Genomic DNA, 60,948 nt, shown 5'->3' on the forward strand with positions numbered 1-60,948 from the left:
AACAGTACGATTTGGTTGGGTTGATTGCGTTTTTTGGATTATCGAGTTTCTCGAACATCCCTATCTTTTACCAATGTTTTCAAAATCTACTACAACCTAGTTTAAAAGGCGGTAGTTTTTTTTAGAATTTGACCGTTAACAGATATTGTCCTCCCTTTCGGGCTTTAAAACGCGTCTGCTAGGGGAAGGTTTCCACACCCTTATAAAGGTTGATTTGTTCTCCTCCCCAACCAATGTGAGACATCACAATCCACCCCCCTTTGGGGCCCAGCGTCCTCGCTGGCAGTCGTTCCTTTATCCAATCGATGTGGGACCGCCCCCAAATCCACCCCCCGTTGTGGCCCAGCATCCTTACTGGCACACCGCCTCGTGTCTACCCCCCTTCGAGGAAGGGCGAGAAGGCCGGCACATCGTCCGGTGTCTGGCTCTGATACCATTTGTAACGACCCAAATCCATCGCTAACAGATATTGTCCTCTTTGGGTTTTCCCTTTCGGGCTTCCCCTCAAGGCTTTAAAACGCGTCTGCTAGGGGAAGGTTTCCACACCCTTGTAAATGGTGATTTGTTCTCCTCCCCAACCAATGTGGGACATCACAACAACTACATTAGTTTTTTTTTTCCCGAAACTCGAAATGAGCAAGTGACCCAATGTTCTCTTTCTCTTCTATAGGACGAGGGCCGACATTGAATTTTCTCGCTCTTATCTATCTTTCTCTCCTATAGGACGAGGGCCGACATTGAATTCTCTCGCTCTTATCTATCTCCACGTGGCGAAATGGGAAACCAATAGATATGGATAGGGACTAGAGGGGGACATACAAAAGGATATATGAAGATCATTGACCAAATTGGCACTATGGAATAGAGAATGGAAGGGCTAGGAAGAACTTGTCCTTTTGTGTTCACATTGGTTGCATTATTGTCTATCATTGTGCTTCAAACCCACTTTTTCTTCACATCTCTTCTCCACAAACACCAACCATCTCATGACAGATATTTTAGTTTTGGAAGATATTTTTCACATGACCGACCTCGTTTAATTTACCCGACAAGATTAAGTTTCGTGGGTTTAGTAGTAATTTGAACGTAGTTACGTAAAAAATAAGAAATTGAAGTAACCTCTCATGCCTGAGATTCAAATCAAGAGCTTGGAATTTGTTGGAATTTGGATTTGAGATCTAATCACCCGACATTCTTTTGCGATATTATCACGTTATTTATCTATATTAAACTATTTCTAAAAGTGATGATCGCGCCGCCTGAGAGGAAGTAAGTCATCCCGCTGATGCTCTTACGATCATCAATGTCACTGGCCATGTCACTATCATTGTAGCCGACCAGCTCAAGCTTCTACTTCCTCTCCTTGCGCAGTATCTCACACCCTAGCCTCTGGAGCCTCTGGTTTCAACCATATAACGCAAGATGCGTTTGACAGCCACAAGATGCTCCTCCCTAGGTGCTTCCATAAACCTACTCACGTATCCAACGGAATAAGCAAGGTCGACTATTCTCATAGACCAATATAGGATTGCTTCAAGTCAAATGTTACAATCTCACTCTTGTGATAACAGGATAGCTATAGTGTGGTATTTGTTCTAACTCAGTGAACAAGTCAGACGTATGATTAAGCCTCGATCACGTTTGAGAGAAACTGTCTTAGAGAACGTGAGCGAAGAAAAACGTTGAAAACGATTTGTAAGAAGGCAATGTTAAAGACTAAAAGCAAACAAGCAACAACCACAGTTTCATAGCATATAGTTAAGTAGTAAGAATTGACGACTAGTCACATTCTCTATGGTACATTTTAGGGTATTTTAGCTTGCTCGGGTTTCGACATAATTTTGATAAACAGTCATACACCCTCGTATTAATATGATACGACTAATAAGACCTAACTATATATGAAAGCAAGTTAAGACGGGAACAGGTGAGAGAAAAATTAAATAATATATGCATAGAGAGAGAGAGAGAGAGAGGAGATGGAAATGAATGCCAAAGAAGTATGAATTTGACGTTTCAGATTCTAAGTGTCAGAACATGTTTTTATGATAAATCAGTCTGAACAATTTACCATAGATCTCAACACTCCCCTTTTCTCTTTCTATCTCTATATTATTTTTTTTAAATACTATTTTTTTAAGCTTTTAGTTAAACGGAAGATCCGACGTTGATTGTAGATGGTAACAAAATATTATCTATAAGCATATGAAAACCTCTACCTAGCAGACGCGTGTTAAAATCATGAGGTTGACGGTAATACATAATGGGCTAAAACAGACATAAAAGTCAAAGATTCAAGTTTCTGTCCACATGTTGTGAAGCCCTAACATCATAGTCCCGATACCTGCGTCGTTATCTAACACGTTAACCCTAAAAATTAAGAACTTTGGCAATATTCTCAAGGTTGTTTACCCTAAAAGAGGACAATATCGGCTAGCAGTAGGGTTGGACCATTACAGTATTTCTTTTGTGTTTTTTTATGCTCCTTTTATTAATCACTATACCTAAGGTTGAAAATTTTAAGACGAAACGTAACGTCTGATTTATTTTAAAGTTTATATTTCGGAAAAACAAAGCACCAAATATGTTAAATCAATTGAACGATCAAATAATGAGAGACGATCTCACATGAAGAGCAACTTCTTGTTAAGGGTTAAGATCAGTCCGACTAAAAGTTGCTTTGATATGCTACACATCAAATATAGAACATAGAGTCGGGATAATAACTTTTTTGGAGGGTCAATAATTGTGAGATCCCACATCGGTTGGAGAAGGGAATGAAACACTTCTTACAAGGTTGTGGAAATCTCTGTTTAACAGATGCATTTTAAAACTGTGAGATTGATGGTGATACGTAACGAATCAAAACAGACAATATATTGTAGCAGTGGGCTTGGACGGTTACAAATGGTATTAGAGTCAGACATCGGGCGGTGTGCCAGCGAGGACATTGGGCCACTAAGATCACCTCTTCCTAACATACGTATTTTGAAACCGTGAGACTGACAACAATACGTAACAGGTCAAAACAGACCATATATCTACTAATGGTCTACTTTTTTTACCAGTCCTTCTCTTCATTTGTCCGGATATTTTTCTCGAGTAAACACAAGTCATTTCAAAGGTTTATCTCTCTTTGGTGAACGAATTGACATGGAGCCTCTCTCCAGCATTCAGATGATCACTGACATGAGCTCGATATCCAGCAAGTCGTATAGCTGCTTGTCTTAGTTCAACTAATACAAATAGAGCCGTATGACACATATCTATAGCAGACGGTCTCGTCTTCGATATAAAATCAATTTCGTGGTATCAATTTGGATATGAGCATCATAGAATATGATTAAAAATGTATATATGTGTGCCCATTTGCTTCCCTCATTGCATGAAAAGCATGTAAAGGCAAAAGAAGAACTGAGTATATATAAAGTTTTCCTTTTAGCCCTTTATAATTATTAACCTTTACAAATAAGCCCATCTGTCTTTTGGCATAAAAACAAAAGCTATTGTACCAACATTAGGGTTTCATTGGTTCAAAAGGAGAGAACTTTGATAACTAGTTATATGCTACTTCAACTACAAAGTTATTGCTACCAAATTTAAGTTTTGATATCAACAAAAAATGATTGGTAGTCAATGATAACAGTGTAGGACTGATATTGATACGCGCTAAACGTCTTTCGATTTTTATATGTTTGGTTTTTTTAGTCTCTCAATTTTTTATCATCGGACTTACATGTTTAAGAGAAGAACTTTCGCATCACCCTCACTCCTACGGTTTTAAAATCTTAGCTATTTTTATATTGATTTATATATACGTTTTGATCCCAAATTTTGCCCCTCAATTTTTGGGTCGTGACAAAAATAGTTTCAGACGCCACACCCGATGGGTCGTGACAAAAATAGTATCAGACACCGGATGATGTGTCAGCAAGGACCAAAGCCAGACACCAAATGGTGTGTCAGCAAGGACCCGAGCTAGACACCGGATGGTGTGTCAGCAAGGACCAGAGCCAGACACCAAATGGTGTTAGCGAGGACCAGAGCCAGACACCGGATGTGTCAGCAAGGACCAAAACCAGACACCGGATGATGTGTCAGCAAGGACACTGGGCTCCAAGAGAAGTGGATTTTGAGATCCCACATTGGTTGGAGAGAGGAATGAAGCATTCCTTACAAGGCTGTGGAAACCTCGGTTGGAGAGGGGAATGAAGCATTCCTTACAAGGGTGTGGAAACCTCTCCCTAACAGACACGTTTTAAAACCGTGAGGCTAATGATGATGTGTAATGGGTCAAAACAGACAATATCTGTTAGCGGTAGACTTGGGTTGTTACATGAACGATTTCATTTTTTCAACTTTCTTTTTGTTGTTTCACTTAAAGATTCTTAACATCGGTATGAACATATTCATTCTGATTAATCCGTTATTCACTTCTTTAAAGAACAGAAACTCAAATCTTTCATCTCTCATTAAACAAAAGAAACAACATATTAAAAGACGGTATTCCACTAATTAACTTACATTCTCGAGTAAAACAGGGATACATACATAATAAAATCAAACACATTACATTGTAAAGGAAATTAGGGCAAATTTGAGTCATAAATTGAAGAACACATTCCCCTAAGAATCAATAAAGTAGTTTGAAGTGAAGATAGAAAGGAAAGGGAAAAGGAAACATATGGTGCATGGCTGTTAATTTTGTCCTTAAAGAATACCATTTTCAAGTGATGAAGGTCTTGAATGGGTGGAGAGGCATCATGAGATGATATCATTTTCATTATCATTTCTTCAATCAATAGTGCAGCCCTGGCACTGACATATAATGCTTCTCAGATCCCTATCAATCAAGTCATCAAAACCCAACTCAAAAACTCACTCATAATACCCAATAATCCCTCAAAATTCCATACAAAAATAACCTTTCAAAAANAAAAAAAAAAAAAAAAAAAAAAAAAAATCGAGACTAGCCCGTTTTTCATTACTCGATCAAGAAAATTCTGATGTAGCTAGTCGGGTCTCATCTTGTAATAGCCCAAACACACCGCTAACAGATATTGTCCTCTTTGGACTTTCTCTTTCGAGTCTCCCCTCAAATGTTTAAAACTCATCTGCTAGGGGAAGGTTTCCACCCCTTATAAAGTTATTTTGTTCTCCTCCCAACCAATCTAAGACATCATACATCTAATAGCTACAAATATCTCGAATCTTAAGAAACAAAGCGAAAAGTAGTTTTCAAAACCATATTTTTGAAAAGTAAAGAACATTGATGTTCANAAAAAAAAAAAAAAAAAAAAAAAAAAAAAAAAAAAAAAAAAAAAAAAAAAAAGTTTAAATATCAAATAAACTCGAAAATAATCTCTCAAAATTCCAACTTTCAAATTTCCCACCACTATTTAAACCCCTTTTCAAACAAAAATAACCCGACTAGCTCGTTTCTCATTACTCGACCAAAAAAATTCCAACGTAGCTAGTCGGGCCTCATCTAATAGCTACAAATTCCTCGAAACCCTATTTTTGGAAAGTGAAGAACATTGATACTCGACCAACAAAAAAAAAAAAAGAACCGGAAACAAAATCGAACAAACACTTATAGATATCAAATCAACTCACATCATTCTGAGTCTTGAGATTGTTGGCTTCCAGCATGAGGCATTGAATGTGTGGGTAATGTGCCCACTGCCATTTTCAGAAACAAGCAAGTCAATACCCAAAAGATTGCCATATTTTCCAATATTAAAAAAATTGAATGCTGTACTTACATTTTTAGCAGCAGTACTGAATGCTTCCCTGTGGGTAATATCTGGATTATTTGCTTTGATCCTCTGGATTTCCTCTCTGAATTTTAGGTAATTTTGTCAGATTTCAAAAGTAAAAGTAAAATTAAAATGACCCATCAAAAAAGAATTTCATAAAAATCAACAAAATTTCATTTTTTTTTTTTTTGCATACTTTATGAACTTATTGTATGCAGAAGGTACTCTCTGCTTCTTCTCGGGAGCTGAAAGTTGAAAATAACAACTCTTAGGCCATATTTTATATGAGGAAAGACAACAACTCATAGGGCTTTTTTTGAAAAACTTACGTCTGTTGATTACTCTTTGATCATCATTTGTAGTGTTTTGAATTGGTGCTCTCGTCTTCATTTTGTTGTTGCATTTTGATGATGAGCCCAATTCTACCCTGTAATCAGCTGCATTTCCATTGTGGCTGTGGCTTGATGCCTATAGAGAGAGAGAGAGATTAAGCTAATCATGTTAGAGAGATATGAAGTTAAGTGTTTATGTTGGATGATGAAAGTCTATAGGCCCGCTAATTTAGGGAATGTTCATGGGTTTATAATCCAAGAATACTATCTCTATTGGTGTGAGGTCTTTTGAAAATGCCCAAAGCAAAGCTATGAGAACGTATGCTCAAAGTGAACAATATCATACCACCGTAGAGAATCGTGTTCATCTAACCTATCGGTTTAAACCCATTTCATAAAATGAGTTTTTGCTTCATGGGTTTGCTTCTTTTTTTAGAAAGGAAACAAAGAAGCTAATTTAGAGAGATCAAAGTTAATAATATGTTCTAGAGAGAGATATTGTAAGATCCGAGGTAGTGTGAAAATCTTTTCCTAACAGACGCGTTTTAAAAACCTTAAAGGTAAGTCCGAAAGGAAAAGCTAAAAGAGAACAATAATTGGTAGCGGTGGGCTTGGATCGAAACACTATCCATAAGAGTGTGAAAACCTCTCTCTAGTTTTTAAAACTTTGAAGGTAAGCCTGAGAGGAAAAGTTAAGAAATGACAATATCTGATCGCGGTGGGCTTGGACCGAAACACTCTATAAAAGTGTGAAACTCTCTCTCGAGTACGCCCGAAAGGAAAAGCTCAAAGAGGACAAATATCTAGTAGCGGTGGGATTGGACCAAAACACCTCTTATAAGAGTCTGAAAACTTCTCTTCACACGTTTTAAAAACCTTGAGGTAAGCCCGAAAGAAAAAAAAAAAAAAAATTCAAAGAAGACAATATCCGGTAGCGGTGGCCGGAACGATTACACGTATGAAGCTAATTATTCAAACCCATTTGGAGATTATAAGCTATGATCTCAAACAAATGGTTCAAAATTTGAGGTTGAAGAAAGACAATCCAAAAGAAAAGATGAGAAACCATCGGTTCATCGATCTGTTGTTTCAACAGCAGAAGACAAAAGCTTTGGAAAAGACATGAAAGATTCAACCTAAAAATCCTAACACCAACAACAAATCAATCAAATCAAATCAACCCAATTGCCTCGAATTTTGAAAACTTTCTTTCTTGATCTTAGCAACCCTAAAATAGGTTATGGGTTATGGCGGCCACCGCCGCCGCCGCCGCCGTCTAGGGTTTTCAAAACTGACCCATGTTCAAAATTCAAGAGAATCTTTGAAATAAATAAATTAATTACCTGAGAATTTTTCCACGAGAGAGATTGGAAAGCGGCGGCCATGTTCACCGACCAGAGGTTGCTGCAGTGACCACATCGGACTGTCACTATGTCTAAGAGATTGCTGCATGGAACACTCACCTGTTTGATCATACATCATTTTTAATTTCATTTTCTGAAGAACAAAGGAAATTAAAAGAACCCCAAATGTTAATTTTTGTTTAAAAAGTTCAAGATTTTAACCCAAGCTAAGCTAGTTTGGAAAAAAAAAAAAAAAAAAACTCCATAATCTAAGTGGGTTTCTAGTTCTTTCTTCGATGTTCTAAACCCTTTTGACCAATTTGAACATAATTCAACTTTGTTCAAAGTGATGCTCGAAACCATTTCGACCAATTTGAACATAACTCAACTATTTTTTTGAAAACTTACTCAATTTCGATCCTCGAAACCCTCTCGACCAATTTGGAGATTTACTCTAGAACTTCGACGCTTGAAACCCTCTTGACCAATTTAGAAATTTACTTAAGAACTTCCATCCTCGAAACCCTCTTGACCAATTTGAACATAACAAATATACTCTAGAACTTCGATGCTCGAAACCCTCTTGATCAATTTGAACATAACTAAACTGATTAAGGTTAAGGTATTAGTAAACTTCGAACCGATCTCGGAAATGGGTGCAAAATTAGAAGAAAAAGAATACTCTTAGAGAAGCAAAGAATGGCCTTTTAGGGATCAAAGATCTCTCTCTCTCTCTAGAATGGCCATGCTTTAGCAGCAAAATTAGAAGGAAAAAAACAAACCCACAAGGCAAAATTACACAACAAATCCAATAAAAAAGCAAAGGAATGGTCTTTTGGGTTCTATCTCTTCAAAGCAAGTGATGTATATCTGAAAACTTCAAGAGATAGGGGAAAAAACCAGATCTTTATGGCAAAAACGAATGAATTAGACACCAATTTGGAGTGGATGAAACTATATACCGCAAGAACAATATTGCAAAAATTGCAGGGAATATAGCAGAGTTGCTCCTGTGCACTGTTGATGCAGCTTGACATGATTGAGCTTAGAAGAAAAAGAACAAAAAAAAATGAAGGTTTTAGAAGTGAATGGAGATTAAATGAGAAAACCCTCCAATTGAAATGAGAAATAGAGCAAGAAGATAGATGCTTTATGTTCTTCTTCTGGTTTCAATGTATCAAAACAGTGAAACTTCTAGCTTATATATAGAGAATAAGGCTTGTGCTTTAGAGAGAGAGAGAGCCAAAATAGGATCTAAAAGCCAAGAAACAAAGAACCAACTTGTAACAGCACAACAAGCACACCGCTAATAGATATTGTCCACTTTGGCTCGTTACGTGTCGCCGTCAGTCTCGCGGTTTTAAAAAGGAATGCTTCCTTCTCCTCTCCAACCGATGTAGGATCTCACAATCCACTCTCTTGGGGACCAGCGACTCTGATACCATTTGTAACAGCCTAAGCCTACCGCTGGTAGATATTGTCCACCTTGACCTATGACGTATCGCTGTTAGCCTCACAGTTTTAAAAAGGAATGCTTTGTTCCCTCTCCAACCGACGTGGGATCTCACAATCCACCCCCTTGGGGGCCAGCGTCCTCTAGTGACTGGTTTTGATACCATTTGTAATGATCTAAACCCACCCGTAGTAGATATTGTTGCTTTGGCCCGTTACGTATCGCAGTCAGTCTCACGATTTTAAAACGCGTTTACTAGACAGAAGTTTCCACACTCTTATAATGAATGTTTCGTTCTGCTCTCCAATCGACGTGGGATCTCACAATCCACCCCCTTGGGGGCCAGCGTCCACGCTGACACACTGCTCAGTGACGGGTATTGATACCATTTGTTATGATCTAAACCCACCGCTAGTAGATATTGTCCGCTTCGGCCCGTTACGTATTGCCGTCAGCCTCTTGGTTTTAAAATGCGTCTGCTATGGAGCTTATAAGGAATGTTTCATTCCTCTCCCCAACCGACGTGGGATCTCACAATCCACCCCATTGATGACCAGTGTCCTCACTCGCACATCGCTCAGTGACTAGTTCTTATACCATTTATAACAGCTCAATCCTACCGCTAGTAGATATTATCCGTTTTAGCCCTTTACGTATCGTCGTCAGTCTCACGGTTTTAAAACGCATATGCTAGGGAAAAGTTTTCACATCCTTATAACGAAGGCTTCATTCCACTCTCCAACTAACGTAAGATCTCACAGAACCAAATGGTTATCAAACAGTGTTTAAATTATAAAACTTTTCTCGTGCTCGAGAAAATTTATGGCTCGACTCCCGAGTCGATGCTTTCGAAATGACACATTATGTAAAGATTGATTCTTTTACAAAACTCAGATGAGTATATTTAGTGTAGAACTTATGGGATTGGCAATAAAGCAATACTATTATTTGTTTCTTTTTTATTTTTGGGAGGAGAAAAATTATGGGGTTTCAGTAGTGCCCACGGCAGGCAGGAAAATGCTGGGACCAGCAAGCCAAAAAAGAGAGATGTTAAGTGTGGTGGGTACTTATAGTGTTTTTATAAGGGAAAAAAGTTGTTTCAGCCATCGATGTGCTGTGCTTTGATGTGATACAAGCTTTTGGATTTGAAGAACAAGATGAACATCAACAAGAAGAAGATGAAACAGGCCTTTGGCTGTATTGCCATTTCGTTTCGAGCTATGATTTCGATAATAACGATGAAATGATTGATCTATAACACCTCAAGTCCACTGTTAGTATATATTGTCCGCTTTGGCTCGTTATGTATCGTTGTCAGCCTCATGGTTTTAAAACGCGTCTACTAGAGAGAGGTTTCCACACTTTTATAAGGAATGTTTCGTTTCCCTCTCCAACCGATGTGGGATTTCACGCGATCTCTCTTTCTCTCGAGCTAAAATTTCACAGTATACAAGAAGAGAAACTATTCGATGTGACTGATACAATGTAATTACTTTTATAATTTTTTAGTTATGAAAAACGAGTCGACTTAGAGTAAGACTTAGCTAGTTATGATATATATCGTCGATCAACGACATCCACATTAGGTTCTCGTATTAGATCGAGTTCATGAATTTAATATCAATTTGAAATGTTGACCTGTTCGAAAATCTTTGGATCTGACTTATTTTCAATTCTTTGAAGCATTTCATTGCTTACTATGTCCTTCCTCGTTTCTGGGTGTCTAGGTATTTACGGTAAGCTTCGGGAGGTTAAATATTTAAAGCTCTCTCACTCTCTAGCATATGAAAAAGGGAAAAAAATGAATAAAGTAGGCAAATTACTTTTAACATAGGTCCAAATTTGCTTTCAATTTTGTGGGCTTTACCCTAGAATTTTCTTAGGGGCGCAAAACATGTTGGAAAGACTTGTCCTAGTTTGTATGGATATTCTTCACTCTTAAGAAGCGAATAGTAAGTAATATGACCAAGTTGTAGGAGAATGTCGGAGTCATTAGGTGTTGGATCTAGATTTCGAATCCTGGGCATGGACCGTTACAAATGGTATAAGAACGGTGCCTCTGCTTTCATATAACAGTCTAAGTACATCGCTAGCAGATATTGTCTGCTTTAGTCCGTTATGTATTGTCGTTAGCTTCACAATTTTAAAACGCACCTGGAAGAGAAAGGTTTTCACACCCTTATAATAAATGTTTAGGTGTTGGATCTAGATTTCGAATCCTGGGCATGGACTACAAATGGTATGAGAACGGTGCCTCTGCTTTCATATAACAGTCTAAGTCCATCGCTAGCAGATATTATCTGCTTTAGTCCGTTATGTATTGTCGTTAGCTTCACAGTTTTAAAACGCACCTGGAAAAGAAAGGTTTTCACACCCTTATAATAAATGTTTCATTTCTCTCTCTCTCCAGCCAAGGTGGGATCTCACAATCCACCCTCAGTATAGTAGACACATTTTAAAATCGTGAGGTCACACTCTTGTAAGAAATGTTTCGTTCCTCTCTCCAACCAACGTGGGATCTCACAATCTATCATCTCCATATCAGACACGTTTTAAAATTGTGAGGCTGACACGATACTGAACGAATTAAAGCAGATAATATCGGTTAATGTAGACTTGGGCTGTTACATTTCATCTCTATCGTTGCTCTTATTTGTATGTTTCTCGCATATGTTCGTTGATACCACGGTTTCTAATTATTAATTTTTAAAAAATATTAATTAGCCCTCCCTTTCACTTTCCTATTTATTAGTATGAATGGTTGAAGCAAATTGGTGAGGGCCATGGTTGATAGGTTGGCTAAGGGTTCTTGTTGGTGGTCCTAGAAGAAGGAATAAATCAATTGAAAACTACTTCATTTCTTGTCATTTTCAACCAGACAAATTTAATCAAATCAAGCTTCTAAAATTAAAGCTTTTAATTTCCCAAAATTACTACCATTAATGCTTTCACGAGAGATTATGATGTATTCAGATTCTTGTATTTATTCCTAAATGACTTATGTCCACGATTCCAAATTCTAATTTGGTACCTGATGACTTTGGTATTGTGATGTCTCACATTGGTTGGAGAGGAGAACAAAACACAATTCATGAGGACGTGGAAACCTTCCTCTAGCAAATGCGTTTTAAAGCCTCAAGGGGAAGCCCGAAAGGGAGATAAAAGAGGACAATATCTGCTAGCGGTGAATCTGGGCCTTTACAATGGTATCAGAGCTAGACATCGGACGATGTGCCAGCCTTCTTACCCTTCCATGAAGGGGGGTAGACACAAGACGGTGTGCCAGTAAGACCGTTGGGCCCCGTAGGGGGTTGGATTTGGTGACGGTCCCACATCGATTGGAGAAAAGAACGAGTGCCAACGAGAACGCTGGGCCCCGAAGGAGGTTGGATTGTGATGTCCCACATTGGTTGAGGAGGAAAACAAAACACCATTTATAAGGGGTGTGGAAACCTTCCCCTAGCAGACGCGTTTTAAAGCCTTAAGGGGAAGCCCGAAAGGGAAAGCTCAAAGAGGACAATATCTACTAGCGGTGAATCTGAGCTATTACAAATGGTATTAGAGATAGACACCGGACGATGTGCCAACCTTCTTGTTGTTCCCCAAAGGGGGGTAGACACGAGACAGTATGACAGTAAGGATGTTGGGCCCCATAAGGGGTGGATTTGGTGGTGGTCCCACATCGATTGGAGAAAGAAACGAATGCCAACGAGGACGTTGGGCCCTAAAGGGGGTGGACTATAATGTCCCACATGGTTGGGGAGGAGAACAAACACTATTTATAAGGGTGTGGAAACCTTCCCCTAGCAGACGCGTTTTAAAGCCTTCAGGGAAAGCTCAAAGAGGACGTGAATCTGGGCCGTTACAAATGATATCAGAGCTAGACACCAGACGATGTGTCAGCCTTCTTGCTGTTCCATGAAGGGGGGTAGACACGAGACGATGTGCCAGTAAGGACGCTGAGCCCCGTAGGGGGGTGAATTTGGTGGCGGTCCCACATCGATTGGAGAAAGGAACGAGTGCCGACGAGAACGTTGGGCCCTGAAGGGGGTGGATTGTGATGTCCCACATTGGTTGGGGAGGAGAACAAAACACCATTGATAAGGGTGTGGAAACCTTCCCCTATCACGTTTTATAAAGCCTTAAGGGAAAGCCAAGAAGAATAATATATGCTAGCGGTGAATCTGGACCGTTACAGGTATTCACATACAACGTGGTCACATAACTTCCATAGACCAACACGAGCCATTTCTAGATACTTTGTTCACACGTGCTACCTAGAAAAATTGCTACGAGGTCACCCTATCTAAAATTGCTCTAAGCAACTTTGTTCTCATGTTTAACTTTGAAGTTTATATGATTGAACCATTGAAAAAATAGATCTACTCTGTTGGAATAGGTAGTAAGTTTCAATTATTTTAAGCTCTTTTTTAGCCGTCTTATATTCAAAAATCAAGATTGCTCTCATTCAGACGTTGTTCCCATTCATTCATGCACCCTCCTCGGTGTCACAAAAAATCAAAGGAACTCATAGGTATAGAAGCATCATTTACACACTTTTAGCTCACGCCATCTTAAGAACATTTTTGTGGCAGGTCTGTTTTAGAATAAATTTTTATTGAACTTTCAATTTCAAGAAACCGAATAGATGTAAATTACTACTGAGCTATGTTTATATTGGTAAATAGTAACAAAAACTGACAAACTTACGAGGATCGACGAGAGCTAAACATAAACCTAATTTGTATATCAATCAAAACCTAGACATGCATTAAAAAGTTGGAGAATGTTCATCACATGCATTTTATCCAAAGATCCAATAAATTTGCAAAACAATCAAAGAAAGAACAATTATTAGATAAAGGAGAGTTGGAGCAAGTGAGCATGGAGTGGGTCCTCAAGACCATATTTTGCACCCAACATATTAATGATCTTCAAAGTCGTGTCTCAATTTTCACGTACATGCTAACATGTTCATACGTGAAATTTGGATTTATCACTTGAGTCATTGAAAAAGAAGGTGTAATTAGATGGTGTTTTTTTAACGATCATATCTTACAGATCACTGTCATTTAGATGTAATTAGATGCCCTCACTTTCACTAAATTTCCCTTGGTTCGTCTCTAATCAAATCCTACTGGAAAATGTTCTAATTTGATACCATCTATAGTGCCTCAGGTAGAAAATTTGAATCAGGATTTAAAATCTAAATTTGACACTTTACATCACGACAATTCTCAATCTTTCACAAATCGTCATTTTAGCGCACTCTATTCTCACTCACATGTTTCGTTTGAAAATTCTTACAAGATCGTTTAACATTAAAGTTCCTAATATTGAGCGACATAACAGAAATGTGCACCTTATTAGTTTAGATAGTAACCGATAACAAAAATGTGCACCTTATTAGTTTAGATAGTAACCATTAATTCTCTCGAGCATTTCTTAACCATCGAATGAGTTGAAAAACTGTGATACCCAAATCCACCTTTAGCAGATATTGTCTTCTCTGGGCTTTCCCTTTCGAGCTTTCCCTCAAGGCTTTAAAACGCGTCTGCTAGGGGAAGGTTTCCACACACTTATAAAGGGTGTTTTGTTCTCCTCCCCAACCAATGTGGGTATCACAATCCACCCCCTTCGGGGCCCAGCGTCCTCATTGACACTCTTTCCTTTCTCCAATCGATGTCCACTAGCCCCAAAAAGGGGTGGATTTAGTGTCGATTGGAGAAAGGAAAGAGTGTCAGCGAGGACGCTGGGCCCCGAAGGGGGTGGATTGTGATGTCTCACGTTGGTTGGGGAGGAGAACAAAACACCTTTTATAAGGGTGTGGAAACCTTCCCCTAGTAGACAAGTTTTAAAGCCTTGAGAGGAAGCCCGAAAGGGAATGCCTAAAGAGGACAATATCTGCTAGCAGTGGATCTGGGTCGTTACAAAAGCACTAACATCATAGATCTTTTATCTTTTGCCTAAAAAGTTATCTACACAATTGCACTTTTGATGGCAGCGGACTTGCGATTATGCGACACTCACTTCCCAGCAACAAGTTTGTGATTGTGCGTCGCCTACGACCAAGCGACGTATACTCGAGCCTCTGGCCCCGGTTCAAGAAGAAAGTTTTAGAAAATGGGATCAGAGAGATTTAGAAAGAGAGTTTTGAAGGTAAGATTTGAAAGATTGAAATTGGTGTTATATGTGATGCAATAAAAAAGACAACAACAACGACTTACAACATATCAGTATTTGGTAGAGGGAAGTTGACAACATATCCTATAAAGTTACTTTTAAGTTTGAATGCAAGAGAATTATTGGTATTCAACAAATATTGTCATGTGGATTTAGGCCTACCTACAACTATAGGCCATGGCATTAGCTAGTACCCTATGCCATAGAGAATAGAGCCAAATCCAAATTATTATAATAAATAGATCGAGAATTTTATATTTTTTAAATTGTTGGATTATTTTTCTATTCAAATTTTGGGCTTCAATGGCAACCGTCGTGAATATCTATGACACTCAAGTAACCGAGGGATACATGAATGAACCGAAATCACTTCTGAATGAGAGTGGTCTTGAATATATGATTACTAAAAAATGCTTAAAATAATAAAAGTTACTATCTATATCAATAAGCTGCATTTTTTTTCGGTGGCTCAATTCTAGGAACTCCATAATCATGTTTTGCTTGAAGTAATTATATGTTGGATGACCTACGGAGAATTATCCTGAAATATATGTGAGTGAGGGCAAACCATACTCAAAAGACTCGTATTATTATATAGGGATAGTCTTCACTTTTAAGATCGAACCGAGACTTTTGTAAACCCAAAGACAATTATTGTTTATATTGAGAATCAGTTGAGGTAACTCGCTCTCAACGTGGACGACTTTAGAGCTAGGATGGATATGCATGAATTGTATCGATGTATATTATCATGATCATAAGGTTACAATTAACCGTATTAATATCATGATTATGATGCATTATGATGGACTCAACTTAGCTTAGCTGAGTTGGAGCACAATCTTTTAGGATCGATATAATTAACTTGACTAAAATGATTTATGTTCCACATGTTCATATGACATGCCTATGTTATGTGTATGTAACACTCGAGCCCAACAAGTAAGTAACGCTCGAGCCCAACATGTCCATGTCTAATGTTATGTGTATGTAACGCTCGAGTCCAATAGGTACATAAGCTTTTTCTTCGATGACTAAATTTCTAGAATTTTATTGAAAATCGTAGAGGCCGAATTCTAAGGAGGCACAGAAGAGAAAAATGCTCGAGATAGCTTTCGAACTTTAAAAAAAATAAAAAAAATGTTGGTTAAAGTCAATGGAGGGAAAATGTGTATTAAAAGGCAACCGCCAAGTATTAAGAAGCAAGGAATTTGACAGGTGGCGGCGGTAGAACGCACCGTCAAATTTCCAAGTGCTGAGCTGGACATTCTGGATTTCTCTCTGAGAGAGAGAGAGAGGAGAGAGAAAGAAGCTTGACTATAAAAGGAAGGGCAATCGCCGTCATTACTAAATTTGTCGCTGTAAATCCATTTCTCTCCTCTGTTTTTGTTGTGTGCAGCTAAGGAAGAAACCCAGAAACCCCAAATCGCGAATCCAAGTAACCCATTCTTTTCTCTACCTTTTTCGAGCAGTTCTTTGTTCGGGAGCTATTTTTAGTGAATTTTATCATCATTGCTTCTTGTGGTTAGGTCATAAATGGCGGAATCAGTGGAGAAAGACACTTCGAATGAGGAGGTTCTGTCCTTCGAACTCCCTGCCCCTCCTGGCTGGAAGAAAAAGGTGTTCATCTCACTTCGATTCCTTTTCTGGATCTTCAATTCTTGTTGAATTGCTTATTTTCTTGCTCAATTTTGCTTTTACCGTTGAATTCTCAACTCGGATTTTGTTTTTCCTGGATTTTAGGGTTTCTTTGGTGAGAATTCACTGCTTGTAGTATCTAGGGTTTTTTCTGGAAGGTTGAATTATCGAATTTCTTGCTTAATCTCTCTTTTTACTTGGATTTCCAGTCTTCTTCGACAGAAATCTCTGGAAATTGTTGGTCTCTAGTTTCTATTTGACTTCGCTTTGACATCGCTTTGACGTCGCTATGTTGCTTCATGATGAGTTCAATTTGTGTTATGATGATTTCTTTTTGCTTGTATTACTTGGGGCTCTGGACTAATTTTTGTTCCCTTCTCCTTTCTGGTGTGAGAGATAGTGAGCGATTATGTTATCTGGGGAGGATTAGGGCTGCTAACATTGATAATGATGTTAATAAATAAAAATTATTGAACACTGCGTGCTCTGCCTGGATTTGCCTTGCTCCAACAAGTTAGGATATACATGTGTGTGTGCATATTTTCTATTCAATCAGTTGACTATATTGTGCACTCAATACCAGCTGCTGAAATTTATTTGCTTGAATTTTTCACAATTTAAATGTGAGATCTCACCTTGGTCTTTATAAGAGTGTAGAAACCTCTTCTTAGTAGACGCATTTTAAAATCGTGAGGTTGACAATATCTGCTAGCGGTGGGTTTAGGCTGTTACAAATGGTATGAGAACCAGATACCGGGCGATGTGCCAGCTAGGAGAGTAAGTTCCGAAGGGGGTGGACACGAGGCGGTGTGCCGCCAAGGACGCTGGGCCCTGTTGGGGATCTCACATCGATTGGAGAAGGGAACGAGTGTCAGCGAGGACGTTGGGTCTCGAAGGGGGGTGGATTGTGAGATCCCACATCGGTTGGGGAGGAGAACGAAATATTCTTTATAAGAGTGTGGAAACCTCTCACTAGCAGACGCGTTTTAAAAACCTTGAGGGGAAGTCTAAAAGGGAAAGCCGAAAGAGGACAATATCTACTAGCGGTGGGCTTGGGCTGTTATAAGAACGTCTAAGGATAACGTTCAGATGTTGGATATCTATAGTTGTTTTTATATATAAGTTGTGGTCGTGCTACTATCAAACTCGATTGTTGGCTTATANTTTTTTTTTTTTTTTTTTTTTTTTTTTTTTTTTTTGGTAAGCTCTAGATGTTTGGCTCTATTATGGAAGGAGGGACATAAAGGGGGCTTATGGATTTAAGACAAAAAAGAGGGGAAAATGAGATTTTAGGCGTATTTTTGTCGTGAGGAACTGAAACTACTTGGGATTTTATCATTAGGTATGGTAAATTTATCGGTGAGGTCTGGAATGGTTGACACATTGGTTGATTTGATAGGCGTCTAATATACTTCCTTTATTGTAGGAAGGTCCCTAATGAGTTTTGTTAGTTGTACATATGAATCAATTTGTAACTTTTGTTCTATTCTAGTACGGAGTGTTTAAGACCTGATCCGGTTGCTTTCATGTTGCTTTCAAGTAGTTCAAAATATATATTTGCAGAAGGACATCGGATTGGTTGGAGAGGGGAACAAAACATTCCTTATAATGGTGTGGAAATGTCTCCCTAGCAGATGCGTTTTAAACCGTGAGGTTGACGACGATACATAAAGGGTCAAAGTGGACAATATCTACTAGCAGTGGGTATGGGCTGTTATAGTGATCATATGAAATTTCTTGTCATTTTGATCGGTAATATCTAAATCAAAATGTATTATCGTTATCAAATAAGTTCTGTTGTCCAGCAAAACTTGATACTTACGGAAAGAAGAGGAAGACATAAGCAAGGTGACAGGAGTGAAGTTCAACAGTAGGATGTGGAAGCCCGTCATAGTTGGTCAATGGAATAAATTAGGGAATTGGTATAGAACTAAATAGATTTGGGAAGGATGGAGGAAAGCCAAGTCGAGTGTATTGCCATAGGGAGAATTTTGGTCGGAGGCTGGGTCAACAATCTTTGGACCAACTCCCTCTTTTATACTCTTACCTTACATTTTCTTCTAGAAACAATGAAAGCCTTTACCATGGTGGGACCATACTAGTTTTGTGAGATCCCATATCAGTTGGAAAGGAGAACGAAGCATTCTTTATAACAAGGGTGTGGAAATAGACTCGTTTCAAACCTTGAGCGAAAATCTAGAAGGGAAAGCCCAAAGAGGACAATATCTGCTAGTGGTGGGCTTGGACTATTACAAATGGTATCAAAGCCAGACACCGGGCGATGTGCCAGTGAGGAGGCTCAAACCCGAAGGGGGGTGACACCAGGTGGTGTGCCAACGATGACGCTGGGCCCCGAATGGGGGTGGATTGGGGATCCTACATCGATTGGAGAGAGAAACGAGTGCCAGCGAGAACGCTAGGCTCCAAAAGGGGGTGGATTGTGAGATCTCATATCGGTTGGAAAGGAAACGAATCATTGTTTATAAGGGTGTGGAAACCTACGCATTTTAAAAACCTAGAGGGGAAGCTCAAAGAGTACAATATCTGCTAGCGGTGGTGGGCTGGGCTGGGCTGTTACAAGTTCAACCTTGAAAATCAAGTTTAAACATGAAATCTTGACTTATGCAATGGAGAAACGGGTGAACTGTGTGCCAAAATCCATAGAGCTAGATATGAGATGATTAGAAAGAAATTTGATTTATCAATAGGGAGAAGTTTAGAGTTCATCGTGTACGGATGGGAACTGTTTTTAAGGAAAAGAAAAGCTCCTATCAATCAATGGCAAGATAAAACATACATTGAAGAGCCTACGGGGCAGTTGGGTACGTCCTTGGAGGAATGGTTTTTGATAAAAATGGAGCTTACGTCCTTGGAGGAATGGTTTTTATGATAAAAATGGAGCTTTCATTGAGAGTAAATGAAAGAATACAATGTCATACAAAAATAAAGCCCAAATAAAAGGAGTCAAGCTCTACAAAGGGCTTTAGTCAAGAAAATAAGATTAATGAAAATATCAAAAGGTCTTAACCATCAATGCCCAATGATTCATGGAACCTAACAAGAACCATACATTAATCGAAGTCTTCTCGAACCCTCCCTCTTCAAAAGCTTCATAAAATCACACACTCAAAATAACCCTTTTTCTTACCGAAGGGCAAATGATGAAGTAGCAACTCCAAAATCATGTAGTTACAACCCTTAGGCTGGGATGAATGAAAATCAAATGTCTCAAAGAAATAGCTCCAAACTGAAAGGGAAAAATCATAGCTCCACAAAGGTGGTGCAGATTCTCGGCCGCACTCCTACATAAAATATATCCTCGGAGGAATTATGAAACAAAGTATGTACAAGATGTCGAATGAGATTGATAAGAAAAGCTGGAATTCAAGAATTGGGGTTGAATGATTCTTCTCCAAACAAGGTGGAACTTCAAAGGTGAAGTGTTACGCATCAAAGGTAATGCAGTTGATTGATATTGATGGCAACAAGGCGTTCACTGAATCCAAAATTGGGTTAATCACCAAAGGTTTTCGAGGAAACATCACGAACCAGACTATTGAGTAGACATAAGAACATGAGTCTTGGTTCAAAATGGATAAAATTATTTTTGAAGTTTTTAAAAGAAATTATCTAAATTTTCTTCAAATACACAAAGAAACTATAATTCTAATAACAGAAAAAAAAAAAAAAAAAAAAAAAAAAAAAAAACTCAAGATTTTGAATTTTTTAAATCATGATTCTCTTCCTTTGCTTCTATATATGGTCATCTTCTTTTCTAAACCAATTTAGATAAAGAATATATATTTATGAAGTTATATTTTCTAAATAAATTAGTGCCAAACACATTATCTCGACATAGTATGAGTAATGGATATAAGTTGATTTGAACGTCATAGATATCAATAAAATTATAATTCTATTGATTTGTGCCCCAATCTGCCACTCTTTTTGGATCATGATGTTTGGCTTGACCAATGACCAATCATCTCTTAAATATCTCATGGATATATTCGGATTTTTCCTTCCCAAAATTATTCTAGTGTTTATTGAGGTCATACTTGTCAATGGCTCAGGGTTACTAGCCCAACTTTGTTCCCTGTTTTGGACGTTTTGATCGATAATCTGGTGGCTAATGTCAAGAAGTGCACCTTTTTACAGCCTCAGATTGAATTTGTAGATGATATGGTGTCTGAGTAAGGTGGATGTTCATGGCTGTAAAATCCAAAATAAGTTGAACTGGTCATCTCCCTGCAACCAGGCTTACATGTTTCCACTGAAAATCTGTGGCCATGTATGGTTCGACTGCCTGGTCCTTCATCCGACAGTTAAAAGTGATAGAGTTGAATCCTAAGGCTAGGGAAAGCTTTCGATGTCTCAAACACGCTAAGATCAATGTGCTTCTGGTTGCCTTACCAGACTTCTCAAAGCCATTCCTTGCAGAAAGGAATGGTATAGATCAAAGATTTCTATACGCACGCAAGAGCAATGCCTTATTGTCGGTTTCTTCTTTTGAACAAGAAACGAAACTTTTCATTGATGCAATGAATAGAAACTATAGCTCCAAGGATACAAATTCCATAAAGGAGTGAAATGCACCAAGAAGAAGCCTTCAAAACTGCAGAATTAATGCGATCAGACCAAGGAGAGGAGACTTGTGTTCAGGTCTCCATCCAAGCTTCTCTTGATGATATGGTTACAATCCCATATATTAAAGGTAACCGATGGTAATTGTATTTTCCATTAAAAAATGGCCTTCATACGTATTGGGCCAATGATTAAAAAATTGTACAGATCAACGCAGCTTGAAGTTCTTCTACAAACAACCGTGTGAAGGCGAATTTCCGAAGAGGATCGGGAAGCCTGAGCTGAGAAGTGAGGTACATGACAGGAATTGGTAGTTTGTTCTAGGGAAGGCAGAGGAAGGAAAGATAGTTTTCCTACTAGAGAATGGATAGCATCTGAAATGGCTGGCCACTTTGTACTCTTGCCTTATTTTCTTTTGGAAATGATAAAAGTCTCTTGCCAGGGTATTCATTTCATTAGATCTTTTTCAGATGAAGGTGGATGAATGGTTAGTGATGAAAAAAAGGACAGACAGACTTTAGCTCTGAGTAGGCAGCCTGATAGCAGATGGTCTACCAGAAGGGCCGAGCATCGTTTCTGGACAACCGATCAGACCCTTAGCCAAGAGGAGGTGTCTTGTAAGGTTATGAAATTTAGAATATACTCAAATTCGTGAGATTTTTCTTCTGGCTTCTTGATCTTGGGAAGGTTAATTCTTTTTAATCTTATACAGAAACTCAATAGCCCTCGATACCGATCGTGACAACATAAGGACTCCTATCAATGCAGTCTGTTTTGGCAAATTTATGTGTCTGGTTAGTCTTTAATATGCTCGGTGTTAGCTGGTGTTTTTCGTTTTCGTCTAAGCTGCTGTACGGGTTTCATAGTAAAGAGAAGATGAAGATTTCATGATGGAATACTTCCGTTTCTTTGGAGTTTGTGGCTAGAGAGGGAAGGGAGAATTTTGTATGAGAGGGTGGTAGGGACTTTCTTGGGTGTGAAAGAGAATGTACTTTTAGATTTATATTTTTTCAAGTACTGTAATTCATGACAACAAGAGAGATCTTTGATCATCTTCATTGGGTTGGAGTGGCTGCTTGTTTTCTGGATCTATTTGGATGTATTTTTTCACCAATCGAGATGAACATTTATACTTCATTGATTGTTCTTTACTCACTACCTAACAGCTCTAAACAAAAGAAATAAGATCTGGGTTGCTGGTTTATTGGTTGCATCTGATTGAATGATATGAATATTTGGCAGTTTTTTCCCAAGCAAGGTAAATCCCCTAGGAAACATGAGGTCATCTTCATAACTCCTACAGGGGAGGAGATCAACCACAAAAGGAAGTTGGATCAGTATCTGAAGGCACACCCCGGTGGCCCGGCAGCTGCTGAATTTGATTGGAGCACGGGCGAGACGCCGAGGAGGTCAGCAAGGATAAGCGAAAAGAGTAAAGTGACTCCACCGGTCGAACGTGAGCATCCCAAGAGAAGAAGATCTTCTGTGTCGAAGAAAGATATTAAAGAAACAGAAGCTGAACCAGAAGTTTTGGAGGAGGAGAAAGAAATTGACAACCAAGACGGTGAAAAACATGAGAGCATGGTTGATGCTGAGGTAAAAGATGAAAAGGTAACAAAAGATGAAGCTGTGGATGCTGAAAAACAAGAACATAAGATAGCTAGTGAATCAGAACAAGAAAAATTGGACAAAGATCTCAATGAGAAGGAACCTGAAAGCTCCAAATTAAACCTCAATGAGAATCTGGAGGGAGCAAAGCAAGAGGAAGCCATTGAGGAACCACAAGTTCAGAAGAAGCCTGATGGTAATCTGGGTGAAGCTACCGAACCCGTTTCCCTTATACCCGATGAAAACGAAAACGAAAACGTGCCAGAGGAGAATAAAAAACCTATTCAGCAGGATATCGAACTTGACAAAGGAGCTGCAACTCCAGAAAAGAGTGAGAAACATACCGAGGCCGACAAGATTGTTGACGTCGCCGTGAATGGCAGCGGCGGGAATGAAGGTGACGAGGTAAAGACTTGAAAACGATATTACGTTTCTGGCTGTAGCCTCTTCATTGGTGTTTTGAACAGATTCAGATTGCTGGGTTGGTCTGTGATTCTGATGTGGTTAATTGTAGTAATCTAATTATTGACAGAAACATCCATAGATTAGGTTTATTATGTTCCATCGCTTGTTGTTCACTTGTACTGAATAAAATTGTAGTTCATAATGATCTCTGTAACAATCAAGTTTAATATGCTTGTACCATGTTGTTGTAATGTAAACCTTTGTAAGGTAGAGATTTATGCATACTCATTTAGTTACAATCATTGTTTGATCCTTTTGAAGCTCCTTAACCACTTGGCTATCGTTCCTACTGCTCGATAGTTCGTCTTTTTGTATGTATTCGTGCTTGTCATACTGTATTCTTCCTTTTTTTCAGTACGGTTGCTCATTCATAAGATAATATGTAACGACCCGGAATTTTCTATTTAATCTAAGGTCGCTACTGTATACATGTCATAAACATGAATGCGGAAATACTTCATTTAGATTTTCATAAAATATAACCTTAAGCTTAAAACACAGCCATAGACTTGCGTGTTTTGAAAACACATTTAAAACGACACAACAAAATACTAAATAAAATAAATAAATGTTTAAACTAAAGCATCCTATTCTAGCCTAAGTCTAAGAAAATAAATACGAATACATCCTGAAAATGTAGTAGCACATGACTTGAGTATTTAAAGAAATACTCTATATGTAGTAGCACATGGCTGGAGTATTTCTATCTGTAAGTGACCCCACTATTGGGGTTATGCAACAAGAACATGTAAAATGCTATGACGGGACCTATCATATCAGTCTATTTTTCCTACAGCACTATTCTAATGGACAGCTTGGATGTGTACCATGTACTCTACACACAGCCCATAAGTGCGGGTATGGGCTCACCAGACAGTTCGCACACCGTTAGGCCCCCTTTTCTTGTCGGACGAGCCTTCTCTGGTAGCTCTACTGCTGCCGACACCCATTAGAATTAGTAACTGTCACAGCAGCATTATGTAAAACATAATGATACTTCGCCTGCCTCGTGGATGTACGCGTCCGTACCCTCGTGATGGAATAGGGGTATCCCCCAATGTATGAGCACACATAATGCATGAGGTCCCAACATTGTTCCGTTTTCATTATCATTTAATACAACCTTGCTAGCATTCTGTACATATCATATCATTTCACATATCGTTCATCATTCATATCATATCGTTTCTCATTCTTCAGTTCTCATATCATACATAATTCTATGGAGATTATATTTCATGTCATTTATCGTGATTTCATGTCATTCATATCAAGTTGTATACACACAATTTAGGAGACATAACATAACGTCTCATGCTTTTAACATAACATTTCATCATATACATATCATATCATAACATATTGCATCACAATATATCATATGACAACATAATCATATATGTTTACGTAACATACCAAATATATATTTACGTAACGGACCAAAGCATGCAATATTTACTAGCAGTGGGGTTAAACTGTTACAACCAAGAGGACATACACTGTTCGAGTTTTACACGTGAGCTTGATTATTAACTCGTTAGCGACCTCCTAGAAATATAGTCATCCCCACCCCCTCACCCCCTCACGTCAATCCCACATGCTACACTACACAACACGACAACACGACAGGTGAAATTGAAGCGAGAGTATAATAAACTCGGTCCATCATAATTAAGAACAAAAAGGGTTGCTTTTAGGTCAAAAACCAAGGATTGTTGGTGCTAAGCTTGTGCAAAAGAAGGGAGTGATAGACTCAGCAATCACTTTGATGGGAAAAAGTGTAAGCAAAAGAATAAAGAGATTCCCTTTCAATAAATATACCATTGTTATTGGGAGCTCAAAAGGGTTCTTTTTTGTTTGGTGCTTTTGCTTTATGATGCTAACTCATCAAACTCATTCAAACCCTACTCTCACTTCAACCCTTTACAGTCAGATTATGCAATTTATGACACTTTCTATGACTTTTAGAACCATATTATATGATTGCTACATTACAAATCTTTAGGTTTTGTTCACATACAAGAGTGGAAAGAAAGAACGATCGGGAATGATTCAACCCGACACCGTTATGATACTTAATGGAAGTAGTTGTGATGGCCTAGACAATGACTGAAGTGGAAAACAAGTCGTGCTTTACACAATAATATTGCTTTTGAGGCCTAGACGGTTTTTCTAATCACATAAGGAGGGTGATAAGATGACGACAATTTTTGTTATGCTCGCCTTTTTTTAGAGTTTGCGGATATATATACTAAACAGTGTTCCGTTCTTTAAGTCATGTTTCAGTCAGGAAAGGGGAAACTGATTCGCTCTTGAACCTCTCCCTTCAAACACTGTAAACTCGGTTTCGCTCCTTCACTTTACAGGAGAAGAGGATTGAATATGTGAGACTATAGAGGGCTATAGAAACAAAAAGGCTATTTACTAGCTTTCTCTAAATGGATCTACTATAGCTACTCGATCTCAGATCGGGGACGAGCCCCGAGTTGCATAGGTCCTTGGTTTGAAAACGATGTTACTGCATGGGTCGGAATTAGAAATTCCCGTGACCCGAACGCGATTGGTGCTGACCACACTAGGGGCTCGGAATCAAGAAACCGAATAGGGTAGACATAAAAAGCTCTGCCCACGCCTAAAGCGGGTGACTCTCTTAGTATCTTCTTCTAAGAGAGATCGTAAGAAGACATCGGAAAAGTCTTTTCCCGTTTTTTAGGGGGAGCAGAGCAGTCAAAGAAAAGTTTCAAAACAAATGAATAGCACGGAGCTCATACTATATGATAATCCAACGCTTAGCTCCACTTTATGATGGATACAGATTTGACTTCCTTCCCTTCTACAGCTACCTCTGAAACTCTTTCTTCAACAGCGTCCGACGCCTGATTTGGTCAAATTTGTGCTGAATACAGCAGGTGTGTGCATGAAATCGGGAGGTTATTACCCCCTGAAAGGACCATGCCTGACCTTGAACATTACCGTGTGAAATGATTTGAACATCTGATGTTAGAGCCCAAACTCACCGAATATTGTCATCTTTGGGCTTTCCCTCTCGGACTATTCTTAACGTTTTTAAAATGTGTCTGCTAGTAAGAGGTTTTCACACCCTTGTAAAGAAAGTTTTGTTTCTCTCTCCAACCGATGTCTGATCTCACATTTGATATCTTGGACTGAGAGTATATGTCTTAATTAGTTAAACTATTATGATATCTTGGTCTCGAGTACATTAATGAACTAAGACTATATTCGAATGAGAGTGATCCTGAGAACAAGATAACTAAGAAAGGCTTAAAGGAAAGGAATATTATTACCTATACCAATAATGTGCACTTTTCGTTTTCGACGGCTCATTGGGTGACCTCTTGGAAGTTTTCTTAGAAAACATGTGAGTAAGGATAAATCAGGTTGAAAGAGCTCGTGTTGGTCTGCGGGGACAGCCCTCACTTTTAAAAGGGAAGAGCAATTCTATGTTGAGTGACGTCTTGAGAACTTTCTTTGGAAACACGTGAATGAGGATAAAGCATGTTAAAAAGGCTCGTATTGGTACGTGGGGATAGTCTTCACTCTTAGAAACGAGTAATATGACCATATTATATAGGAATGTCGGGATCATCAAATGCTGCAAGACCCACAAGAAAATATCAAATAAAGTGCTAGAAAAACATGTTTATTTTTCTACCGCGCATTCTTTGAACATGAGAAGTAAAATCCTTATTCCAATAGAACAAATATGAAAGTAGAAATTTGAACGTTAAAACGATACTACCCGTCATTAGCTAATAGACTACAACTCGTTTATTTTAGTAGGTTTGAAACTTTTAAATAAGGAATTATTCACATCCTTTATTTAATTTAATTATTTTAATGAATTTATAACTTTCAATTATTCACTTTATTAGGTTATGAATTTAATATAATACGCATAAGGGACAAATCATAACCTACTACAAGAAGAGTGAAATTTATACGTTTAGTTCTTCAAATTGTCGATAAATTTTTAAACTTTAAAAAACGTCTAGTAAGTCATAAACTTTTAATTTCACGTCTCGCATATCCCTAAATTTTAAAAGTTTTTAATAGGTCGATGAACTATAATTTTATGTGTAATAGTTCATTAACATATTTGACTTCTAAGATTTCACATCGGTTGGAGAGGAGAACGAAACATTCATACTATAGGTGTGAAAATCTCTCACTAACATACACGTTTTAAAACCATGAAACTAATAGCGATACTTAACGAGTCAAAACAAACAATATCTTCTAGTGGTGGACACGAGCGATTACAATTGGTATAGGGTCAAAGCGGGCAATATCTTCTATCTGTGCGCGTGGACAAAAATGATATCAGAACTTGACACGGGACAATGAATTTGAGTTCAATATTTTGGGTGGGTAGTATTTAAAAAGTTAGAAAAGGTTAAAAGTTTATTATCCATACAACCAAAAATTCAAAAACTTTATAAGATCATGAAGCAATTTAACCTAACAACCATCAATCCTATTGAATAAAATGAACAAGTTTATCACAACTTACTCCTTTCTCAACCAATCTTTGGTGTTCTTTTGCCGCACACAAACGTGAGGTGAGCCAATCTTCATTCATACTTCAAACTTACGCGTTAAGCCTTTAGAGAATGAAATTTCGACTAAAATTTGTGTATCAAATAACACTTCCAATCAAAACCCCTTATCACTACTGACCCAGAAAACGACCTCCTAAAACCCTTTTCTCATCTCTGTTTCTCTCATCAAAAATCTTCTCTGCCCACTGAGTTTCCATAAGATTCTGAACCAATAGCGAAAAGGGTCTTCGTCCATTTGCGCTAATATTGTTGTTCGGCCCTCGTCTTCTTCTTCCTCACCCTGTTTCAGTGTAGAGATGAGAAATCGGCCCTTTTCGCTTGGGATTTAAGCCAGCTGATCGAGTTCCTGTTTCCATATCTCTTGGTGGTTTGATTTCTATTGGCGATTGTTTCTTCTGTTCATGGGTAGGAAGCGCTCTTGGTTCTGTGCTCAATCGGTTCCTGGTTTCTGGGTCGTCTTCTCTGCCATTGGTACTGTAAATGTTCTCTCTCTGATTTTCGTTTTATGTTTAGTTTATCGATGATTCTGGGATTTTGAGTTATGGGTTCTGTTTAGCTCTTGAATGATTTTGTTTTTCAGTTCTTCTGTTCTAGATCGATTGGTAGTATTGTATCTTTGAAGATGGCTTCTAGTTGACTTATATGTTTCTAACTTGCAAGTGTTTTAGATTGTTCTTCACACTGCGACTGCATCAATTTGTTGTTTGATGGGCTATTTTGACTGATTGATAAGTGTGTTCTCAATTGAAAAGGGTTATTCTGAGCTAGATTTGAATGCTTCTGTGAGTTCTGTTACGTGGGTTAGGAATCACGACTCATCATAATGGTACGATATTGTCCACTTTGAGTATAAGCTCTCGTGGCTTTGTTTTGGGTTTTCCCAAAAGGCCTCGTACCAAGGGAGATGTATTCCTTACTTGTAAACTCTTGATCATTCCCTAAATTAGCATACGTGGGACTCTCCCTCCCAACAATCCTCAACAATCCTCCCCTTCGAACAAAGTACACTATAGAGCCTCCCCTGAGGCCTATGGAGCCCTCGAATAGCCTCTCCTTAATTGAGGCTCGACTCCTTCTCTGGAGTTCTCGAATAAAGTACACCCTTTGTTCGACACTGGAGTCACTTTTGACTACACCTTCGAGGCTCACAACTTCTTTGTTCGACATTTGAGGATTCTATTGACATGGTTAAGTTAAGGGCATGGTTATGATACCATGTTAGGAATCACGACTCTCCACAATGGTACGATATTGTCCACTTTGAGCATAAGCTCTCATGACTTTGCTTTGGGCTTCCCCAACGGCCTCATACCAATGGAGATGTATTCCTTACCTATAAACCCATGATCATTCCCTAAATTAGCCAATGTGGGACTTCCTCCCAACAATCCTCAATAATCCTTCCCCTCGAACAAAGTACCCTATAGAGGGCCTATGGAGCCCTCGAACAGCCTCCCCTTAATCGAGGCTTGACTCATTCTCTAGAGTCCTCGAACAAAGTACACCATTTGTTCGACACTTGAGACACTTTTGACTATACCTTCGAGGCTTACAACTTCTTTGTTTGACATTTGAGGATTCTATTGACATGGCTAAGTTAGGGCATGGCTCTGATACCATGTTAGGAATCACGACTCTCCACAATGGTATGATATTGTCCACTTTGAGCATAACCTCTCATGACTTTGCTTTGGGCTTCCCCAAAATGCCTCATATCAATGGAGATGTATTCCTTACTTATAAACCCATGATCATTCCCTAATTAGTCAATGTGGGATTCCTTCCCAACAATCCTCTCCCTCGAACAAAGTACACTATAGAGCCTCCCCTGAGGCCTATGGAGCCCTTAGACAGCCTCTCCTTAATCGAGGCTCGACTCCTTCTCTGGAGTACTCGAACAAAATACACCCTTTGTTTGACACTTGAGTCACTTTTGACTACACCTTTGAGGCTCACAATTTCTTTGTTCGACATTTGAGGATTCTATTGACATGGCTAAGTTAAGGGCATGACTCTGATACCATGTTAGGAATCACAACTCTCCACAATGGTATGATATTGTCCACTTTGAGCATAAGCTTTCATGATTTTGTTTTGGGCTTCCCCAAAAGGCCTCATACCAATGGAGATGTATTCCTTACCTATAAACCCATGATCATTCCCTAAGTTAGCCAATGTGGGACTCCCTCCCAACAATCCTCAATAATTCTCCCCTCCAACAAAGTACCCTATAGAGGGCCTATGGAGCCCTCGAACAGCCTCCCCTTAATCGAGGCTTGACTCATTCTCTGGAGTCCTCGAACAAACTACACCATTTGTTCGACACTTGAGATACTTTTGACTATACCTTCGAGGCTTACAACTTCTTTGTTTGACATTTGAGGATTCTATTGACATGACTAAGTTAGGGAATGGCTCTAATACTATGTTAGGAATCACGACTCTCCACAGTGGTATGATATTGTCCACTTGGAGTATAAGCTCTCATGGCTTTGCTTTGGGCTTCCCCAAAAGGCCTTATACCAATGGAGATGTATTCCTTACTTATAAATCCATGATCATTCCCTAAATTAGCTAACGTGGGACTCGCTCCCAACTATCCTCATGTGCTCTCTCATTCTTGAAGTTTTTGTTGAGTACTGAGAGTAACTTGATGTGTGCTTTACAAGTTAGAGGTTTGAGATAGTTGTAATAGAATATCTCATTATTTTTTTCCAGCCTCCTTGACAATGGCAGTACAAGCATTTACTGGAACATATGGAATAAATTACGGAAGGATTGCTGATAACATTCCTTCCCCTGATGAAGTTGTTTCGCTTCTCAAAGCAGCAAAAATAAAGAATGTTAGGATTTATGATGCTGATCACAAGGTCCTGAACGCGTTTAGTGGGACGGGGCTTGAATTGGTGATCGGTCTCCCGAACGGGTTTTTGAAAGAAATGAGTTCGAGTGAGGAACGAGCGATGAACTGGGTGAAGGAAAATGTGCAGGCATTCCTTCCTCAGACTCACATTTGTGGGATTGCCATTGGAAATGAAGTTCTAGGAGGAGGTGACCTTGAGTTGTGGGGAGCACTCTTGGGTGCTACAAAGAACATCTATAAGGCAGTGAAGAAGCTTAACTTAGATGGTGTTGTTCAGATAACGACCGCGCATTCTCAGGCGGTTTTTTCGAACTCGTTTCCACCTTCTTCGTGTATCTTTAGAGAAAATGTTGTTCAGTACATGAAGCCTTTGTTGGAGTTTTTTTCAGAGATCGGTTCGCCTTTCTGTTTAAACGCATACCCTTTCCTAGCTTATATGAGTGATCCAGAGAATATTGATATCAACTATGCACTTTTTGAATCAACCGAGGGGATTTTTGATCCTAAAACCAATCTACGATACGACAACATGCTCGATGCTCAGATCGACGCTGCATATGCAGCATTGGCTGATGCTGGATATCATAAAATGGAAGTCATAGTTACCGAGACCGGTTGGGCTTCCCGTGGGGACGAAAACGAAGCTGCAGCAACAGCAAATAATGCTAAGATCTTTAATTACAACCTCAGAAAGAGGCTTGCTAAGAAGAAAGGAACTCCCTTCAGGCCAAAGAATGTTTTGAAGGCCTATATTTTTGCAACTTTTAATGAGAATTTGAAACCAGGGCCTACTTCTGAGAGAAATTTTGGACTTTTCAAAGCTGATGGGACCATATCATATGACATTGGATTTCATGGACTTCAATCTTCATCTTCAGGTTCATCTTATTTATCTCTCGAGGTATGTAATTCACGTGCTATTGTCTTCTAATCCCGTTAAGAATCACGACCTCCACAATGGTATATGATAGTGTCCACTTTGAGTATAAGCTCTCGTGGCTTTGCTTTTGGCTTCCCCAAAAGGCCTCGTACCAATGGAGATGTTTTCCTTATAAACCCATGATCATACCCTAAATGAGCCGATGTGGGACTCCCTCCCAACAATCCTCACCTCAAACAAAGTACACCATAGAGCCTCCCTTGAGAACTATGAAGCCCTCGAACAGCCTCCCCTTAATCGAGGCTTGACTCCTCTAGAGTCCTCGAACAAAGTACACTCTTTGTTCGACACTTGAGTCACTTTTGACTACACCTTCGAGGGTCTCAACTTTTTTGTTCGACATCTGAGGATTCTATTGACATGGCTAAGTTAAGGGCATGACTCTGATACTATGTTAAGAATCACAACCTCCACAATGGTATGATATTGTCCACTTTGAGCCTAAGCTCTTGTGGCTTTGCTTTTAGCTTTCCCAAAATGCCTCATACCAATGGAGATGTATCCCTTACTTATAAACCCATGATCATTCCCTACATTAGCCAACGTGGGACTCCCTCCCAACAATCCTCAACAAATCCTACTTCTTTCTTGGTTTGTACTAAATAACCGTTCTTAACGATATTGAACACATTCTCCTTGCTTATGTGAACAGAATCACCGAGCTCGAGGACTTGCAGGAAGCCTTATTTTCTCATTAACAGCCTCGGTCGTGACGCCGCTTCTATTGTTGAGATGAAAATAGAGTATCTTATGTTAGGAAGGTGAAGGTAAAGGTGCAGCAGCTGGTGGAAAACATTGAATCTTGTGCTGGTACATGTCATGATACAGTTGCTGTTTATTCTTTTGCTATAAAATGTATCCCAATTTTCCTCCAGGTTGGGTTTGAGATGAAGCTATTGAATCATAAATGGAAGTGCCAAAATATGCTTATGAGTTCCTGATGTCCTAGTTTGAGTATATCTCTGCTATAATCTTGGTTGAAACTGTCTTGGGTTGCTTTGTGTTTAGTGAGATTAACCAATTTGTAGCCTTGATTAAGCAAGTTTAGATATCGGACACGGGCTCGACCTCTCTAAACCTTACTTAGCCTTGAATAAGCAAGCTTAACTCAAAAATCGTACATTGTTTTTAAGTCTTTGGAACGTAGATATACTTAAACTAACATTGTAACAGTCCAAGACCACCACTAGTAGATATTGTCTACTTTGGATCGTTATATATCGCAATCAGCCTCATGGTTTTAAAATGCGTCTATTAGAGATAGGTCTTCACACCCTAGGAAAGTTTCGTTCTCCTCTCCAACCGATGTGGGATCTTACAAGCCATCCCCTTTGGCAGAATATCCTCATTAGCATACTGCCCAATGTCTGGCTCTGATACCATTTGTAACCGCCCAAGCCCACAGCACTACTAGTAGATATTGTCCACTTTAGTCTGTTACATATCACCGTCATACGTCCAAATTTTAAAATGCGTCTATAGGGAGGTTTTCATACCTTTATAAGGAACGATTTGTTCCCCTCTCCCATCGATGTGGGATCTCACAATTCACTCCCCTTGGGGTCGAACATCCTCATTGGCACATTGCCTAATGTCGGGCTCTAATGCCATTTCTAATCACCTAAGCCCCCTGTTAGCAGATATTGTCCGCTTTAACCTGTTACATATCACTGTCGGCAGAAGTTTTCACACCCTTGTAAGGAATACTTTGTCCCCTCCAATCGACGTAGAATATCACAATAGCCTTTGATTAGACAACTAGATGTGAACCAATGGACAAAAGCCAATCAGCCATGACCTTGCATCCAAAATTTGGCTAAATCCATCCAACACTATCATATACTTCCAATGACTTCAAAGTTTCTTAGGGTTTCAACTAAGGAAGTGGGTAAAAGTTTCTTTTGAATTCGAATCTCTTATTTCATAAATATACGTATTGTTTTCAAAGTTATAATATTATTCTTAGTATTGTTTTCAAAGTTATAATATTATTCTTAATCGTTCACTAGCATTTAAACAAACCTGCCAGTCGTCTTAAGATAAGAGTTGATAGGTGAAAGAGGTAAGGGAAGCCGAGTCGGAAAGGTGAACGAGTAGGTAGCTAGCTTCTTAGTTCAGATTCGACACCTGATACCCTACAACGTAGTCACGTTACTTACTATTCGCTTCTAAGAATGAAAATTATCTTTACAAACCAACACGAGTTCTTCTAATATGTTTTGTCCTCATTCACAGACCTCCTAGAAAAATTCTCAAGAGACCATCCAATATAGAATTGCTCTGCTCAAAGCAAAACACGCTTAAGTCATTCTTCGTCATCTTATCCTCATGATCACTCATTCAAATGTAGTCTCGGTTCATTCATGCACCCCCTTCTAGATTTTTAAACTACTAATTTTGTATTATAGTACATTGCCTATCAAACGAGGGATCAGATAAAGTCCTAAGGTCTCTCGCTCCTAGGAGGTGCATTCTCTTTAAACACTAGTTTTCGTCACTACTGAATTATCATACCGTTCAACCATATTAACTTAATTATCGAATAAGATTAAATTCAATAACCTATGAATTAAACTAAAAATATATAAATANAAAAAAAAAAAAAAAAAAAAAAAAAAAAAAAAAAAAAAAAAAAAAAAAAAAAAAAAAAAAAAAAAGGCCATTTTTTACTTTGAATTAGAGTTGGGGGAATAGGCATTAAACCCACTAATATCTCATTTATTTATTTGGAAAATTATGGCTCTTCCAATTATATTTTAATGTGAAAGGAAAAAAATAAATTAATTTTTTAAAGAATAAAAGTCAATCATTAATAAAATAAAATAAAATAAATTTGATTTGGTCATAAATTTTGGGAAATTTTGTTGATGAATTTTTAATTTAACAGCCAATTTTATTATTTATTTTTTAATTTAAACTTATTTATTAATTATTTCTTTTCTTTATATTTTAATTTTAAATATCATATTTTAAAAAACTATTTTTTATAACGCTTTTGAGTTTACATTTTTTATTTTTTAAAATTAAATTGGTATATTTTCCATTTTTAAAAAACCAAAATTAGGGTTTTATTTTATTTTATTATTATTATTATTTTGTAATTATACAAACAAATTTTCTAAGAACAAAAAATCAACAAAATTTTTAATTTAGAATTTTTTTTTCATCTAAATAGGAAATTGACTTTAGGGTTTAAGTAATTATAAAAAAAAATAAAATTTAGGTGATCAAGTCAATTACTTTAAACATAAGAAACCCTTTTAAATTACTTAATTAATTAAAATATTTTTTTTAATTATTTAAAATATATCGTTCCACAAACAAGTATGAATCTTAAGAGATCACCTAATATAGAACTACTTCGAGTCAAATATGCTTAATTTTTTAGTTTTTATGATTCTTAATCGTAATTGTGGTCTCGATTTACTATTAAATTGTTCGTTCATTTGGATCTAATTTCGGTTTGTTCACGTATTCCTCATTTACTCGGATATCACAATCGAGCTACAGTGACCATTAAAATAACCGTAAGATTAAATTTATTATAAAAAAAATGTAAAAGTTACTTGAGTGAGGTAAAGTAGAAAAATGAAAGTAACCCTTTTCTAAATATAAAATGTGAAAGGAAATTAAAGTTTATTATTAAATTTTTCAATTTAAAAAAAAATATAATGATGGGTTTTAATTATATTTTAATATTATTTTAATGTTGTGCTCGAAAGTTGACCAAGTCCAGCTGTTCAAAAGTCGTGTCTTTCCACTCCTAGTTGGCCACCTCCTCCCTGTCTCACTAATTTCATCAATAAATCCAAAATTATTTACTTTAAATATCTATATTCTAAAATTTATTTTATAAATTTTAAATTCTCACCTACTTTTTTTTTTTAAATATAATATTACACGAAAATTATGAAAATAAGTAACACCGAGTAATTCGGGTTTGATTGGTCTAATCAAGAAAGGCAAAGAATCTTCAGGTATTAGTTGGGTCGAGTTACGTCAAAATTGACTTCCCAATTATTTACTATAGTTCTCCACCACCTCTGGACCCTGTGGCCTAAGTGAGCTACTATGTATCACATATGTGTGTCACAGTGTGGGTGAGCGTGCCGAGACGAGTGTCCGGGCAACTTTCTTTGAAATGGGTTTTTAAGGACAGTACCGAGTAGCACGAGTGTGCCAGTATTGCACCCCAGCCCGCGTGTTGGAGGTTGCTACATACACCCGCTATCCGGGACGGTATCCGTAAATGACATAGCATGGGCTCGGGAGAGCCAATGCCTCGATAGAACCCAGATGGATGGATGTTCGGGAAGTCCCGATGAGATGAGCGACATGCGGGCCCATTCTTGATGCCATGACCGAGTGAGTTACGATGGCTAGACGACACCCCAAGACTCGGGATGGCGTCAGGACATATGGGTCATGTCGGTGGAGATCGAGATGACAAGATATCGGTTCATTTATGTATCACTCATTTACTCGATAGAACTCGGATGGATGGATGTTCGAGAAGTCCCAATGAGATGAGCGACACACGGGCCCATTCTCGATGACATGACCGAGTGAGTTACGATGGCCGACGACACCCCAAGACTCGAGATGGTGTCAGGACATATGGGTCATGTCAGTGGAGATCGAGATGACAAGATCTCGATTCATTTGTATATCACTCATTTACTCGAGTGTCGCAAAAATGTTTTTTACCATTTTAAAAATTTTAACAAAATATTAAAAAATGACCCTAAAGTTTTTAAATTTTTTTTATTTGTTTAAGTCCACTTGCTATGATTCCACACACCCTATTTAAAAAACCCACCTCCCAAAAAAAAATAGATAAAATAAAATGCCACGTCAGCCCTAAGACTCCAAACTCTCCTCACGCGGCAACTTATAATATTTAATGAACTTAATCAACTGTCCATCTTACATGACACGTGTCCTCCATCAGACGGCTCTTATCTTCTATAAATACCACCTTCCTTTTCGGAACCGGGAAATTAACAGTAGCGATCTGAGAACACACACACACCAATTATCACTAACAATGGCGGCGAAATCGATACTCGCGGCGGTGTTTCTGCTGCTGGCCGTGGTTGCTCCGCCGCGGTTGGCGTCGGCCGCCACTTACACCGTCGGCGATTCGATCGGCTGGAACATCCCTTCTGAACCCACTTCTTACTCCGATTGGGCCGCCACCAAAACCTTTCTCGCCGGCGACATTCTCCGTGAGTCTTTAAATTTTAAAAATAAATTAAAAAAAAAAAACAAATAATTTGTTTGATCAATATTTATTTAATTGATTTTTTTTTTTTTTAAATTGCAGTTTTTAATTTCACCACCGGACTACACGACGTGACGGAAGTGACTAAGGCCTCATTCGACACCTGCGCCGCTACCAACCCGATCTCCTCCACGAAATCCGGTCCGGCGAGGATCACACTCACCGACGCCGGTAGCCGTCACTTCATTTGTTCATTCGCTGGCCACTGCGGCACCGGCCAGAAGCTCTCCGTCACCGTCCGATCACAATCTTCTCCACCGCCGACCACCGCGCCTCCACCTTCTAACAAACCCAAAAAACCGTCGCCGCCGCCTCACTCCGGCCATCCGCCGAAAGCTTCACCGCCGACCGCCACTCCACCACCCTCGGATAATGGCCCTTCAGCTCAGACGCCACCAGCCGCCCCGCCGCCACGCAACTCCGCCACCTCCCTCGGCGGTTTCGGCGTCTTCTTCTCCGCCGGATTGACGGTTGCTGTAGCTTTGATTTACTAGAGATTGCCATTATTTGATTTTTTAATTAGTTTATTAATCTTTGTTGACTTACAAAATGTCTTAAATTATATTTTATTAATAATCTGTCATTTTTATTTAATTTCAAATTAATTTTAATTATTTTTGTTACCGTTATAAAAAGATGATGCTATTATAATTTAGGAGACCTACACATTTGAAAAATTAGACCTATAATAAATTGGATAAAGATCTATATGTGCTAATGAACTCGAGCAAGTTAGGTGCTCCGTGTCACAATCGCACTATCAGTCGTAAGAAATTTGAACTTTACGGACAACGTGGGTATATACTCGAGCCTCAATCACGTTTGCGAGAAATGTTTTAAAAAGCAACGCTATATGGCTATAAGTAAATAAAGAAACACAACGACTTAAATAACATCTAACTCGATGAAGTTTTTGAGTTAGATGCGACGTTGGCCACAATGATTATGCACACACGAACATTGTGTGTGGCCTAACAAGCTTATGTTCTGTTGGGTAGGAAAACCTTGTCGATCGTCCAATGAAGCCACTAAGCTGGGTAAAAAATGAATATAGAGCTTGAGTTTCCCTTAAGACTGGGCCGTGAGCGTGTCAAGATCACGACGCTGCACGGTTGAGAAAGGAATTTGGGTTGGGCCCACTTTGAGTACAAGTTCTCATCGTTTTACTTCTGGTTTTCAAAAAAGTCTCGTGCCAATTATAATGATATTAATTCTATTCACAGACTCGATCTACGAATTATTTTTTTAAAACAATATTTGGGAGTTTGAAATAATCTTTAAAATACAAATTGATAATTAAGAGGTGGAATTTATTATAAAATTAAAAAAAAAAATGAAATATTTTGCGTGTGACTAGTCAACGATTTCCACCTCTCCATGTGAAGCCTTGACTAGTCAACGCGAAAAAGTCAAAGACTCACACCAACATGTTTGGTAAAGAAAATCTAACGCGGCGTAGTCCAGCGGCAGCTTAATATCCGTCCATTTTTGGACACGTGTCCTTCATCCAATGGCCTTCTTCCACCAATGTTTAAGTTCCTATACTCTATAAATACCCAAAAACTATACCCTTCTTCTACCAAAAGCTATTAACTCAAAGAGCTTAATCACAAGGGTGACCTGAGAATATCAAATCAAATCATGGCCGTAGGATTTAACCGGATGGTGGTTCTCCTCCTCGTCATGGCGGCAACGTCATGGCGGTGCTCGTCCGCTGCTACCTACATGGTCGGTGACTCGTTGGGTTGGATCGACCCACCCAATGCTAATATCTATACTGATTGGGCTAGCAATAAAACTTTTGTGGTCGGTGACATTCTTGGTAAGATATGAGATTAAAGCTTTTCTTTTGTGATTATGGTCTATTAGTTGTAAAAAATCTCGACGATATATAGCTAAAGGTATTTGATTTTGCAGTTTTCAACTTTGCAACTGGACGACATGACGTAACAGAAGTGACAAAAAGTGCTTATGATTCCTGCAACGGCAACAATCCGATCTCCACCGAGAGCAACAGTCCAGTAAGGATCACACTCACTTCTGCTGGTAACCGTCACTTCATCTGCACCATTCCCGGCCATTGCAATAATGGCCAAAAGTTATTCGTTACCGTGAGAGCCACATCTGCTCCAGCGTCGCAACCTAGCTCTCCAGCGCCATCTCCTGTCCCTGTCTCCGTCCTCACTCCCTCTATCAGCCCTGAACCCTCCTCTTCTGATCGATCGCCTTCTCCAACACCTAGCTTTACTCCGTCATCACCTGTCCCGTCGCCTGCTCCCGCCCGACAACCCATGACATACATTGTCGGAGACTCGTTGGGATGGTCCGTCCCTAACAACCCTAGCTTTTACGAATCATGGGCTCGGGACAAGACCTTCGTCGTTGGAGACATTCTCGGTAAGGACAAAAATTTGACATTCAAACATATGTATATATATATATATATTTAAATTGGGTAGTAAATTAGAAAATAAATTTTTAAATCTTAAATTTGGTTAAATTATATATTTAAAATTTATAATTTATAATGAATTTAAATTATGCACTTTAATTATTAAAATAGAAATGAAAAAGGAGCTCATCTTCTCCGGCGATCTTTTGCAGAGTTCAACTTCGTGATTCAAACCCACAACGTAGCGAAGGTAACGAAGGACAATTACGGCAGTTGCACCGGCGAATCGCCGATCTCTATTTCCACCGACCCGCCGGTCAGAATCACTCTCTCCGAATCCGGCGAACATTTCTTCATCTGCACGGTCGCCGGCCACTGCAACATCGGCCAGAAGCTAGCCGTCAACGTCACCGGCAGTGACGCCACCACTCCTCCGCCCTCATCTGACACCGTGCCTTCAACTCCATCTCCAGAAACCGCTCCACCGCCTCCCAGCGCCGCCCCATCGGTCCGAGCCTCTGCGTTCTCCGCAGCGCTTCTCGCCGTCGCCGTTGCCTTGGTGTATTAGCCGCGGCGGCGTTAATTAATCTAAATTTTTGCTAGGGTTTCTTGGTCTTCGTATTCATTAGATTTATAATATAATTTTATTTATTTTATAATATTTTTATTACACGTGTGAATTTTATATTGGTTGATGTAAATTTGAGAATTTTTATAATAAGACTACTTCTTTGTTTTTAAGTGAATCATTTGACAATAATTTAATTAAATTCCTTCAAAAAAATGAACCTTCTATACTTTTCTCGACGTAGGGACGTTTAGTCTTCGAAAGGCTAAAAGTCGAGTAATTGAAAGCTTGATTGATGTGATTGAATGCATTAGTCATTTATTCAACTCCTTTCGAATCGTCGCACATAGATAGAATTTTCTCGAATAAAGTTCTTTCTAAGTCATCTATGTTCGAGTTGGTTGCTTTTCAGAGGTACAATGTTTTATAATTTGGAGGGTGTACAAGAGTCTTCGATGTATGTCATGAATGCACATCTCCACAGTAGATAATTCAGTGAGACGATCTTTGCAAGCAAAACTCGTGAACCTCTAATGATTTATGAAATCAACAAATGGTTCACCTTTTTGTTGCCTAGTGTTTGTGGGTTCGAACATGTTACTACTTGTGAGATCCCATCTCGGTTGTGAAGGAGAACAGTGTGAAAACCTCTCCCTAACAGACGCATTTTAAAAACCTTCAGAGGAAGCCTAAAAGTAAAAGTCCAAAGAGGACAATATTTGCTAACAGTGAGCTCGTACTTTAGAGTATTTTCACTTGGGAGTCATTAATTGAGGATGGTTCTCGTTCTTGTCCCTAAGTTGAGAGTTTCCTTTAATGTCGGGAAGAAACTCCCTTAAAGTTTGCCATTTATATATCCATAAAGAGGATTGGGAGCGCTAGTCAACAGTATGTCGTATTAATCCTTTTGTAACGGCTTAAGTCCACCGCTAGCAAATGTTGTCCTCTTTAGGCTTTCCCTTCCGGGCTTCCTTTCAAGGCTTTAAAACACATCTGCTAGGGAGAGGTTTCCACACCCTTGTAAGGAATGTTTCATTTCTCTCTCCAATCGATGTGGGATCTCACAATTCATCCTCTCTTGGGGGCCCAACGTCCTCATTAGCACACCGCACGGTGTATAGTTTTGATACCATTTGTAACAGTTCAAGCTCACCGCTAGCAGATGTTGTCCTCTTTAGGCTTTTCCTTTCGAGCTTCCTTTCAAGGTTTTAAATCACATCTGCTAGGAAAAGGTTTCCACACCCTTATAAGGAATGTTTCATTTCCCTCTCCAACCGATGTGGGATCTCACAATTCATCCTCTCTTGGGGACCCAACGTCCTCACTAGCACACCGCACGGTGTATAGTTTTGATATAATTTGTAACAGTTCAAGTTCACTGCTAGCAGATATTGTCCTCTTTAGGCTTTTCCTTTCAAGCTTTCTTTCAAGGTTTTAAAACACATCGACTAGGGAGAGGTTTACACACCCTTATAAGGAATGCTTCATTTCCCTCACCAACCGATGTGGGATCTCACAATTCATCCTCTCTTGGGGACCCAACGTCCTCACTAGCACACCGCACGGTGTATAGTTTTGATATAATTTGTAACAGTTCAAGTTCACTGCTAGCAGATATTGTCCTCTTTAGGCTTTTCCTTTCAAGCTTTCTTTCAAGGTTTTAAAACACATCGACTAGGGAGAGGTTTACACACCCTTATAAGGAATGCTTCATTTCCCTCACCAACCAATGTGGGATCTCACAATTCATCCTCTCTTGGGGCCCCAACGTCCTCACTAGCACACCGCACAGTGCATAGCTTTGATACTATTTGTAACCGTTCAAGCTCACCGCTAGCAGATGTTGTCCTCTTTAAGCTTTCCCTTTCGGTCTTCCCCTCAAGGTTTTAAAACGTGTCTGTAGGGAAGAGATTTCTACAACCCTTATAAGGAATGCTCCGTTCTCCTCCCCGAGCTACACAAATCTAATCGATAAGGCCAATATTCCCTACACAAATCTTGGCTACTTATAGTTTCCAAGGAAAGCTGAAGAAAAGGCAGCAAACTCTCTTGAACAGAAACCAACACAAGTTCTAAACCAGCAAGCTCCCATAAACAAAATGTACACAACTATTTTACACTCTCTTCATAAGAACAATCCTAATCCATGACACAAATGGCTACCCAGTTCATGATTCAAGGCAAGCAGATTTAAGTACATGAATCAACAAACTTCAGTAATCGTATAGCAGATCGGGAGCTTCGATATTAGCTTTCGATATAAACTACAAGAAGCTAAGCCTTGTAACTGGAAAAAATCTGTGACATATGGTATCGAAAACTTTATAATATGACTCATATCTTAGATAAATGATACTAAAGTTTGAAGTTGTAATCACGAAGAAAGCTATAAGCTCAAGATTGGATTCACTTCTATCGTTGTATTAGTTATGTGCCTCGATGAAGCGTTCATACCGTTCGGGTTTCTACTCTAACCATGTTGGTTAATGGTTCACTCAACTCATGTTAGGAAGGCCTTGAACAAAATATTATAAATTTTCAACTAAAGCTACAAAAGGAATAGTTCTTATTAGTGACAGTACGACATCATGGAAAAACTGTCTACAAACCTGGCCTTTTCGTTCGACTGTCAAACCAGTTAGACGGAGCCTCGGGTGGAAAACAAAATGGTTCATCCTCCTCGTCGCTACGAATGGGCTCTTTGCGCTTTTTCGTGAAAGATTCTGGATTCTGACCCCTCCAATCTGAGCTCCACATATTCGAGCAGGAACCAAATGGATCGAACGAAGTTCTGTTAGGGAAAAAAGTGAACTCTTTAGTTGCGTAAATGGGTCGATCGTGGAACTTGTTCCGCTCATGGGAACTGCTTGAACCAATGTCTCCGGTTTCAGAAGCCCAAGGCTTCCCAGTACTCACACATGGCTGGGAAGGTACTCCCAACCTTAAAGATAAATCACATTCTGTGTCTGTGATAACTTCTGATGGGAATCTGCTCATAGCATTTCCAGTTTTACGAGCGCAAAGACTAAGCTCAGCAGGCTCTGCACTCGACATGACCGGTCTACCCAAAAATATCGTCTGTTGGTTGGCATCTACAGAACACCGGGAGCCTACGTTCGGCTCTTCAGTTCGAAAACGGATTCCATAATACAATGGATAAACAGATCCCAGGTCAGTCATCGAATAGTTGTAATTGTGAACATTCTCAATCAAGAAAGCAGGGTTACTTGGAATGGTAGGGCTGTTATGCTCAGAACCAAACATACTCGAGTTCATAGCTGTGGCTCGTGGAAAACTCAACTGGTTGCTCGGGCGTAACAACGACGTCGGTAGGGGTCTTTCATCACTGGCTTTGTCCAATGTGGTAGCAAGAGTAGATGGTTCTTGTGTTCTTGGAGTAAGATATGTCCTGGGATTCGTATGGCGTTGGCTTCGAGAAGCTCGTACTGGAACGCAGCCGAGGTTTAGTGCAGCTGAATACCACAGAGAAGAAGCAAAACAAATGACAAACAACAAACCAAACCATTTGAGAGCAGAGTTTAATGATTAGATCCAAGAACTTGAAATGAAACCATTTTGGTTTATACCTTCAACACAGGGAGGCAAAAGCTCACCAGTTTCACTGCGTTCATCTCTTCGAATTATGGTATTAACAGCATCATTCAAACGCTCCCAAACTGTCTCAAGATTCATGTACTCAACCTAAGCAAAATTAAATGGACGAAATCCAAAGCTTGAAACAAGAACAAGATCCAAATTGGAGCAAAACCCAGAAGAGAAAAAGGGGGAAATACCTCAGAATTAGCTTTAGAATACATGATTTCTTCAGCTTTCAAAACCACAATCGGCAATTTCTCTTGCCATTCCTTGTTCTTTTTAGTAGCAGGGCTATGATTCTCATTGACAACTCTGATCAAACACATGGTGTGCAATTCACCAAAATGCACAAAAAGAACAAGAACAAGAAAAACACAATCAAATCGAAGAGAATCGGCCAAGTTTAAAACGACCCAGAACCTGAAAATTTGCTGAATAATGGAACCTCTCATCGGCTGATGTCTATCACTATGCCAAGCTCGCCGCACGCACTCATACGGTCTCGGGCCTGGCCGCGGCATCTCAGCCAGTCGGAAGCACAAAATCTTCGACGAAACGAGGAAAAATCAACCAAAAAAAACGATTCGAAACCCTTAAGAACCCGAAAATCGTTCGTAGTGGAGATGGGGTTGGATGATTTCACATTTACTCACTCGTTTAATCCTCCATTTTCGTTCCCCAATCAGCAATGGGACAGTTTTTGATGGGTTCTCCGCATTCTTTGTCTTCTTCAATAATTCAAGATAGTTTACCCTCAAAGTTTGATGTTCAATTCAATCTACTTGTTTTTGTGTATAAGGAGTGTCACCTATTGGGGAAAATAAAGTGGAGGGGGTGGGGGTGGGCTTCAAAAAGTGCCTGTAAAACCTCCCTGCCACAACATTTCAGCTATTAGCACATCGATTACCTTGCGCCATGGGCCACCACCGCCCAAAACAGCGACAACCCTCAAAGGGGTTCTTGAATCTATCTTCAAATTTCAAAAACAACCCATTTCTACCTCAAATTCGCCTCGATTTCTTCTGGGTCTTGGCTGATTTTCCTCCATTTTCAGCCATTTCAAAGATTAACCAAAGGTTTTTTGAGAGAAGTTTTGGGGTTTGGGGTTCGGGGTTTGGAATTGTGAGAGTGGTGCAGTGGCTAATGACACAGCCCTGACATTGCATGCCAACACCCACTCTCTCATGTCTCATTTGATGTCCCCACTTTGAAAAAGGCATCACAACGAGAGACCTTCAAAATCCCTTTCCTTTTTTCTTCATAGCTTTGCTTTCATTTTGGCCATTTTTCTTCTTATTTCCTTCATCTTTTTCCCTCCATTTTCATGACAAGTCTATATCTACAGGGAGCTCAAACTGCCCAAGTGGTATACTCATCTTCTCTCTGTGTTGGTTGTCTGTCGCCTTTGCCTTTTCTTTTTATTCAACTTCAGAGCTTGAAAGGAAGAATGTTTGCTATTTGGCTTTGGATGGTTAAGAATGAGACGTTTGTGTTTAGATATGCACAAGATTTCGTTTCAAAATGTTTCCAAAATGTTAGAAGTAAAAATAAAAGGAAATTTATAACGTGTCAATTCACGTGCTATGAAGAGGTAGTGTCATGGAAATCGAGAAATTATTCGAGGAAGTTATCATAATCTGACTTACACTTGGATCCATAAAAAAGAAATTGCTAAAATATTTTGAATGTGTATTGAGCAAGTTATTAAAAAAGGTGCAAAATTTTAAATATATGCTACCGTCCTCAAAATCTCAAAAGAAGTTGGAATCCCATTTTAACGGAGGATTCTTGTGGTTCCGAAGAATCCAGCTACAGACTTTCCCACTTTCCGCCCGACCAGAAGAGGCTTCCCCTCTTTTCCGCCCGCCTCTTTGGTCTTAAGAATGCTGGTTTTGAGAATGAGTGATTGTCCTTTTCCAACCCTTACTCTCCAACCGGATAGCAGACAGCTAATGCGTTCCACTGATTGAACAGGGTTCTATGGTCAGTCCTACGGGGTGGAGATGATGGGGTCGGTCCGTGGACTTTCCTTCTTTTTACTACATTTCGGTCAAAAGATCGAAAGAAAATAGTGCATCAAGCTATTCACAATAATTGAATAGATTTTTCTAAGGAAATGAGTTTCCTTTTCTATTTTTTACCATATCTAAGAATGGAGAGATTCAAACCTTGATTTATGAAGGAGATTAGGAATACTTCAACTTCTAAATGACTAAGGTATGAGATTTGGGCGTGAGACAATATTCATCGAACCAAATATATATATGCCAACAATTTCAACCCGCATGTTCAATTTAAGCTTGCACCAATAATACGTGTTTAGTTTTTAACGTTAAACTATATTCATGTTGAATATTGTTATACTAAGTTAATACTAAGTTACAATCAACACGTATAGCAGCGCATATTATTATTGATGAAATTATCCATCTTTTTCAATAAAAAAACACGTTCTAAAACAAAATTCTCGAGTATCCCCATTGGCTATTTCACTATTTTTTCAAGGGATACTAATGATGAATTTTAAAAAGTTCCTACATCGATGTAATTTCACTAATTAAAAAACAAAATCAGCATGAAAATGAAGGGATGTTGTGTATCATGTAAATGTACCACAAAATGTACAAATGGTGGTGGTCAATTGGCCAGTGGCAATAGACGCTGAGAAAAATTAACAGATTTGTTATCTACCCATACCTTTTCTCATAAAAGACTAGACGAACACAAAAGGTTTTTTTTTTGTAAACAAAAAAAAAATTAAAAAATTAACCAAGGCGAAATGAAGAACTTCATTTCACGACAGTCCGCCCACAGTCGATACAACAAAATTCATCTGTCTCTATCTCGGATTTCTTCAATTGTCTGTAGCCCTCATCCCCTTCAACCTTGTGTCTGATCGTTTTCTTTTTTAGCCTACAACACTGTACGTACTTGTACTTACTTGTCATCTCTGAGTCTTCGTGGACAAGAACCAACTGCACAACGCCACGACTTGCTATGATGTCGCCATATACGACAAGCTCTAGCATGCTTGATTCAAGTATCCTACATCTACATTACCTAATTTGGCAATTCACCTTTGCACTAATCACAAACATCTCCTATACTCAGCGTCACCTATGAGGTTGATCGGGACCAGCAGCCGAAGCAGTGCTCGACCCAGCACCGTTTTCAACTGGAGGAGAAGTTCCCCATTTACCTTCCGACTCTGATGGCTCGAGTACATGGACACCGCCGTCTGACAGTCCCAATGCAAACTGGTTGGGTTCAGATGGATGTGCCGCAATAACCAGGGGATGTACCCTCAAGCTGCTCATAAATGAACACAATGGAATATATAAGAAAAAGTTGAGCCATCCAGGACTACTAAGCTGTGCATGGTAAACATCTGAGAAAGTTGATTCCTAAACTAAATAAACACACCTTGGACTAGAAGTCAAGTACGCGTTCGGATTTATTCGACATCTTAATCGAAGAGTTGATGCCGTAAGAACACCTACGCTTCCGTCTTCAAAGCTGACATAGATCGACTGACTATCACACGAATACGTTGCATGGGTGATTGGACCACTGGCTTCTCGTGGGAACCACTGTTGAAGGAAGTTAGTTGCAAAAATGAACGTCTTTTAGAAACGAAGATACAAATTACAAACTACTACAAAAAACAATGAGCATGTGCATTCTCTTGATACTTGAATATAATGAATGTTCTTGCATACTATACCTGCTTAAGGCATTCCAATTTCGGAGCTTCATATATAGCTATCTGAGTTTCGTGAATGGCCAACAAATGTGTCTGGTCTCCGTGGAACTGAACGCGGGTATCTGCAAGAGGAGCAGCAGTTCGACTGCTCGGTATCTGCAAGAATTTGCTAACCTGTTTCTCCCATCCATCAGTGCTCCAGACGCACAGCTACAAAAATAATAACAATACAGCTCAATTACTCCTAACGCACAAATTATATAAAACCAACAAAAATTCTAACTAAATAAGAGAGCGGGAGCGAGAGAGAGATGCGGTAGATAACGATATAATGATGCATTCACTCCTATAGTACATACTGACATGCTTAAATTACGTTTCTGTCCAACAGGGTGCACTTGTTTTCTTCTATTTAAGGGGGCACAACAGATCCACTAAAAAATAAAATGTATGGAAGGGTGTCTTCCAGATCAAAGCAGATCTATGATCCCAGACTCATGATATCAAGGTTAAGCCAGAGAAAAAATGCAGCACGTGACTATACGACAAAACAAACACGAGTGTGCATGAAAAAGCAAATAAAAATATAAAAAAGGGAGTGACGTAAAAATTTTACAAAAAAAAAAAAAAAAATTGAAGTGCAATTAATCATAGGACTTCTACGCTCAGTTCTGTAATAACGCTTTCTCAGAAGTTCCCCATACAGAAACTAAAAGCTAGGAACACAGTTCAAACCTGAGAGTCAGCTCCTGAAGACACAAGCACATTGAGATGATTCGAGAAGGCAAGCCCAGTTATTCTTTTATGGTGACCTTTTAATTTGGTTTTCACCTGCAATATGGAAGCTAACAATGATCAAACACCCGAACTCCAATTTCAGCTAAGCTATACTTGCAAACTAGAAAATCAATCTAACGAAGTTTGACCTCGTCAACTCGAACATTGTAGATTTGAATAGAAGAGTCCTCCATGCCTATAGCAATAATATTGTTATCCTGGGGATGGAAGGCCAAAAACGTTGCTGCTGGTGGTGGGGGCATGAATGTTGTCATTGTCTGCATGGAGAAACACATTTAAGCATAGGAATGCATGAAAAATGTAATTCATAAAACTCGGTGCATAGTTCAATATTTCCCACATCTCCACTAATTAGGATTAATTTTTTTTTTTAATTCTGGTCAAAGTAGTGACCGTGCGAGACCAGTAGACAACGCGAGATTGTTAGAACTGTTGGGATATCCAACAATCGTCTCCTCAATTTATTACTTGAAATATTTGGCACTTCATCCCAAAATAAGATGTAAGTAGGAACATATTGCTTTTGTGATTAAGCAAGCCAATCATGGTTAAAATACCAACAACTTCCGATATAAATAGCATTCAAACAACCCAGTTCCAACCATATACAACCCCCCAGAGGCAGGGAGACTGGCAGGTTATGAATATGATATAACAAACTACCTTAAACGTCATCATATTGAATAGCGATATTTTTCCCCCCGAGGCAGACATGACATAAGAGTCATTCTTTGAAAGTGCAAAGCATGGGACAGCATCTTCTGGATTTGTATCACTTATATCATTAGTCATCAATATTCCACTCGTAGGTTGCCATAACTGTGGTGCTATGCTAGCTGTGGCCTGCACACAACAATATTTCATAAATAGAGAATTTCTAGGAATCTATCATAATATTACCCTTATCTCACATGATCAAAAAATCCTATACCTTTCCTGTCGCATTTCGGTCATTTCTCTGCCATCTCCATAACTTATGCACAGCATTAGATGCTAACGCCAATATTGCTAGGCCCGAATTTGTGTAAATTAATCTAGAAATCTGAAATAACTATCAATGTATCACAATATGATTGTAAATTAAGATAAACGCACTTGACAAAAGTTATATACCATTGAAAGATTATTATTATCATTATATTGTTCATTAAATGCAGCACAACTGATTCGACTCTAAAAGGGAAAACTAAAAGCTTTCTGAGCAATCATATTAAAAGATATGATATTCAAGGAAAAACTGAGATCATAAAAAACCAAAAGGTGTTGTCCAATAGAAAGCTTAATCTGGTGCAATACTATTATAAGAGATCAGCAGAAAGTACTATTTCATGGCATCTTATGCAACGTGTATTCTAACAAAAGATATGACCCATACAATATAAGAAACCTTCCAATAACGCTTTCATACGAATCCAAAAGGAATAAGTATAGTGTCAGGTTAGAATAACTTAAGTTCCACACATTTTTTCCCTGATACATAATTCCATGCTATTTACGACAAAGAAAAAATCTGGGAGAATAACATAACTGGAAGCATCCCTCACTTATATTTTCTATGAACAGGAAATGAAACTTTTCATCGAAAAAATGAAAAAAAGACTAATACTCAAAAGATACGAACACCACAAGAGACTGAATAGAAACAAAAAGTAAACAAACAGATTGTAGAGGAGAAATAAACAAACAAAAAATTAAGCACTAAATCGGCCTCCTCACTTAGACTGACTGCTGTTAACAAACTAATTTCATATATTGAATGAACAAGCTTCCTAAGTCAAGACTCATGAACCAGCAAGTTCTGTATGAGCACAGCTGAGGAGATGAAATGGGGAGACCAAAAAACTTTACAAATATACCCAAATGTGAAGAATAAATTATTCAAATTTTCCTTCAGTAACTCCCTGGAGAATCTAATGAAATCCTTAAGGATTTTTCACTAGACATAAGCTGAAGATTTACTATCAATTAGAAAAAACAGGACTGGGAACTGATAAATATTATATTATTATACAAATATTTAATAATTAAAAAAGTTTGACCAAAGAAATAAAACTTCTGAGCAAAACCCATACCTTTGCAGCAGTTAGATTGTCATGAAGCCTCAAGGAACGACATTGAGTTGGTTCGTTAACTTCTGTAAGTTTCCAGATCCTAGATTTATCCGCTGATTCATCCGCAATTCTTGGTTTTATATCAGCCAAACTTCGATTATCGTTGTTCTGAAGTTGTCAATAATAGAAAGGGTAAGTCACTGAATATCACTGCTTATGAATGTCAAGCATGTATATAATCCAATATCCAATATTGAATCCATAAGAAATATCATTTGTCGACAAAAATTATGAACAAGAGTAATGCCAACGATATGGAGTCTGTTAAGCAAGATCATCCACCATTAAGACAATGACACTTACAATTCCAACCATGGCTGCAACTGGGGCAGTCCGGTCTCCAATGCTCATACCAACAGTCACAGCAGTAGGGATCATTGAACCTATTGTCGGAGCCTGACGGAAAATTATCGAATAAAATCACAGCAAGAGAAAAGACAAAGTAAACAAAGCATACAGAATATTTGAAATATTATACCTTCACAACAGGAGCAGAAGAAACCCTAGAAGCAGCTGCATCAAATGTACGATTTTCAACTGTTCGGAGCATCCTAATTCCCTCTGCATTGGCTAGAATCTTGATACCATTATCATTAGTTGAAACAGCCAATAGATTCCCATCCTTATTAAATCTTATACAAGGGGAAGCCTGCAGATTTAGGAAATTAAAATAATAAGGTTATATAAGTATATTATCAAGATCGGTGGGAAAATGATACTCAAATCATGACTAACCGGCAATCCACCATCTGCATCAATACTTGTTAAAAGATTTACACTATCCATATCCCAGAATTTAACCGAGAAATCATCACCGGCAGCCAAGAAACGGTTTTTGGTGGTATCAAATTGGACAACACCCACCGATCGCTTGCCAAGACCATGATATGTACGCTTTACAGCTCCTTCACTTTCATTCCACTCAACCAAGTGTGATTCTCCTTCCTTATTTGTCCCACAAGAAAACAACCTATAGGTTGAGAATAAAAATTGACGGATATTTTAGAATAAGTACCAACTGAAACTCTGGAAGGATAACATTGTAGTATTTAGAATAGAAAATGTTCACAGTAGTAAATATTAACATATTAACCTCGTTCCATCAGCACTATATGACATTGTAGTAGATGAGTGGCCCGGTGCATCATAGTCAACTCTTGAACCCACGTTATCATATAACCATGCCTTTATTTTTCCGTCGGTTGCTGTTGAGAAGATAAACTACAAAGCAAAGAAGCTAAGAATAAGAAACCACAATATTAAAATATTCCTACACCCCTGATATACTCCAAAAATGCTCATTCCATAGGAAGGTACAGAAAAAAGTTCCTAGTAAATGTGAGGCTCTTCCCTCTTGGTGGGTTTCAACTCGTGGGTCTAAAGGCACATGCAAGCATCCACAGAAGGCCATCTCCTCTTATTTTGCTACAATTTCTAAATTTTTCAAATTATAGATTGGGGATGTTTAATTCCTCTTTTTGGGAGGATAAATGGTTAGGAGAGTCCCCATTCTGTCTTCTATTCCCTATCTTCTTTGAAATCTACTTTTGGTTTTTGTTATACCTGCATTTAGATAAGGATGCCTCTTACAATTCATCTTTAATTCCTATTTTACCAGGGTTTTTCTTATGAGCGGATTCTAGGGATGTCTATTTGTGGAATTCCTATCCCTCAAGTCTCTTCCAGCTCTTTCTTTACCATCTTGTTGGCTCTCTCATTCAAAACCATTGTTGTTTTCTTTGTTGTGGAAGGTGATAGCCCAAAAGAAGGTCAACTTCTTTGCTCAGCAAGTCAGGCAGGAGAAGATTAACATCATCAACTCTACTTGAAAGGCTTCCTCCAAGCAGATGGAGCTACAATGGTGGATTCTTGGAAAATGTAGCTAAGAAAGTTTGAATCTTGTCCTTTAGAGACATAACTTAGATACCTTGATATGGAGCTCGTTTCTAGAGATCATTGGAGTTTCCTTGACTCATAATAATTTGCGTTGCTTGATGGTGGAAATCTTGTTCCATTCTCCATATCAGAGATAGGAGATGCTTTGGGGATGACTACCTTTCTGGCTATTTTGTGGAACTTTTCAACCGTGGGGATGTCTTAATGGAAGTTTGGTCTTTGACTGAATACAACACCTCCATTTGGGTGTCAGTAACCCAAAAAGACTAGTACACATCCTTTGTATTCTGAATTGTTAGAACCTTTTTTCGCAGTGGTTTTGGCCCTTCATTTCTTTATTTTCTAAATTTTTTTAGCATAGTTGGTATCTTTATTTATTTTATATTTTTTAATTACCTAGTCATATATCCTTCCATTTTCTCCATGAAATTTGGTTTTTCATAAAAAGAAAACAGAAATCCTAATAATGTTCCGTTGCACAAAAAATTCCATAAAATGAACATAATGGGCTTCATATTACCTGAATGTTCTCCTTGTGATGAGGACATATAGAATACACTGGTGCATCATGACCCTCAAAAGTAAACTGCTTAACTCCAGTGACTGTATCCCACACCTGCAAAATATGAAAAAAGTAGTAAGAAACATCAAACTTGTACGTGGACATCATCTAAAAGTCACTTAGGAACAAACCTTAATAACCCTATCCTCCCCGCAGGTAACCAAGCTTAGCTGCTTGTTTGGATATGAAAAGGCAAGATCATTGACACTGCCAACATGAGCCTCGATCTGTATTTTGAAATGAAGGCGAGAAACAAAAAAAAAAGTCAATCACCTAATCTAAACAAAATTAGTATTGAGCAGTTCGAATTGGAAACTATGATTATATGGAGGTAATAAGACGAAATTGATCGAGATTTCCCCCCAACACAAACCTCTAAGTGGTTTCTTAAATCATCGCCAGCCTGATAGGAATATATATGCACGATGGACTTTGAATATGCAACGCCTGAATGTTGAAAAGCAATCCAAACTAGTCAATTTCCAATTCTCGTAAAAAANAAAAAAAAAAAAAAAAAAAAAAAAAAAAAAAAAAAAAAAAAAAAAAAAAAAAAAAAAAAAAAAAAAAAAAAAAAAAAAAAAAAAAAAAAAAAAAAAGCAAAAAAACAGACTGAACTCACCAAAAACTGTTCCATCAGGGCTCCACATAACACGATTGATTGATGCAGTATAATCACCGGCCAAAGATGCCTATAAGTGAACCAAAGAGTTAAATACCTCAAAATTGAATCCTCACCTATCAATCTAACACTTGATGTTTCATGGGAGCCCAATGAAACAGAAACCAAACCTGTAGAGGCACTGAACATGCTGAAAGATCCCAGACTTTAAAATTTCTAATAGCAATCCTTTCACGGCCACCAACCTCCCAGATCATGACGTCACCCACATTTGTTCCAACTGAATTTCAAAATAAATGGAAAGAAATGTGAGATGTGCACTCTTATCCAGCACCAAGCCAGGTAAAGTTAACAACATAATAACAAAAGAATGTTGATATTGCTTCTAAATTAAATTGGGGCGTACCAAGAAGTATAGTTTGTTGCTGTGGATGGAAATCCATACTCTTGACAACTGAACCTTGACTCAAGTTCGTAACAACATTCTTAGGCAAGTCATCAGAGGAGTAGGAACTCTGTCCATGACCCTGGTTGGCATATCCAACAGGAAGAATATTTACCGATAAATTATTGACCTGCACAAAACCATCAATGAGGAAATTAGGAGGAAACTTACAGAAGGTATTTTCACCGTGAATGGCAGGTGTCCTTGGCATATCAAGAAATGATTATTTAAGAAAATAAGAAACTGAGCTCTCATTGAGAAAAAAAAATTGAAAGAATACAAGGGCATTTAAAAAATGAAGCCCACGGAAAGAACCCGACTAAAGAAAACGGCTTCAATCAGGTAAAATAAGACCCTGCAGTACACACACACAAAAGAAAAAAGGAAAAAACAAAAACAACAGTAACAACTTAGAAACTGACACCAAAAGGGAAACATAGAACCTGACAGAGAACCCGGCGTAACTGTAAATTTTCTCAATCCCTCTAAAGATTCTATTATTCTTCTCACCCTACAAATCCCTACCCACCATATAAATCTTCACTTCTCACAAGAAAGCAGATGGAGAAGAAACTTTTTGAGCAACTCTCTACAACCTATGTGTCCAGTAAGCTGAAAGGCAAATACATGAAAAAGAGACCAAATGGAGGGAGAAAAATCGCACCCCCAAAGCAAGTGATCGAGTCTTTCTCCACCTTCCAACAAAGCATGCGACAAAATGGCCCAAAAAAGCAAAGACAACTTTCTCGAAAATCTATCAAAAGTATTAACCCTTTTGTGTATAACCTACCAAACGAAGAATTGAACTTCATTGGAGCTTTCACCTTTCACAGACACAAAAAAAACTGACAATAACTGAAAAGGATTTAGCAACCATTGAAAGAGCAAGTTACAAGAAAAAACCCCACTAGGGTCTGGAGTCCAAAAGTGAAACTTACTCATCCAAAAATCGAGCTGCTATCTGTGCGCCTATGCAGCTAAGTAAATTGAAAATGATCTTGATGCAAGGGGATTCTGTCTCTCATAAGCAATTTTGCCAACCTTGCTACATATTCTATTGCTTAATTTTTTAANTTTTTTTTTTTTTTTTTTTTTTTTTTTTTTTTTTTTTTTTGTTCTTACAGGAGATAAGTGCTAAGACTTTCAATTAAAATGTATAACGTGAAGGCTGAAAGGCAATGTTCTGGAATGCATAAAATACAGGGAAAAAGAGAGTAAAAGAAATAAAAAAGAAAGTAGAAGCAGTTAAGCAGTACCTCTTCAGATAATCCAAATGGTCTTGCTCGTTTCAACACATGTTCAGAATCAGCTGTTTGATAGTCCATAGTTGGGTTATTGGTAGGAGGAGTTCTGGGACGCTTTAAAATAGCTGCTAACAAAATTAATCAGAAATCACAGGGTGAGATTAGATCAGAAGGAAAAAAAACACAAGAGTACATAGAGGTGGACAATAAAGAAACTTGACTAGCATTGCACGCTATTATTTTGTCATCTTCACCCATCACAACAAGAAGGGTTGAACAGTGATCAATTTAAATAATATAAAAAAATTACACGCTATTATTTTGTTATACTTTTCTTCACCTTGTTAGTTCAACTTATAAATTATGCCATGGACGAAGATAAAAGACTAAATGTGTTCATCACATACATATGCAGCATAATTAATGCAAGCATGTAAATGCTTATACCCTCACCCTTAGAGGAAAAAGGAAGAAGAAGATTCACATCCTACCCGCATTATTAGCTGCATTGAGACCAATAGGCCCGGCAGAAGCTGATGGGTGAGGCACAGAGGACGGATTTCCCATCCATCCAGCTAAAGAAGTAGGAAGAGCAGCTGGTGTAGGCTGAAATGGCTACACGCACACAAAGTAGACCAGCATTCAAACTCCAGAGGATAAAAAACAATCAAATATCTTGACAAATCATAAAACAAAACAATCTCCTTCTAAACTTACACCATGTGCACCCAAGGGAGGAAAGGCTGCAGCCTTCGGAACAGACCCCATTAAGGGATTAGTCACAGGAGATGGAGCCCTGGCACCATTAGGTTGTCCACAACTATGGTCTACAAATAAGGTTTTGATGTCAGGGTTTGGCCTCGGATTCTTACAGAGCTGGTGCTGCCAATTTAAACTGCATCCTCAATTTGGAAAAAAAGAATGTAGAAAATTCAGGTTTTAAAAATTAATGCAATAATCCACCCATAAAATAGCGAGAGAAAAAAAAACAGAATTAGTCAATAGACCTCTGATTAATTAGAGTACGCAATCTTGAGTTCTTCAAGGTTGGAAATTGAAGCTTATCACGAAAAAGTGGATTAGCTTCAATCAATTTTTTCAATTCAGCAAGCATTATGCCCCTAGCAGACTTAGTGTCTCCATATTTTGATAACTGCTCATTATCTCTGTGCAAAATAACACGTTTCATGAGATCGCCTAACATTGCTACAGAAAAACATAAATTTAAATTCAGGAACAAAAGGTCCACGGTATCTGAGCAGCTACATTTTTTGAAAACAAGTAACCCGTACCTGAAGTTATCCAAAGTCAATAACTGTGTAATCTCCTTGAAAAGGTCTTCATTAAATGCCGCAAACACTTTCAAATCCTTAACTAAAATATCCACAGCTTTCGCTCTATCCGGCCTACAATTTTATTCTATCCTTAGTAAAGTTGACGTGAAGAAAGCAAATTGTCAAATGAAAAAGCATAGCAGCAGAAATCAAATTCATAGAATTTATCTTTTACTTGTCTAAAGCTTCAAGGTACTTCTGCTTCCGAATTTCAAAAAAAATCTTCATGGAGTATCTATTATCATCAACCTTCGTGAAACCAGATAGATACTTCTCCACCTCTTCCCACTCGCCATTCGTAACCATATCCTCAAAATATCTCATGTTGAAGAAAAACCCCGACTCTTGCTCCAACCTCCACCAAAACAAAAACAAAAATCAGCATCACCACCCAAATTACAACAGACATGCGAAAACAAAACGACAAGAAAATTCAAAGAAAACTAAACATACTTATGAACTGTCTCCTTGAATTTCTCCTCGTCCAGAAACTGAAGTATGAGAAACACGAGCTCTCTGCTAAGCGAAGACATATTTATGTCTTCAATTTTAAGAACAAGCCTCTGAACGATCTAACCAAGCAGATCAACAACATTAACAACATCAAAACGCACAAAAACACAGAAAATTACAATTTCCAAGACAAGAAATCCAAAACCGAACGTGCTGAGAAAGTAACGAATTACATATAACAATTTACAGAAATGACCAGATAGCAAATTAACCAATACCTCCGCGAGATAGGCAAGTCAGATCGGAAGTCCTTCAAAGGATGAAGATGAATACGACGAAGACTAAGAAATTTAGAAGAGTTTCAGTGCTTTTTCTCGCTCTAGTTTCTCTCTCAAGCACTTCTGGTGGAAGCTTTTATACACAGAAAGACGAGAGGATTAGGGATTTAGAAGAGAGAGAAATGCGAAGAAACAGAGATCGGACAAATTAAATACCGCGACCGCGCGATCGAGAACGAGATGATAAATAATACTGTGATAAGTAATCTCACTTATCATTATCATTTGATAAGTACATGATAAGTCAGTTGAATTATCTTGTCTTAAAGCTTCGGCTGCTTTTGCGGGATTTTCTAACTTAACCCACTACCCACTAAAATTACAAAAATAACCTTCTTGTTTCCCTCTTTTTTCAAGACCAGCCATTTATCTATTTTGTAAGAGAGAGAATGAGAAATAAAATAAAATAATATTTGACTCAACAACTACGTCCCGACATAGATCGGTCTCCTTAGTATAGGTTGGCTTATATGGATCGACCCGTCTTGACCTACCGAAATCTTTCTTAATTTTTTGGATTTCGAACAATCTTTGCACGGGTCAACTTAAGTTTAGGAGTCGGACACCTCCTCTCAGACGTTGAGCTCCTCCTTTTAGTGCATTTTTGTGCGTCGTTGACTATGGTTAGCTTGTGTTTATCTTGTTTCACTACATTGAGTACGAGGGATTTGGGTCCCGAGTGGTTACCACATTTTCTTTCATGGATTTTTCGTATGACACAGCTAGTCTCGTTAGAGGTAAGACATTTGAGAAAAACAGTAAGTAGCCTTTACTACATAATCTCCCGTCCTCGAGTATGTAACCAGCTACTTGATGACTTTATTGTTGTGCTTCTGTCTCTACTGCGTTCTAATGGGTCAATTTATGGTTAACACCAGTGACTTCGTGTAGGGTCTAGAGGCCTCGCTGTGATTAAGTCTATTTCATATGTTGTTGTTAATCGAGCCAAGGAGTCGATGTTTTCACTATGCCTCGTTGTTTGGGGCTCGATAGTTAAATAACATAGCATATTCAAAATGCTCCCCATCGAGTAGTAAACCAACGCTACGTCCTTTTCCATTTGCTCATTCGTCGACGCAGAAGTTCTACAGTAAGGCCATCTTTGGATGAGATAGAAAATCGTAGCTCGATCAAAAGTCGAAAATCTAAATGACAAATTAGTTCAACAATATTTCGAGTGGAAGGATCTGAACGTTTAATTTCACGGTCGATAATATATATAAAAAAACCATTGAATTCAGCTCGATTTGACATTACAATCATGCTCGAGTAAATTCAAATATTTTCGATGGGCACACAAATTTTGACTCTTAGAATGTTGATTAGGAAAAATGATTAATTTTATATGTAAGTAATGACAATGAAGTTTCCTTCTACTTTGTCAACAAGATTCCAAATAAATAAATAAATAATTAATTAATTATATTTGTTTTATTATTATTATTATTATTATATTTTGATTCAATGAACATGGTACTAAAAGAATGATTTCAAATAAAGTTGTATATAAATGTGTCACACGTATTATTCAAATATAATTAAATTAAATTTTATTATATAAAAAGTAACTGAAAATATTTATTATTACGATTTCTATATATAGTATATTAAATTAAAAAACAAACTTTAAAATTTTATATTTTGTACAATATTTTAGTTTATATAAGTTTTAAAAATCCGTTTTTTTTAATTGGACAAAATTAATTAAAGAAAAAGGGAAATATATTAATTTATATTATATTCATAATTAATATTTTTTTTTCTATATATGCTTAAATTTAATTATATTAACGATATTGTCCTCTTTGAACATAAGCTCTGATGACTTTGTTTTGGGCTTCCCTAAAATGGCTTGTACCAATGGAGATAGTATTCCTTGATTATAAACCCATGATCGTTTTTTAAATCAGTCGATGTGGGACTTTTATCATCCAATTGACATAAATAATTTTAAAAAATTTCATTTAAGATCGGTGGTTCGATTATTTTTTTTATTTTACCAAATGTTAACAATTTTTATAACACAAATTTTTTTTGGATACTTACTCGGTGTCATGCCTAAAAAATCACATGACGTGCATAAATACTGTGTTTAACTCCTATATCTATTGGATGTCTATATCGAGAATTCGAGTATTGTATATGTCATTTGTTCAGTCTGTTATAAGACCTAATGAGCAGATATATAGGAATCTAAATAGGTTGAATCGTTCCTGTCATGATATTCTACATTTTAGGTCTTTTCGTTCTTTTATCGAGCTTTGTTTCTCGATTATTCTATCTGTGTCGGAAAAAGAGCGGTTGAAAAAAATAAATAAATAAGTTCACATTGGGAGAAGAAATAATGAATGGTTGGAATTAGTATTTAATTTTCAAAAATATTTCCAACCAATCAAACATACTATAAATGAATAAATTTATGATTTAAAAAAAAAAAAAAAGGAGCGTGGGAGTCACGCGCTGAAAGATGAGGTTGGAGTAGAAGAGTTGCCATGCAAAACGTGAACCTTTGGTTGAAATACGTGGCACGGAAAAAGACGCTTTAAATTGATTTTAAAATTTCAACCATCCATTGTTCGACACGTGGCAGTCTCATTTGTCTTTCTTTCCCTCTCCTTAAACGGCGTCGTTCCGAGCGCCCATCCATTTTTATTTATTAATTTATTTTCATTTTTTTTTCAAACTTAAAAAAAAATCTCATTTTGGTTTTATAAAATAAATTAAAATATTAAAACTCCATTTAAGCACTAATTTTACAGAAATATTTTTTAAATTTTAATTAATTTTTTTTTAATATTTTCTCACAAATAAAATAAATAATCATGATAAAACAAATATAATTTTAAAAAATGAATAGAAAAAAAAATCAAATAATAATAAAATAAATTGGAATATATTAATTTTATAATTTGGTTATGAAAACAAATTAGAATCTCTTTATTTTTATCCTTTCTTTTCCATCTTTATATCATTACTCTATCTCGTTTTTCAAAAAACGTGATTATTTATAAAGTTTCGTATATAAGAAAATTAAAAAGCGAAGAATAATACTTTTCTTTAACAAAGATGACGTAGAATCCGATTCTAATCGATGTGGGTTCTCACAATTCATACAATAGTACGAAAACTTTTCCCTGACAAAAGTGTTTTAAAATCATGATACTGCCAACAATACTTAACGTGACAAATCAGACAATATTTGATAAATTTAAGTTGTTACAAATAGTATCAGAGTCAGACATGGGGGCGGTGTGCCAGCAAGGGCACTCGACCCCGAAGGGGTGGATTATGAGAACTCATAATCGATTAGAGAGGGGAACGAAGGTCAGAGTGTAGAAACTCGTGAAACTGACGACGATATGTAGTGGGTCAAATCAGACAATATATGTTAGCGATAGACTTGGGCTATCACATTAATAGTCCTAGTGAATCGATAAAATTCTTGTAAATAGTCTATGTTATTCAGTCAGCGATGGTACTTACTCTTTTAAAAATTTATCATTATCTAGAGCTTCCCGACCTAACGTTTCTCTGCTCCTACCTATCGATTCACCGGGGTTTACAAGGACATGAGATTTTTGCATCCCAATCCTACTGCTCCGAAGAAGCAGGGATAGGTGTCGTCACATTCGATCGAGAGTCTGATACCCTTTTTCAAATAAGAAGGTTATATAGGGGAAAGACAGAGTGCCTAGAGCAGACTGAACGAGACAAGAGCCTAATGCTTTGAGCTTTCGGGCAAACCTGCCTTGGTCCAATCCCGAACAGTTCACTAACCTATCACTGTAAGTTAGGGAATTTTAGACCTTGTGACCTCTATAGCATTCCCGACCTCTTTTCTCGTATTCGGCCGATA

At 38.1% G+C, this 60,948-nt stretch overlaps 7 protein-coding genes across 17 annotated transcripts; 4 read left to right on the forward strand and 3 right to left on the reverse strand.

Annotated features, from left to right (window-relative positions):
* Positions 1–4,472: 4,472 nt before the first annotated feature.
* On the reverse strand, positions 4,473–8,629 carry LOC111799010 (axial regulator YABBY 5-like). 2 transcript variants are annotated; one of them, XM_023682386.1, is made up of 7 exons: positions 8,397–8,629; positions 7,435–7,554; positions 6,089–6,227; positions 5,956–6,004; positions 5,766–5,841; positions 5,617–5,682; positions 4,473–4,818 (listed from the first exon to the last, which is right to left on the reverse strand). In XM_023682386.1, the coding sequence occupies exons 1-7, from the start codon at positions 8,469–8,471 to the stop codon at positions 4,795–4,797; spliced, it is 549 nt and encodes a 182-aa protein (XP_023538154.1). In that variant the 5' UTR covers positions 8,472–8,629; the 3' UTR covers positions 4,473–4,794. The 2 variants fall into 2 exon arrangements, with proteins under 2 accessions (XP_023538154.1, XP_023538153.1); XM_023682385.1 differs by having other exon boundaries at positions 4,473–4,843.
* Positions 8,630–16,372: 7,743 nt separating this feature from the next.
* LOC111798710 (methyl-CpG-binding domain-containing protein 10-like) lies at positions 16,373–23,607 on the forward strand. 6 transcript variants are annotated; one of them, XM_023682017.1, is made up of 5 exons: positions 16,608–16,690; positions 20,782–21,422; positions 21,500–21,585; positions 21,763–22,086; positions 22,535–23,607. In XM_023682017.1, exons 4-5 carry the CDS (start codon positions 22,078–22,080, stop codon positions 23,315–23,317), a joined length of 792 nt encoding a protein of 263 aa, XP_023537785.1. In that variant the 5' UTR covers positions 16,608–16,690; positions 20,782–21,422; positions 21,500–21,585; positions 21,763–22,077; the 3' UTR covers positions 23,318–23,607. The 6 variants fall into 6 exon arrangements, with proteins under 6 accessions (XP_023537783.1, XP_023537786.1, XP_023537784.1 ...); XM_023682018.1 differs by lacking the exons at positions 20,782–21,422; positions 21,500–21,585 and adding an exon at positions 16,491–16,508 and having other exon boundaries at positions 16,600–16,690; XM_023682019.1 differs by having other exon boundaries at positions 20,782–21,914; positions 22,005–22,086.
* A 4,272-nt stretch (positions 23,608–27,879) lies between these two features.
* LOC111798711 (glucan endo-1,3-beta-glucosidase 11-like) lies at positions 27,880–32,689 on the forward strand. Its single transcript, XM_023682021.1, has 3 exons — positions 27,880–28,416; positions 30,664–31,709; positions 32,401–32,689. Exons 1-3 carry the CDS (start codon positions 28,347–28,349, stop codon positions 32,482–32,484), a joined length of 1,200 nt encoding a protein of 399 aa, XP_023537789.1. The 5' UTR covers positions 27,880–28,346; the 3' UTR covers positions 32,485–32,689.
* Positions 32,690–36,761: 4,072 nt separating this feature from the next.
* LOC111798712 (cucumber peeling cupredoxin-like) lies at positions 36,762–37,626 on the forward strand. Its single transcript, XM_023682022.1, has 2 exons — positions 36,762–36,976; positions 37,075–37,626. The coding sequence occupies exons 1-2, from the start codon at positions 36,796–36,798 to the stop codon at positions 37,524–37,526; spliced, it is 633 nt and encodes a 210-aa protein (XP_023537790.1). The 5' UTR covers positions 36,762–36,795; the 3' UTR covers positions 37,527–37,626.
* Positions 37,627–38,392: 766 nt separating this feature from the next.
* LOC111798714 (blue copper protein-like) lies at positions 38,393–40,099 on the forward strand. Its single transcript, XM_023682028.1, has 3 exons — positions 38,393–38,854; positions 38,950–39,429; positions 39,637–40,099. The coding sequence occupies exons 1-3, from the start codon at positions 38,674–38,676 to the stop codon at positions 39,990–39,992; spliced, it is 1,017 nt and encodes a 338-aa protein (XP_023537796.1). The 5' UTR covers positions 38,393–38,673; the 3' UTR covers positions 39,993–40,099.
* Positions 40,100–42,394: 2,295 nt separating this feature from the next.
* Positions 42,395–44,705, reverse strand: LOC111798713. 4 transcript variants are annotated; one of them, XM_023682026.1, is made up of 4 exons: positions 44,010–44,701; positions 43,787–43,901; positions 43,580–43,694; positions 42,395–43,465 (listed from the first exon to the last, which is right to left on the reverse strand). In XM_023682026.1, exons 1-4 carry the CDS (start codon positions 44,108–44,110, stop codon positions 42,594–42,596), a joined length of 1,203 nt encoding a protein of 400 aa, XP_023537794.1. In that variant the 5' UTR covers positions 44,111–44,701; the 3' UTR covers positions 42,395–42,593. The 4 variants fall into 4 exon arrangements, with proteins under 4 accessions (XP_023537794.1, XP_023537795.1, XP_023537793.1 ...); XM_023682027.1 differs by having other exon boundaries at positions 44,035–44,121; XM_023682025.1 differs by having other exon boundaries at positions 43,607–43,694; positions 43,787–44,705.
* A 1,460-nt stretch (positions 44,706–46,165) lies between these two features.
* LOC111798543 (topless-related protein 4-like) lies at positions 46,166–57,208 on the reverse strand. 2 transcript variants are annotated; one of them, XM_023681767.1, is made up of 26 exons: positions 57,033–57,208; positions 56,755–56,873; positions 56,477–56,656; positions 56,260–56,373; positions 55,975–56,133; positions 55,685–55,862; positions 55,459–55,582; positions 54,980–55,095; positions 53,685–53,853; positions 53,449–53,558; positions 53,279–53,348; positions 53,033–53,106; positions 52,791–52,886; positions 52,618–52,713; positions 51,295–51,422; positions 50,937–51,171; positions 50,680–50,850; positions 50,505–50,597; positions 50,163–50,309; positions 49,022–49,132; positions 48,754–48,933; positions 48,219–48,347; positions 48,028–48,123; positions 47,314–47,502; positions 47,013–47,179; positions 46,166–46,898 (listed from the first exon to the last, which is right to left on the reverse strand). In XM_023681767.1, the coding sequence occupies exons 2-26, from the start codon at positions 56,832–56,834 to the stop codon at positions 46,703–46,705; spliced, it is 3,408 nt and encodes a 1,135-aa protein (XP_023537535.1). In that variant the 5' UTR covers positions 56,835–56,873; positions 57,033–57,208; the 3' UTR covers positions 46,166–46,702. The 2 variants fall into 2 exon arrangements, with proteins under 2 accessions (XP_023537535.1, XP_023537536.1); XM_023681768.1 differs by having other exon boundaries at positions 46,703–46,898; positions 54,980–55,092.
* Positions 57,209–60,948: the final 3,740 nt, after the last annotated feature.

This window comes from Cucurbita pepo, chromosome LG07, assembly GCF_002806865.2.
Source record: "Cucurbita pepo subsp. pepo cultivar mu-cu-16 chromosome LG07, ASM280686v2, whole genome shotgun sequence".
In the NCBI taxonomy this organism is placed as follows: Eukaryota; Viridiplantae; Streptophyta; class Magnoliopsida; order Cucurbitales; family Cucurbitaceae; genus Cucurbita; species Cucurbita pepo.

Excerpts from the sequence above, each read along its gene's own strand:
- LOC111798711 (XM_023682021.1), top strand. The coding sequence starts at position 28,347 with ATGGGTAGGAAGCGCTCTTGGTTCTGTGCTCAATCGGTTCCTGGTTTC. Across the intron at positions 28,417-30,663 it reads GGTCGTCTTCTCTGCCATTG|CCTCCTTGACAATGGCAGTA; the intron begins GTACTGTAAATG and ends ATTTTTTTCCAG. Across the intron at positions 31,710-32,400 it reads CATCTTATTTATCTCTCGAG|AATCACCGAGCTCGAGGACT; the intron begins GTATGTAATTCA and ends TTATGTGAACAG.
- LOC111798712 (XM_023682022.1), top strand. The coding sequence starts at position 36,796 with ATGGCGGCGAAATCGATACTCGCGGCGGTGTTTCTGCTGCTGGCCGTG. Across the intron at positions 36,977-37,074 it reads TCTCGCCGGCGACATTCTCC|TTTTTAATTTCACCACCGGA; the intron begins GTGAGTCTTTAA and ends TTTAAATTGCAG.
- LOC111798713 (XM_023682024.1), bottom strand. The coding sequence starts at position 44,110 with ATGCCGCGGCCAGGCCCGAGACCGTATGAGTGCGTGCGGCGAGCTTGG. Across the intron at positions 43,695-43,786 it reads ATTCTAAAGCTAATTCTGAG|GTTGAGTACATGAATCTTGA; the intron begins GTATTTCCCCCT and ends AATTTTGCTTAG. Across the intron at positions 43,466-43,579 it reads TTTGCCTCCCTGTGTTGAAG|CTGCACTAAACCTCGGCTGC; the intron begins GTATAAACCAAA and ends TGTGGTATTCAG.
- LOC111798543 (XM_023681767.1), bottom strand. The coding sequence starts at position 56,834 with ATGTCTTCGCTTAGCAGAGAGCTCGTGTTTCTCATACTTCAGTTTCTG. Across the intron at positions 53,854-54,979 it reads CATTTGGATTATCTGAAGAG|GTCAATAATTTATCGGTAAA; the intron begins GTACTGCTTAAC and ends GGTTTTGTGCAG. Across the intron at positions 48,124-48,218 it reads ACAATGTTCGAGTTGACGAG|GTGAAAACCAAATTAAAAGG; the intron begins GTCAAACTTCGT and ends TCCATATTGCAG.
- LOC111798714 (XM_023682028.1), top strand. The coding sequence starts at position 38,674 with ATGGCCGTAGGATTTAACCGGATGGTGGTTCTCCTCCTCGTCATGGCG. Across the intron at positions 38,855-38,949 it reads TGTGGTCGGTGACATTCTTG|TTTTCAACTTTGCAACTGGA; the intron begins GTAAGATATGAG and ends TTGATTTTGCAG. Across the intron at positions 39,430-39,636 it reads CGTCGTTGGAGACATTCTCG|AGTTCAACTTCGTGATTCAA; the intron begins GTAAGGACAAAA and ends GATCTTTTGCAG.
- LOC111798710 (XM_023682015.1), top strand. The coding sequence starts at position 16,607 with ATGGCGGAATCAGTGGAGAAAGACACTTCGAATGAGGAGGTTCTGTCC. Across the intron at positions 16,691-22,534 it reads CTCCTGGCTGGAAGAAAAAG|TTTTTTCCCAAGCAAGGTAA; the intron begins GTGTTCATCTCA and ends AATATTTGGCAG.
- LOC111799010 (XM_023682385.1), bottom strand. The coding sequence starts at position 8,471 with ATGTCAAGCTGCATCAACAGTGCACAGGAGCAACTCTGCTATATTCCC. Across the intron at positions 6,228-7,434 it reads TCTCGTGGAAAAATTCTCAG|GCATCAAGCCACAGCCACAA; the intron begins GTAATTAATTTA and ends CTCTCTCTATAG. Across the intron at positions 5,842-5,955 it reads GCATACAATAAGTTCATAAA|AGAGGAAATCCAGAGGATCA; the intron begins GTATGCAAAAAA and ends CCTAAAATTCAG.